General features: G+C 45.4%; 2 protein-coding genes across 2 annotated transcripts; both read left to right on the top strand.

The window, feature by feature from the left end:
- Positions 1-37093: 37093 nt before the first annotated feature.
- On the top strand, positions 37094-40609 carry LOC126992495 (uncharacterized). The gene is made up of 2 exons (XM_050851254.1): positions 37094-37455; positions 37584-40609. Exon 2 carries the CDS (start codon positions 38302-38304, stop codon positions 40591-40593), a length of 2292 nt encoding a protein of 763 aa, XP_050707211.1. The 5' UTR covers positions 37094-37455; positions 37584-38301; the 3' UTR covers positions 40594-40609.
- A 1466-nt stretch (positions 40610-42075) lies between these two features.
- LOC126992499 (uncharacterized) lies at positions 42076-45026 on the top strand. The gene is made up of 2 exons (XM_050851256.1): positions 42076-42225; positions 42841-45026. The coding sequence occupies exons 1-2, from the start codon at positions 42076-42078 to the stop codon at positions 44578-44580; spliced, it is 1890 nt and encodes a 629-aa protein (XP_050707213.1). The 3' UTR covers positions 44581-45026.
- The last annotated feature ends 27063 nt before the right edge of the window (positions 45027-72089 follow it).

The following is a 72089-nucleotide window of genomic DNA, read 5'->3' as shown; positions in this document are numbered from 1 at the left end:
GATGGAAGAGGCAGGAATTGGTTGTTTTTTTGTGGGTGTCATCACTAAAAATTATTATCCAAGCTTATGACGATAAAAAAATGTACAAATTGCAAATATTAACCTCGCCCTGATCCTCTTGTTTCAATCACATACAGAAGGAGATCTAAGTTATTAAGCAATAGAAACTCCACCAGTAAACGCAAGAAAGTGTAAATACTGACCTCTTCCTGATGCTCCAATTTCTTACATGTACAGAGAAATCTTAGGTCGGCACTGTCAGACCCTTCCACACCTCACATCAACAATTTCCAAAGGCCAAAAAGGAGGCAAATCAGGTTCTAATGAGTGTTTTTAGGGTTCTTGGTACAGAGGAAGGGCCAAACTACCACCAGGGCTTTAAAGCTACCCAAGGAAATGCCCAAAACTACTAGGAAAACCGTGTCAAATATGTGTGCCTGCGCCGATATGTTTAAGAGTATGGGCCTAAGTTATTAAGCAAGACAGTTCGCGCGAGTGACGGTTCAGTAACTCCTCCTACTCTTCCTATTCCCTCCGCCTCTTCAGCCCACGTGCCGCGCCGCTAAAGCCTCTGAGCCACGGTTTTTACACGCGTAAAACTCAGCGTGATCAAAGCGGACACCTACTGTTTGATATCTATTCTTTGTTCCTGTCATTACAAGCGAGTCAGTACAGCCGCCGGCATCACAGTGAGCACGGCGGGATATTATTCATCAAGGGGCTGAATTCCGCGAACTTTAATGGATTATACACACACACACACACACACACACACACACACACACACACACACACACACACACACATACACAGTAGCACATCACGCCACACGTTTCATAACTAAGCGAATCCAGTCAAAGCAAACTTAATTAAAATTGTTTCTTTGTGAATAGTGGAACTAACGCGCCCTCGCCCCGGTGAAAAACGTGGGCGGAGTGGTTACCCCCGCGACAATTATCCGCGGCAATAACAGTCTGGAGACAAATGATTCCCCTGGACGTGGGGCGGCGGAAGACAGGGAAGGGAAGGAGGGGAAGGAATAGCTACAGGAAAGGAACACATAGGGATAGGAAGCGGAGAGATAGGACAGTAGGCTGGGATTTGGTTGTACGAGGGGCGGCGTGAAGCAGGGAAGGGAAGGAATAGAGCCAGTTAGGGATAGAAAGGCTAGGGATAGTAAGCGGATACAAGTCAGTAGGATGGGCAGGCTGGTGGACCTTAGTTGATGATTCGGCTGCACGAGGCGTGGGGGGGTGCAGTCAAATAGGGAAGGCAAGAGCACCAGGACAAGCAAGGGCAGGAAAGTTAGGGGAAGGCAGCGGGGATAGGACAGTAGACAGGGGGGACCGGCGAGCCTCAGCTGTTAACCCACTCGCTCGCTAACACAAAGAAACACAAAGGAAGAACAAACAACAGCAGACCTGCTGGTCCTTACGAGGTTGTTTGTGACAAGCTACACTAACTATCTAATCAAAGGTGGAAGATGAAGGACAGCAAAGGCGAAGGCTCCTCCCCACTCCCCCATCCCTCCAGCCAAAGCTGGCAGGAAAGGAAAAAGAACCATGCAGCATGGAAAAACTGCATGGAATTTATGTAGGAAAGAGGAAAGAACTACCATTACTGCTACCACTAACCGGGCGATAAAAGCGGACAAGGACACCAGTATTCGAAAGAACTTAACGTTGTTACGATAATGAGTAATATCTTAGTTGCTGGTTGGATTCAAAACACTTGTCTAATCTATTCTTGAAGGCCGTAACTGTTGTACTATCAACGACATCACAAGGTAGAGAGTTCCAAACATTAACAACTCGATTGAAGAAGAAGTGTTTAGCTTCGTGTGACGAGAATCTTTTAACACTTATCTTCAAATTGTGATTTCTTCTTGTTCTATTTGATCGATCAATTGTAAAGTAATCTTCCGCATTAATATCACTGAATCCTTTGAACATTTTAAACACTTCTATTAGATCGCCTCGCATTCTTCGTTTTGATAGGCTGAATAAATTTACTTCTTTAAGCCTTTGTTCATATGACAAATTTCTCAACCTAGGAATCATCTTTGTTACTCTTCGTTGGACCCGTTCCAACTTTTCTATGTCTTTTCTGTAGTAGGGAGACCAAAACTGTACACAGTACTCTAGACGGGGTCGAACCAACGAATTATACAGTTTTAATATTACTTTTTCCGATTTATTGTTAAAGACTCGTCCGATGAAGCCAACCAATTTGTTTGCAGTTTTAACTACCTCTGAACAATGCTGACCGGGCTTTAAATCGCTTGATATAGTGATTCCAAGATCCTTTTCCTTACTTACTGCAGAAAGTTGTTGGCCATTCATTACGTACCGAACGCGATTGTTATTTTTTCCGATGTGCAACACTTTACATTTCTCAACGTTAAATTTCATTTGCCATTGATTGGCCCAACGTGCAAGTCGATCTATATCTGATTGTAAAGCTTCTTCGTCGAGTATCGCAGTTACTTTACTAGCAATTTTTGTGTCATCAGCAAATTTTGATACTTTTCAAGTGAGCCCATCATCGATATCATTAACATAAATTAAGAAGAGCATGGGGCCAAGCACTGATCCTTGAGGTACGCCGCTTTTGACATCGAGCCAGTTAGATGTAACACCGTTTAGAGCTACTCTATGTTTCCGCTCAGAGAGTCAGTCCGTAAGCCAATTGTGAATTTTACCCGAGATACCGTGCGCCAGTAGTTTGCTGAGCAATCGTTGGTGGGGGACCTTATCAAATGCCTTTTGAAAATCCAGATATATGATATCTACTGATCTGCTTTCATCGAACACCTCAAAAATATAGTGAAAAAAATCAAGTAAGTTAGTCAAACACGAACGTTTACTACGGAAGCCATGTTGCGAATTATTTATTATATTATTTTCTTCGAAGAATTTCACCATATTGTCGCGAATGATAGTCTCCATTAACTTACAAACAATAGATGTCAGGCTAATTGGTCGATAGTTTCCTGGATGAGACTTGTCCCCCTTTTTGAAAATTGGTGTGACATTTGCAAGCTTTCAATCCGACGGAACTTTTCCAGCTGTTAAAGATTTATTGAATATGATGGAGAGCGGTTTACAGATTTAATGTTTGATTTCTTCAGAAATTTTAGGGGTAATTTTGTCTGGACCAGAAGCTTTACTTACTTTCATCTTTTCAATTGTGCGTAAAATGTCACTTTCTACAATGAGCACGTCATTTAAAATCTTTTTGGTCCTTCTAACCTCCGGCGGTTGAGGTAATAAATAATCTTCGTCGGTAAATACGGATGCGAAAAAGTTATTTAGGATTGTAGCATTTTCATTTTTATCGTTCGTGTGGTTACCATTTTCATTAGCAAGCGGTCCGATACTACACGTGAGTGACCTCATTATTTACATAGCTAAAAAAATATTTAGGATTAGATTTATTTGTTTCCGCTATATATTTTTCAAGATTTTTCTTGCTTCGTTTCATTAATTTCTTGGTTTCGCGGCGAATTCTGTCCAACTCAAAGTTTGTCAGCCTCATTCTGGGTTGATATGTATCTACTGTATGCGCGTTTGTAAAGAGAGAGGCTATTTTTAATTTCGTTATTCTACCATTTGGGTTTCTTCTTAACAGTTGAACGTCTGTTACGATAGGGTACGCATATGCTTATGGCTTTGTTCAATATTGTGGTGAAGGCCCCCAAGATTTATCAATATCTGTTTCCGCCGTGATTTCAGTCCAGTCAGAATTATTTAGAATTGATCGAGTCTTACGAAATTCGCTCTCTGATAATCAGGCACCTTTTCTTTACTAGGAGTTACTTTACTTTCTTTCATATTGATGCTGAATGTGATTGTTCGGTGATCGCTAGAACTAAAAATTGGACCAACATTTACTTCGTTAACTAGATCAGCTGTCGTTGATAATATAAGGTCAAGTATATTATTTTCCCGAGTCGGTTCTTGAACGTGCTGATGTAAATCACTTTCTAGTAAATTTGTGTACAGGTCGAGCCCTGTATGACAGTTCAACGGTTCACCCCATCTTTTCACTGGCAAGTTAAAGTCCCCAACAATTACTGCCTCGCAACTGCTACTTGTTTCTAATAATAATTCACTTAATGCGTGGTCGATATCAAAAGTCTGCCTTGGCGGTCTGTAGATAAGTCCAATTACTATTTTACGAGATTTATTTTTAATTTCAATGAAGACCGTGTCTACATTGGTTATAATATCTGTTTTCACGGATATTGGATGGAGAGAGTTGTGGATATAAAAGATAACGCCTCCACCCTGTCTGTTCTCTCTTTCATGACTAAAAATGGTATAACCCGGTAATCTATATTCCGCAATGAAATCTCTATTTGAAGTGTCTATCCAAGATTCTGTGACTCCGATGATGTGATAATGATTTGCAGCTGCGAGGACTTCTAAGTCTTCAAATTTGTTACGTAGGCTACGAGCGTTTACATAGCAAGCTTTAATGTGATTCGAGTCGGGAGTTTTGCGGGTTGAGTGCACCCTTACGGTGGAGCTGCTGGTGTTCTCGCCTCCGCGTTTTTTGGCTTTCGAAGAGCCACTTTGTCACAGAGCAGCCTCCCGAAACGGGCTGCTCCAACAGCGTTTAAGTGAATGCCATCAGGAAGGAACAAGTCTGAATCGTAGTAAAAATTGTTCCACAAGTTAGCGAACTGGACGTTTTCTTGTGAGCAAAAGGACTGAAGTCTGTTGTTTGTGCTGAAGGCCTTACTGTAAAAGTTAGATTAGGCACCGACCCTCGGGAGGATTCCTGAGATTATGATGTTACTGGTATCCGTTTTACGTTTATACTGCTTGATCATGCGGCGGTATTTCTCAAGCAGTTCCTCAGACAGGGTTGTCTTTCCGTCATTCGTCCCCGCGTGAATGACAAAGAGGGTGTTTCGGTCGGCATTTCTCGTGACATCATCGCACGCTGCAGTGATGTCGTCCAGTCTGGCACCTGGATAGCAGTAACGTTTTCTGCGGCCGTTTGATGAACGACCACAGAACTCAACCAGCTGGCCACGCACCATGGAGTCCCCAACTAGGCGAGTCTCGAACTCATCCTCCATGGTGTCTGCCAGCACCTGGAACCTATTGAAGGTAGTGGGGGTCAGTAAATCCTTGGTTGCCTGCTTCGGTTTGGCTCCATTCCTTACAGGTTGGAACCCGCATCCTGTGAAGCAGGAAGAGAAGCGTTAGGTGGGGCAGGCTGGAAGTTGTCCTGTGAGGCAGGCTGGGAGTTAGCCTGTGAAGCAGGCTGGGGGTTAGCCTGTGAGGCAGGCTGGGGGTCAGCCTGTGAGGCAGGCTGGCGGTTGTTCTGTGAGGCAGGCCGGGGGTTAGCCTGTGAGGCAGGCTGAGGGTTAGCCTGTGAGGTAGGCTGGGGGTTAGCCTGTGAGGCAGGCTGGGGGTTAGCCTGTGAGGCAGGCTGGGAGTCAACCTGTGAGGCAGGTAACACGTCCTCCCGTGAAGCAGGAGGGTCGTCTGGAGAGGGCACAGTCTCAGTGGAGGGCCTCTCCACCATCGATCCTCGGCTAATGGGTCTTCGGCAATATGGAGCCCTATATGAGCCTACCACGACTTTTTTTTTTCGCGGCCTATAGCGCCGGTAGGCTTCTTCCCGGTGGGGCCTGATGGTCGGCCCTAGGATTCTTCCCGGTGGGTCCTGATGGTCGGCCTAGCCCGTTCTGGCGCAGGCGAGTGTTTATAGTGGCGCCATCTTGCATTGGCTCATGCTGCCCTCCCGGAGCTCATCTTTAATCCTAGAATCTAGAGTCCGGGTTGATAGGTGGTCTTCTGGACAGCATGTGGGTAGTTATAAGCCACTCGGCGGCGGCTGAAAAATCCCAGCTTGGTGGCACCGGGCGGGGATTGAACTCGCGTCCTCCTGAACGCGGTGCTGTTACTCTGTCGATTCAGCCACCGCCTCCCCAAACTGCTGCCCTTAACGGTCCACTGTCACATGCAGAGGAAGAGGACCGTATATAAAATAATCGTGTATAAACTACGACTATCTAAGACTACAACGACTGCATTCCACAACGGTTCAGTGACATGCTGAGGAAGAAGACCGTATGTAAAGTAACCGTGTATAAACTGTAACACTGACTACTAGATCCTAAGTTAACAAGGGAGGAAGACTAGGGAAAATCTACAACACAGAACTTGAAAATCTATATAACTGACTCCATCATGAGTTAACAATAAAATGAAAAAAGAAAATGTTCATGAAGGAAAAAAAAGGAGCACTCTTGTTACTGATTCTTAAAAGACGAATCATCACAATCCACTTCATTCCATCCCTTTGAAATATTGCCACGTTCCTTGTGTGTGTGTGTGTGTGTGTGTGTGTGTGTGTGTGTGTGTGTGTGTGTGTGTGTGCGTGCGTGCGTCCGCGTTAGAGAGAGAGAGAGAGAGAGAGAGAGAGAGAGAGAGAGAGAGAGAGAGAGAGAGAGAGAGAGAGAGAGAGATTTACATAGATTTACATAGAAAGTCAGACCACACAGACCCCATGGTCCAGACTTGGTGGTCTGTCCTTAAACCTAAGTGATTTTACATTAATCAGAAGACTCCAAAACGTTGCATTTCTACTCTAGTTGATATTAAGTTGAAGGAAGTGACGGTCGAGCTTATTTTTGAAGGAGTCAATCGTGTTACACTGGACCACTGATGATGGGAGCTTATTCCATTCTCGCACTACAACGTTGGTGAAGAAAAATTTGGTGCAGTCTGAATTTACTTGTCTACATCTGAGTTTTACGCCATTGTTCCTAATTCGAAAAGTGTCATCGATCATAAACAATGTTGATCTGTCTACATTCGTGAAACCATTAAGTATTTTAAAACATTCGATCAGTTTTCCTCGGAGGCGACGTTTCTCAAGAGAGAACATGTTAAGGGTAGAAAGCCTTTCTTCGTAGGATTTGTTGAGCAAGGATGGGATAATTTTCGTTGCCCGACGCTGAACACCTTCTAATTTAGCAATATCCTTTGCATGGTGGGGAGACCAAAACTGTACCGCATATTCCAAGTGGGGTCTGACTAAACTGTTGTAGAGCGGGAGTATTACATCTTTATTCTTAAATAAAAAGTTTCTTTTAATGAAGCCCAACATTCTGTTCGCTTTATTTGCTGCATCGATGCATTGCTGTGAGAATTTGAGGTTTGACGCGATTTTGACCCCCAAGTCCTTGACGCATTGAACGCTTTTGAGTTTAACGCCGCGCATTTCGTAATCAAACTTCTTATTCCTTATTAGAGAGAGAGAGAGAGAGAGAGAGAGAGAGAGAGAGAGAGAGAGAGAGAGAGAGAGAGAGAGAGAGAGAGAGAGTCCTCCAATTAAACAAAGACTGCTCGTATTGCGTCATTTTCACTGCACGAACCAAAACACATAAAAGGTGCGAGTCATTTACGTCTGCATCAAAAACACGTCAACAAATAACAACGTTTGAAATGCATTGCGCGTCACTCACATCCTATTACTGCAACGTCAAATTTACCTGATATGTTCGGACGGAAATATAAACACGACTATAAACACGGATCCAAGGTCTTCTATATATGCTACTGGACTCCCTACAGGCACTTGTTGACGGTCTGTTCTTAGCGCCGTGACCCTGAGTGCGCGTCTCTGATTCAAGCCGTATTCTTAACGTGTCGGCATCTGACTTCGCCTGTTTCAAAATTCCTCTCGGAGAAGTTGCTGGGTTATGCATGGACTGTTTTGTGGGAGAAGATAAATGTTTTCCACTGGAGTTCTTAGCATGAGGGAGAAGCAACAACAGTGTAGCAAAAGTGGCAATCTATCGAGTCTCAAATCTGAAACCCACGTCGCTCCGCCTCTCTGTAACGAAGACCTTGTGTATACAGAGACTTAGGAGAGGAAAGAATGCGCCTCACTGCCTTTATTTATATATGTTTTCCTTGCATCAAAGGAAGGTCAAATTGAGCGTAGGGAAAACTTCGCAAGCAATTCAGACTCTTTCGTCTTTTGAAACTTTTATGAATTGAAAACAGCGCCGCGGGGCAGAGAACGAGATACCCAGATCATGACAGTCTGCTTACCTATAGGGATTCTGAGTCTCTCCAGCTACGGCCGTGTTCTCAAACCTTTCAGGGCCTACACACCCACACTTGATAAGGCTTTGGTAGAGTCTGTGTTGGTATTTCCATGGTTAATTTTAAGAGCTTAGTGATAGTTTCACAAGGCCTCTGCGCCATGAGTGTGAAAATGACACATTATCAAACCTTTCAGGGCACACCCACACTTGATAAGGCTTTGATATAGGTTGTGTTAGTATTTCCATGTTTAGTTTTACGATCCTAATGACAGTTTGACCATGAACGTGGAAAAGACACTAAAACCTTTCTTGGCTTACACATCCACATTTGATAAGGCTTTGATTGAGACAGTGTTAGTATTTCCATAGGTAGTTCAGCGAGCCTAATGGTAGATGGACAAGGCTTCTGCACGATGAATAAGAAACACATACATGAGAACCCGACTAATCTCCTGTGTGGCCTTGAGAATTAGACGCTGTGAGAGCCGAAAGCGTCTGAGAATTCAGACCCAAATGTCTTCTTATAGACGACAGCAGAGGCGCTAACAGACAGAAGGCCACAGCTAGCAACACAAGGCAAAACAGGTCGAAAAATAAAGGCTAATGAGCACGTACTAATAAATTAATCCAGAATTGTTTTGGGGGGAAACTTTGAATAATGGAAACCCGATGAAAAAATACCTATAATTTTTTTAACGAGTTAAAGTAGTATAAATAAATATTGTTTATGAGGCGCTTTGATGAATATAACTATATTAATGATGCCGGGAAAATTCCTACCCCCGCCCCCCCCAACACACATACACAGATACTAACAAACCAACAAACATACACACTCTTATATCTATCTGTCTATATCTATTTATTTATTATCTATCTCTATATCTATCTGTATCTTATGTCTATCTATCTATCTATCTATTTATATATTTCACGCTATCTCTGTCTACTTATCTATCAGAAGTGGAATTGGACCTTTAACAAACAGCGACGGTGCACTAGTGACTGACAGCCAACACGTTGCAAACCTATTAAACAATTACTTTTCCTCGGTGTTTAATAACAGTCCTCCCGCCACCACCACCAACACCAGTACTAATGTAAATCCCGAGCATGCATTGTCTAACTTTGAAATAAAACCCGATGAAGTCCTTACAGCCCTCAAATCACTTAAAACAAATAAAAGTCCTGGACCTGACAAAGTATATCCAACTCTGCTGAAAGAAACAAAGAGCGAAATACTCTCCTCCCTCACAACCGTATTCAATATGTCCTTGCGACAAGGCATCGTCCCTTCAGATTGGAAAAAGGCTAACGTGACACCGATTTTTAAGAAAGGAGACAAAAAAAGTACCAGGTAATTACAGGCCCATTAGTCTAACTTCGGTTGTAGGTAAGCTACTTGAGGGCATAATTAGAGACAAAATTGTGAGTTACCTTGAAAGCCACTCATTGATTGGGGACTCACAACATGGCTTCCGAAACAAAAGATCCTGCCTATCAAACCTATTTAACTTTTATAACGACCTCTTCACTGTTTATGACGTAACCAAATCACTGGACGTAGTCTATCTTGATTTCCAGAAAGCGTTTGATAAAGTCCCGCATCATAAATTACTTTACAAATTAAAGCAAATAGGTATTGACGGTCAAGTAAACCAATGGATCGCGAATTGGTTGAGCAACAGACAACAAAGAGTAGTGATTGACGGATTTAACTCAGAGTGGGAGCCTGTCACTAGTGGCGTCCCTCAGGGCTCGGTTCTTGGCCCAGTGCTCTTCATTATTTACATCAACGACGTGGATGTTGGACTCAATAACCGCATTAGTAAATTTGCAGACGACACAAAGATTGGTAACTCGGTTCTGACTGACGAAGACAGGCAAAGCCTCCAAGAGGATTTGCACAAAATTTCAGCTTGGTCGGATAGATGGGAGATGCCCTATAACGTAGACAAGTGCCAGGTCCTTCAAGTTGGAACGAGGAATAAGAAGTTCGAATACGAAATGCGCGGCGTTAAACTCACAAGCGTTCAATGCGTCAAGGACTTGGGGGTCAAAATCGCGTCAAACCTCAAAGTCTCACAGCAATGCATCGATGCAGCAAATAAAGCGAACAGAATGTTGGGCTTCATTAAAAGAAACTTTGTATTCAAGAATAAAGATGTAATACTCCCGCTCTACAACAGTTTAGTCAGACCCCACTTGGAATATGCGGTACAGTTTTGGTCTTCCACCATGCAAAGGATATTGCTAAATTAGAAGGTGTTCAGCGTCGGGCAACGAAAATGATCCCTTCCTTGCGCAACAAATCCTACGAAGAAAGGCTTTCTACCCTTAACAGGTTCTCTCTTGAGAAACGTCGCCTCCGAGGAAAACTGATCGAATGTTTTAAAATACTTAATGGTTTCACGAATGTAGACAGATCAACATTGTTTATGATCGATGACACTTTGCGCACGAGGAACAATGGCGTAAAACTCAGATGTAGACAAGTAAATTCAGACTGCACCAAATTTTTCTTCACCAACGTTGTAGTGCGAGAATGGAATAAGCTTCCACCATCAGTGGTCCAGTGTAACACGATTGACTCCTTCAAAAATAAGCTCGACCGTCACTTCCTTCAACTTAATATCAACTAGAGTAGAAATGCAACGTTTTGGAGTCTTCTGATTAATGTAAAATCACTTAGGTTTAAGGACAGACCACTAAGTCTGGACCATGGGGTCTGTGTGGTCTGATTTTCTATGTAAATCTATGTAAATATATGTAAATCTATATATAATTACTTAGCCTGTATATCTGTCTATATTACCTATTAAACCAGCTTTGTATCTATCCATCGATCTATCTATCTAACCTTACCATAACCTAACCATTCCCAGAAGAAGCCAGGAGCAGCCCCGCACACAACACATGCCACGACACACTCACGTTCCGCCCTGTAGTAACCCGACACACACACGGCATGCCCAAGGACTGCACCAGGTTACCCGAGGCTGCGCAACGTACCTGTGGAAAGAAATGAAGATAAATTACTTTGTTTTACCTATGAATGAGATGCCTGCAGAGGGAGAGAGGGAGAGAGAGGGAGGGAGGGGGAGGGGGAAGAGAAAGGGGAAGGGGAGAGAGAGAGAGAGAGAGAGAGAGAGAGAGAGAGAGAGAGAGAGAGAGAGAGAGAGAGAGAGAGAGAGAGAGAGAGAGAGAGAGAGAGAGAGAGAGAGAGAGGGGGGGGGGAGGGAGTGTGTGTGTACGTGTGTGTCTGTGTGTGTATGTGTGTGTCTGTGTGTGTGTGTGTGTGTGTGTGTGTGTGTGTGTGTGTGTGACTGTATCTACCCCAACCACCCAGACACACACACACACACAAAAAAAAAAAAAAAATACAATAAATACATATGTACCTCTACCATCATCATCAGTACAATAAAACCACAACAAAAATACACATCACCACCACCTTCATCACCACCACCTCCTCGCGGCCACTTGAGCGGGCCGCGAGCACAAGCACAACACACAGCGCCGCGCCTCGACAAACACACACGACTTACATGCAAGAAAGGACGGCAAGCACGGGGAGAAAAAGCCTTGTGTGTGTGTGTGTGTTATGATGACGCAGACGGGGAGCCATAAACGTAAGCTAGGAGATGAGAAGTGAGGTGATAAAAGAAAATATAAAGAAAATAAACAAAAAAATAAAAAGAAAACGAAGGAAAAATACAAATGGAAAAAGAAAAAGAAGTACAAGAACCACAACAAAAACAAGAACAACAAGAACAAGAAAAAAGAAGAGAAAGAAGACAAACAAGGAAAAGAAGAAAACAAACTACCACCACCATCGTAACCACCACCACCACCACCACCACCACGTTCCCTTCCTTTACATAAGTCATATCTAAAGAGGCCAAAAAAGACAGTTTCCTCACGCTCATGGTGCAGAAACTTAATCAAACTACCACCAGGGTCATAAAGCTACCCCTGGAAATGCCCACAAATCCCACGAAAGCCTTGTTAAGTGTATGTCCTTGGGCGACGAAAGGTTTAAGAACATGACCCAGAGAGCGTTGGTGGCAGCGAGGGGGCGTGGAAGGCGGGGACCGAGGCATCACCAGGGACGTCCTCGAGTGTGTTAGGGAAGTGTACCCGAGAAGCAAGTTTGAACACACGAGAAAACTTCATTCACCCGGGAAAAAGTTATATATGTTAGCAGCACGAGCGAGTGACTGCCAGGGAGGAAATTATTGAAGTGGAAATAATAAAGTATCGAAAAAAATGTGATTAATGCAAAAAGGGCACAGGAACAGAACAAGATTACAGAAAAAGTTATAAATGTCCACGGCACGAGCGAGTGACTGCCAGGAAGGATACTGTTAGTGGAAAATAATATTTAGTGTCGAAGAAAATGGGGTTATTACGAAAAGGAACCCGATAAGAGAAAAAACAAACAAATATATTACAAATGTCTACAGAACGACCTACGACGAGAGGCATATTCTGTTAACAGTTAAAGTGCAAGAAAACGAAAAGAGAAAGGAAAAAAACGTGATTAATAGCACAAAAACGGAGCAAAAAAACACGGCAATAAATCACAAATGTCTATAGAACTACCGACGACAGGAGGCAAATTCTATTAACTGTTAAAGTGCAAGAAAGCCAAAGGGGAAAAAAAAGAACAGAAGCAGAACAAAAAAAAATCACAAATGTCTATGGAACTACCGACGACAGGAGGCAAATTCTACTAACTGTGAAACGGAAAGAAAACCAAAGGGAAATGAAAAAAAACAAAAAAAACAAGCAGAACAAAAAAAAAAAAATCACAAATGTCTATGGAACTACCGACGACAGGAGGCAAATTCTACAAACTGTTGAACGGAAAGAAAACGGAAAGCGGACAATATTAATCACGGACCGGGAACAATTGACGCCCCACTCTTAGTACTATCAAAAGGCAGCCAAATAGCACACCAGGGAGGGTAACGTTTGATCAGAAAATGTGTCACAGTACGAAAAGTCTAGTGGACAGAGGTGGACGGGAAATAGGATAGACTCAACATGTAGTGCAGAGGGAAGCAAGTAATATGTAGCTGGTGTGGGCCATAGCGGGACACACACACACACACACACACACAGCGGCAGCCTCAGGTCGGTATTGCCAGACGCATCCACCTCTCACATCAACGATTTCCAAAGGCCAAAAAGGAAATCAGTCGGGTTCTAAATTTCTAATGAGTGTTTTTTTAAGGTCATGGTACAGAAGAAGGGTCAAACTACCACCAGGGTCATAAAACTACATTTCGAAATGCCCACAGCTCCCACGAAAGCCTTGTCAAATGAGTGTTTCTTTAGGTTCATGGTGCAGAAGAAGGGTCAGACTACCACCAGAATGATAAAACTATACCTCTGGAAATGCCCTCAACTCCCACGAAAGCCTTGTCAAATGAGTGTTTCTTTAGGTTCATGGTGCAGAAGAAGGGTCAAACTGCCACCAGGATGATAAAACTATACCTCTGGAAATGCCCTCAACTCCCACGAAAGCCTTGTCAAATGAGTGTTTATTTAAGTTCATGGTACAGAAGAAGGGTCAAATTACCACCAAGGTCATAAAACTACCCCTGGAAATGCCCACAACTCCCACGAAAGCCTTGTCAAATGAGTGTTTCTTTAAGTTAAGTTTGACCCTTCTTCTGTATCATGAACCTAAAACACTCATTTGACTAGGCTTTTGTAGGAGTTTTGGACATTTCCAGGAATAGTTTTATGACCCTGGTGGTAGTTTGACCCTTCTTCTGTATCATGAACCTAAAATCACTCATTTGCTAGGCTTTTGAAGGAGTTGTGGGCATTTCCAGGGGTAGTTTTATGACCCTGTTAGTCTGACCATTCTTCTGTACTGTGAACCCCAAAAAACTAGCCTCTCGTGGGAGTTTTGGGCATCTCCAGGGGTAGATTTATGACACTGGTGGTAGTTTGACCCTTCCTCTGTACCATGACCTTAAGAAAACACCCATTATAATCCGACTGATCTCCTTTTTGGTATTTGGTAATAGTTTATGTAAGAGAGATGATATTGAGATAAAAGGAGTGCTCTCTATATAACTTAACATATCTGAGCAATGCAAAAGACAACTAAATAAGAGTATGTGTTTTGGGCATATCCAGGGGTAGATTTTTTACCCTGGTGGTATGACCCTTCTTCTGTACCATGAACATAAGAAAACACCCATTAGAACCGGACTGACCTCATTTTTGGTCTTTGAAAGTAGTTGACATGTGGAGTTTAAGCGTCTGACAATACCATGGAGGTAGAATTGGTGGAGTCGACACGGCCCGCTAATCCCATTCATTGAGGTGAAGCCGACGAACTGTCAAATTTAGGGCCAAACGATGGGGGTGGGCGAGCCTGGCCGAGCTCATTAAGAGTGAGCCTGACCTGACAACACCTGACACCTGGCCGTAAAAATGATAGCTCGGGCGGATTCACTTAATTGGGCTGATGTCGACTCCACCAATTCTACCTCCATGGACAATACCGATCTTACTCCTTTCCCTCACACCTCGTGCCAAGAGTCCGAAGAAATTTATGCACGGCGTCTATGCATGCTCGAGCCTCTCAGTTACCTCATCGTACATCTCCTAACACCGTGTACGCCCTTTTTACGTACTTTAACCGTCCCCTTCTAAGTGCCATATCTACCCACTGAACAAGACGCTTTTCATCTCTACAAGTACTCAGTTTATGCACAGCGCCCATACTCAAGACTCTTAGTTACCGCATCTTACAAATACTAACACTGTGTACGCCCTTTTTACATAACTTTACCGTCCCTTTTTAAGTGCCATATCTACCCACTGAACGTAACTCTCTTCGTCCCATCAACCCGTCCAGCCCCATGAGAGATAATAAGGACGTTAAATGAAGAGAAGAAGAAGAAGAAGAAGAAGAAGAAGAAGAAGAAGAAGAAGAAGAAGAAGACAAAGAAGACGACAAAGAAGAAACGGAAGAAGAAAAAGAAAAAGAAGAAGAAGAGAAGAAGAGGAAGAATAAGAAAAAGAAAATGAAGAACAACAACAATAACAATAGCAAAACTAATATAAGAATAAGAGTAAGAATAATAATAAGAAGAAGAAAAGTCCCATTCATTTCCATCATTACAATTCCTCACATCATCTTCGTGGGTGTCAACGGAAACACACACACACACACACACACACACACACACACACACACAAGAACAATCGTCTCTTCCCCGCCGCCGCGTCCTGGGTGCTCCTCGGCGCGGTGTGTTTGTCCTGCTCAGCCTTAGCAGCCGCGACGCCTAGTCAGTCAAGGCGTGCAAACTTATTACCTTCAATTTGTCTTAAGAACGCGAGGCTTGAATATATTCCTCGTTCATCCTGATTACTGCACGGGGAAATTTGTCCTCTCCTACTTCTGAAATTCGTGTTTTCGTATAAATATTGGTGGTTCTTACTTCTTAACTTCGGTTTTTATATGAAAATTTGTGGCTTTACTCGAAACAAGTTTATCATTTCGTGACTTTATTATAATCCATCATCTATACTGTCTTTTAAAGGGGCAGTCGTTGGCGGGCTTTTTCTTTTTCTCAATTATTTTTTGTTTTTGAGTTGTTTCCTTTCCTCTAAAAAATTAAATCTACAAATGGCTTTTCTTTATATGAGTTCGTAACATTAATTTTCATTGCCGTGAAACAGATGAGAATAAGCATTTTCATTTTAAAACAATTTTCAATATTTTCTTCTATTTCTGGGGAATGGATATTTGATAATTGGCTACGAAGTTGAAAAAATAAACGAATCAAAAAACTGAGATTCAATTAAAGAAAAAAAAACGTTGCAATGTTATCCCTGTACACAGCAAGAACCGTAATGATAGTAGAAATCTAAGACACTGACGACTGAAAAAGAATTAAAAAAAAAAAAGTGAAGAAGAAGGACAGTAATGGATATTGAAATCTAAGACACTGGAGATTGAAAAGGAATTAAAAAAAGTGAAGAAGAGGGACAGTAATGGATATTGAAACCTAAGACACTGGAGACTGAAAAGGAATTAAAAAAAGTGAAGAAGAGGGACAGTAATGGATATTGAAATCTAAGACACTGGAGACTGAAAAGGGATTAAGAGTTAGAAGACGAGGGACAACCATGGATATACCAGTTGAAAATAAGAAGCTGAGCACTGAAAAGGAATACAACGATAAAAGAGAGGAACAGCAATATCAGTGTAATAGAAAATGCTGAAGACTGAAAGGGAATCAAAAGCATGGAGAAGAGAGGTTTAATGAATATCACTTGAAACCTGAGACAATGAGGACAGAAAGACAATTAAAAAGATGAAAAAGAGGGACATTAATAAATATCAGAAGAAATATAAGACAATGAAGAGATGAAAGATGAAGAGATGAGAGATGAAAGGGAGTGACGGTAATGCATATCAAGAGAAATATAAGAGGAACAGTAATGCATATCAGTAGAATTATTAGACACTGAAAACTGAAAAGGAATTAAATGGATGAAGGACAGGGAGAGAAATGGATATTAATTGAAATCTAAAATACAGGAGACTGACAATTAACCAAAAGGATGAAAAGTGCCGGTTTTGCATATCTACCGAAGACAGAAAAGGAATTAAAACGATGAAGATGGGAGACGGAGAGAGGGAGGGGGAGAGAGGAAGCACAAATGACTCCCTGGGACATCTCGGCCTCTGATCTCGGTATGCAATGTCTCTACGGCCTTCACTGATACGTGTCGCGGAGATCAAAGGTTTATGGATCACCGACACCCCAGAGACGAGGTATCTCCAGAGCCTGACAGCATCCCAGCCACACGGGGCACGAGGAATGTCACAGATCAAGCCGGGGAATGAATAGCTTGCCCTTGATGCCAATACGACCCCATTGCCATCACTTCCAATACCAAGACTTTATGTGCCGCTACGAAAAGGGTGACAGGTTTGATTCGTCACTAAAATGGAGTTTCGCCGCATATCCAACGAGGAAATAGAGACACAACACTACACACGAACACGACTGCCTTGAACGGGTAACCGCCACCACCACCACCAATACAAGCAGAGCAGTTACTGAGAACACGTGCTGGACTTAGGTCACAAGCCAGAGCCATAGGAAAGGTATTCAACACAATTTTTTTAGGTGCTGCCTCTAGCGCCGGTAGGCACTCTAGAGGGGCCTCTTGGACGACCGGAGTCTGTTAGTGGTGCAGGCGTTATTTTAAGTGGCTGCCGTGATGTGTGACTTGTTTAGCCCATGCTGCCTCCCGGTGCTCCACTTGAACGAAGTCGCTGCAGCTAGTGTTGACTGAGGACCTGGCCAGCATGAAGGTAATCTTTTGACACTTGGCGATGGTTGAAAATTGTCATCGTCCTTCGGTATGACTCGAACCCATGTCCTCGGTTTGACACGATCCTCTTCACTGACTTTAAGAATTCCACTACAAGAGTCACCATTACGATATCGGATTTAGTTAAAGAAAACAAGACATCCCAGAAGATTAGCACCACGCCAGTAGTACATCTCACGGGATCCAAGCGTTACCACGGTAACACTAATATACCAAATATACTACATCCGTAGTAAAGAAAGGTAGCGGCTCGGCGTGAACCCTCAACAAAGGGTGCAGGGAGGTGATCCAGGACGAAAAATAGGAACAAGTAAAAACCAATACACCTCACAAGACATGGATATCCAAGCGCTGCCACCAGTGTATCATCCCACACTGAAGACACAACGCTCGTTTCTTCCGTAGTAAAGCACGACAGCGGCACGGTGTGACCCCTCAACAAAGGGTGAAGGGAGGCAATGCAAGACGGAACAAAAGAGCAAGTAAAAAACAATAAACCTCACAAGACAAGCGCTGTCACCAGTGGATCCTTCTCTACTCAAGACCCAGCGCTCGTTTCCTCCGTGGTAAAGCAAGGCAGCGGCCCGGCGTGACCCCTCAACAAAGGGTAAAGGAGGTGATGCAGCGCGCGGCCACGAGGTGAAGGAAGAAAACAGGTAATATTTATGTGGCGCTCCTTTCGGCCGGCCACAACTCCAGCTTCTAACGACCCCCACGACACCGGAATTCTTTCACAAGGAGCGTATACGTACAAGCGCCGTGTGTGTGTGTGTGTGTGTGTGTGTGTGTGTGTGTGTGTGTGTGTGTGTGTTGAATAATATAATTTCTTTTTCGGCTTCTAAAAAAAATATCATCCATTGTTTTCACTATATTGGGAGAGAGAGAGAGAGAGAGAGAGAGAGAGAGAGAGAGAGAGAGAGAGAGAGAGAGAGAGAGAGAGAGAGAGAGAAGAGAAGAGAAGAGAAGAGAGAGAGAGAGAGAAAAAGATAGATAGAGGCAGACACAGATTAACCGACACACACACACACACACACACACACACACACACACACACACTGCCCCCCCCTCCCCCTCACACACACACACACGAGGAAAAAAACAAAGTAAACCCGGAAATACGCCAGAAACCACACACACGCACCCGCCCACATAAACAACGCAGGAAAGCCGAAGTGTAAACATCGTATTTTGCATAATGCCGCCTCGCCGGGAAGTCAGTCCGGGAGATAAGGACACGCGCGGAGAACTACAAGCACGCAGCGAAGTGAGCACAACGAAGTGAACGAAACGCTACTCATTACCGATTTCTTAGACGTGTCCTTGGCAAAATAACCTTAAATTACGGGAAGTGAGAAAGATAGATAGATAGATAGATAGATAGATAGATAGATAGATGATAGATAGATAGATAGATGAGTTACTCCTTACGTCACTAACACGGAGGGAAGGAGAGGAGGGACGAAGAGGGAGAGAAGGAGAGAGGGAAGGGAGGGAAAGAAGCAAGTGGTAAAGGAAGAGTTGGAGAAAAGGAGGAAGAGAGGGAGAGAGAAAAGGACAGGAGATAGTGACATAAGGGCTAACAGACAGAGGGAAGGAGAGGGGGACGGAGGGAATGACTAAGAAAGAGGGAAGGAAGAAGGGAGGCAGAGGAAGGAGGGAAAGAAGCAGGTGGTGACGGAGAGATGGAGGACGGGAAGAAGGAAAGGACAGAAGGAGTTAGTGACGTAAGAGCTAACAGACTGGGGGAAGGAGAGAAGGGACGGAGAGGAAGAGAAGGAGGGAGGGAAGAAAGGGACAGAAGCAGGTGGTGACGGGAGAGGTGGAGGAAGGGAAGAAGGAAAGGACAGAAGGAGTTAGTGACGTAAGAGCTAACAGACTGGGGGAAGGACAGAAGGGACGAAGAGGAAGAGAAGGAGAGAGAGAAGAAGAGACAGAAGCAGGAGATGACGGGAGGAACACTAAGCTTTTCCTCCATTCACCGCGGCTCGTCCTCACGCCGCTAAGCGCCTCTCCGCGTCTACATCTGCCATTGGTCAGTATTCTTGGACGCTTTCGCCTCGCACATCAATAATTTCCAAAGGCTGAAGAGGAGATCAGTCGAGGTCTAATGAGTGTTTTGTTACATTCATGACACAGAGGAATGATCACACTACCACTAGGGTCATAAAATTACCCCTGGAAATGCCCACAACTCCTAGGAAAGCCTCGCCAAATGAATGCTCCTGGGCGCCCGAAGGTTTGAAAATACGGGCCATTGTGTTTTCCGCGCCGCCGTTCAGCGTACAACTTCTCACTCGTGTAAAGGAAGCCGTCCCCGCCGAGTTGCAGCGGAGAGCGATTCGTTTCGGCGTCTTTGGTTTTATTTTCCAGCGCGTCAGTGAGTCCCCGCCGTAACTGTCGCGGCCTGAAGAGCGGACGGAGTTACAGATATAAATTAGGAGACATCTTTCAGCAGAGGCGAGGCACAGCGAGGCACGGCGAGGCAAGGCGAGGCACAGCGAGGCACAGCAAGGTACGGCAAGGCAGGCTGGATCGGTATTCCCAGACGCTGCCGACTCCCACAACTATTTCCAAAGGCCAGAAAGGAGATCAATCGGGTTTTTAGGAGTGCTTTTTCACCATAGTGGCACGGAACAATGGTCAGACTACTACCAGGGTCATAAAACTATCTCTGCAAATGCTCGAGACTCCTACTAAAACCTTGTTAAATGTGCATTGTGCATACTTGGGCGCCGAAATGTTTAAGAAAATGGGTCGGTGGCTGGAACGAGAGGCGTTTCAAAGCCACGCGTCTCAGGCTGTCACTCCTGACACCACCGTTGCCTGATCATCGTACTCAGAACATCGTATTTACCAGTTTCTGACCCATGACTATTGCAAAAAAACACCAACAACTAACCATTTCAATGATAACTACAAATGAATCTAGTTATCGGGGTGGAGGAGACAGTTTTTGGCTCGGAAATCAGCAAATATAAGAGCCTGAGTACGATAATCTGGCAACGTTGCGGCCAGCACGTAGCAGGGAGCTTTTTGTGTGGCTCAGTGTGTCGGTGTGCTCAGACGCTTCCGCCTCTCGCATCAACCCAACCCACCCACATGAACCCAAATGACTGGCGTACAATATTAACCCCTTGACTGCGAATTTCCTACTAGAAGACCTCACCAAGCTACAGAAATGGAACAAAAAGTGGCTGCTACAATTTAATGAAGAAAAATGTAAAGTCATGCATCTTGAGAGGGGATATCTAGCACACCAATACCACATGGGAAACACTTCACTATCCACCACAGAGGCAGAGAAAGACCTGGGAGTATATGTTACCAGTCTACCAATGAAGGGATATCCAGCACACCAATACCACATGGGAAACACTTCACTATCCACCACAGAGGCAGAGAAAGACCTGGGAATATATGTTACCAGGATACCAATGAAGGGATATCCAGCACACCAATACCACATGGGAAACTCTTCACTATCCACCACAGAGGCAGAGAAAGACCTGGGACTATATATTACCAGGCTACCAGTGAAGGGATATCCAGCACACCAATACCACATGGGAAACACTCCACTATCCACAACAGAGGCAGAGAAAGACCTGGGACTATATATTACCAGGCTACCAGTGAAGGCCAAATCCGTGCCAATCGCAGCGGATGGGTTAACGCCAGAAACACACACACAAAAAAATGAAGAAAAAGGAAAATAAATGACTAATAAAACCAGACACAATGAAATACTAAACCGTAGATCCAGGTTCGAATCCTGTCAACGCAATAGTGAATCAGGTAACGCCTAAGACCGGCCTCTCGGGATTTCTGTGTGTGTGTGTGTGTGTGTGTGTGTGTGTGTGTGTGTGTGTTTACCTCGTTGTTCTGTACAGGATTTGTTTGTCTCCTGTTATCAAGTCTCCATATTTACTTTATTCTCTCTCTCTCTCTCTCTCTCTTCTCTCTCTCTTCTGTGTGTGTGTGTGTGTGTGTGTGTGTGTGTGTGTCGCCCCCATTCACTGGCCCTTATAACAATACACTTCCTCCCCACCTCACCTCACCTCACCTCACCTCACCTTTCCTTAACTCACCTCACCTCACCTAGTCTAACCTACTTCACCTCTCCTTACCTAACCTAACTTAACCTAATCCTTATTTCACCTCACCTCACTTCACCTCACCTCATCTAACCTAACCTAACCTAAACTCACTCACTTCACCTCCCCTCCCCTCCCCTAACCTAAACTCACTCACCTCACCACCCCTCCCCTCCCCTCCCCTCCCCTCTCCTCACCTAACCTCCCCTCAAAGCCTCGTTTACACCGGCCGCGTCTCCCCCGCTGATGGCGACACCCCTGGGCAAACAATGCGGCCTGACCCGGTCATATCCACTTCCATTCGTCTGGCTGAAGGAACGGAGATATGCGTGGTAGCCGGCAGTTATGGGGCCGCTCTGTTGACATTCGCCTAAGTACCTCGGGATCACGGTTGTTATACTGTGGTGTGTGTGACGGCGGGGGAAGGGAGAGTGGGATGAATAACTACACCTGGGGAGGGGAGTGTCATTCAAACCTACACCAGTTGACTGGAGCCATGCAAAACTGTACCCGGTGAATGTAGTGCCATGCAAAACTGTACCCGTTGAATGTAGTGCCTGGAAAACTGTACCCGTTGAATGTAGTGCCATGCAAAACTGTACCCGTTGAATGTAGTGCCTGGAAAACTGTACCCGTTGAATGTAGTGCCTGGAAAACTGTACCCGTTGAATGTAGTGCCTGGAAAACTGTACCCGTTGAATGTAGTGCCATGCAAAACTCTACCCGTTGAATGTAGTGCCATGCAAAACTGTACCCGTTGAATGTAGTGTGTCATGCAAAACTGTACCCGTTGAATGTAGTGCCATGCAAAACTGTACCCGTTGAATGTAGTGCCATGCAAAACTGTACCCGGTGAATGTAGTGTGTCATGCAGAACTGTACCCGTTGAATATAGTGCCATGCAAAACTGTACCCGTTGAATGTAGTGCCATGCAAAACTGTACCCGGTGAATGTAGTGTGTCATGCAGAACTGTACCCGTTGAATGTAGTGTGTCATGCAGAACTGTACCCGTTGAATGTAGTGTGTCATGCAGAACTGCACCCGTTGAATGTAGTGTGTCATGCAAAACTGTACCCGTTGAATGTAGTGCCATGCAAAACTGTACCCGTTGAATGTAGTGTGTCATGCAGAACTGTACCCGTTGAATGTAGTGTGTCATGCAAAACTGTACCCGTTGAATGTAGTGCCATGCAAAACTCTACCCGTTGAATGTAGTGCCTGGAAAACTGTACCCGTTGAATGTAGTGTGTCATGCAAAACTGTACCCGTTGAATGTAGTGCCTGGAAAACTGTACCCGTTGAATGTAGTGACATGCAAAACTGTACCCGTCGAATGTTGTGTGTCATGCAAAACTGTACCCGTTGAATGTAGTGCCATGCAAAACTCTACCCGTTGAATGTAGTGCCATGCAAAACTGTACCCGTTGAATGTAGTGCCATGCAAAACTCTACCCGTTGAATGTAGTGCCATGCAAAACTGTACCCGTTGAATGTAGTGTGTCATGCAAAACTGTACCCGTTGAATGTAGTGCCATGCAAAACTGTACCGTTGAATGTAGTGCCATGCAAAACTGTACCCGTTGAATATAGTGCCATGCAAAACTGTACCCGTTGAATATAGTGTCATGCAAAACTGTACCCGTTGAATGTAGTGTGTCATGCAAAACTGTACCCGTTGAATGTAGTGCCTGGAAAACTGTACCCGTTGAATGTAGTGTGTCATGCAAAACTGTACCCGTTGAATGTAGTGTGTCATGCAAAACTTTACCCGTTGAATGTAGTGACATTCAAAACTCTACCCGTTGAATGTAGTGCCATGCAAAACTGTACCCGTTGAATGTAGTGCCATGCAAAACTCTACCCGTTGAATGTAGTGCCATGCAAAACTGTACCCGTTGAATGTAGTGTGTCATGCAAAACTGTACCCGTTGAATGTAGTGCCATGCAAAACTGTACCCGTTGAATGTAGTGCCATGCAAAACTGTACCCGTTGAATATAGTGCCATGCAAAACTGTACCCGTTGAATATAGTGTCATGCAAAACTGTACCCGTTGAATGTAGTGTGTCATGCAAAACTGTACCCGTTGAATGTAGTGTTTCATGCAAAACTGTACCCGTTGAATGTAGTGTGTCATGCAAAACTGTACCCGTTGAATGTAGTGTGTCATGCAAAACTGTACCCGTTGAATATAGTGCCATGCAAAACTGTACCCGTTGAATATAGTGTCATGCAAAACTGTACCCGTTGAATGTAGTGTGTCATGCAAAACTGTACCCGTTGAATGTAGTGTGTCATGCAAAACTGTACCCGTTGAATGTAGTGCCATGCAAAACTGTACCCGTTGAATATAGTGTCATGCAAAACTGTACCCGTTGAATGTAGTGTGTCATGCAAAACTGTACCCGTTGAATGTAGTGTGTCATGCAAAACTGTACCCGTTGAATGCAGTGCCATGCAAAACTGTAACCCTTGAATGTAGTGCCATCCAAAACTGTACCCGTTGAATGTAGTGCCATGCAAAACTGTACCCGGTGAATGTAGTGCCATGCAAAACTGTACCCGGTGAATGAAGTGCCATGCAAAACTGTACCCGGTGAATGAAGTGCCATGCAAAACTGTACCCGGTGAATGAAGTGCCATGCAAAACTGTACCCGGTGAATGAAGTGCCATGCAAAACTGTACCCGGTGAATGTAGTGTGTCATGCAAAACTGTACCCGTTGAATGTAGTGTGTCATGCAAAACTGTACCCGTTGAATATAGTGCCATGCAAAACTGTACCCGTTGCATGTAGTGTGTCATGCAAAACTGTACCCGTTGAATGTAGTGCCATGCAAAACTGTACCCGGTGAATGTAGTGTGTCATGCAAAACTGTACCCGGTGAATGTAGTGTGTCATGCAAAACTGTACCCGGTGAATGTAGTGTGTCATGCAAAACTGTACCCGGTGAATGTAGTGTGTCATGCAAAACTGTACCCGGTGAATGTAGTGTGTCATGCAAAACTGTACCCGTTGAATGTAGTGTGTCATGCAAAACTGTACCCGTTGAATGTAGTGTGCCATGCAAAACTGTACCCGTTGAATGTAGTGTGTCATGCAAAACTGTACCCGTTGAATGTAGTGTGTCATGCAAAACTGTACCCGTTGAATGTAGTGTGTCATGCAAAACTGTACCCGTTGAATGTAGTGTGTCATGCAAAACTGTACCCGTTGAATGTAGTGTGTCATACAAAACTGTACCCGTTGAATGTAGTGCCATGCAAAACTGTACCCGGTGAATGTAGTGTGCCATGCAAAACTGTACCCGTTGAATGTAGTGCCATGCAAAACTGTACCCGGTGAATGTAGTGTGTCATGCAAAACTGTACCCGACAGATGTATTATGTTATGCAAAACTATACCAAGCGAAGGGGGCATTGTTCAAGACTATACCCGTTGAATTATTGTCCTGCGTAACTGTATATATAGACGTTGAATGTACTGTACTTGTATCACGCACACCTATACACACTGAAAATACTGTCATGCAAATCTATACCCTGCGAATGACCCGTTTCCTTTAAAGCTATTCCCAAAGGTCAAAGAAGGGATCAATCGGGTTTTATTGACTGTTTTTTTAGGTTCATGGCACAGAAGAAGTCAATTTACCACCAGGGTCATAAAACTACCCCTGAAAAAGCACACAACTCCTAGGAAAGCCTTGTCAAATATGTGTGCTTGCGCGCCGGAGTGTTTAAGAGTATAACCGTGTACCTCGTGAACAGACTCAGGAGCTAACCTTAACACACACAGCACAGAAACTACATAGGCCTCACTACTCTTACACCCGGCCACACGTAGGTCGTATAAGGATGAGCCGCTGGAGTGGTCACGAGGCGCATTTGGCTTCGGGAGAAAGGGCCGCGCGGGGAAAAGAAAAGTGGTCCGCAAAGAAAGAATTTGGCGAAGAGTGCGCGGAGTTGTGCAGCGGTGAGTGATGACCAAAGCCTCGCGGCAAGAAAAACGGGAAGTGGCAGGCAGGGGAGGAGGGCTCAGGAGGCAGCAATAGCGGTGGCGGCGGCTGTGGTGGTGGAGGTAGCAGCACGTAGGAAGGAAAGAAATCGATGAGTGTGGTGGTGAAGATCAGTGGTGGGTGACTGCATGGTTCTGGCTGGCTGCATGGTGCTGGTGGTGGCGTCGTGGCGGTGACTGACTGAAGGAAAAACTTTAGAATTGGCGGAAAACTAGAAAAAAAGTTGGAAATGTTCGTTTAGTTGTCGTAACATCTGTGGTCATATGCCGGAGAGAGACAGCAGGGGGAAGGAATTATAGGAGAAGGGAACAGACCTCAGAAGACGGGACACAACCTTGATACCTGGTACCCATTCACTGCTGGGTGGACAGGGGCGTAGGGTATCGGAAAACTAGAAAGGGAATGTGTCTTTACTTTCTACGGTGACTTAGAACCTTTTGTTTCACCTTTGTTTTAAAGAATGCATGACTGGTTCAGGTTGGATGGCTGATGAAGTGGCTGACTGAAGGAGAAATTTTAGAACTGGCGGAAAACTAGAAAGGGAGTGTCTTAACTTCCCACGGTGACTTTGAACCTTTCTTTCACCTTTGTTTTCTAGAGTGCAGGATGGGTGGCTGTCCTGAGGTGGCTGTGACTGTGGCTGACTGAACGAGAGACTTTGAGACTTTATGACAGGCAGAAAACTCGAAAGGGAATGTCTACTTACTTCCTACGGTGACTTAGAACTTATTTTTCAGCTTTTTTTATAGAGTAGGATGAACTTTACTTTTTTCTGGCTCTATTTTGCAACTCTCTACCCACCAGACTTTAGAACTGGCGCAAAATTGGAAATGGAATGTCCATTTACTTCCTACGATGACTTAGAACTTATTTTTGACCTTTTCTTATAGAGTAGGATGAACTTCACTTTTTTTAGCTATATTTTGCAACTCTCTACCCACCAGACTTTAGAACTGGCGCAAAAAAAAAAAATGGAATGTCTATTTACTTCTTAGGGTGACTTAAAACTTATTTTTCACTTTTTCTTATAGTGTGTAGGACGAACTTCTCTTTTTTTATCTATATTTTTTTTCTCTCTCTACCCACCAGACTTAACAATGGGCAGGAAATTCGAAAGGGAATGTCTCTCTGTTTGCTACGGTGGCTTATAAGCTATTTTTCACCTTTTCTTCTTATTGTAGGATGAACTTCACCATCTTTATTTCTTTCCTTTTTTTTCTCTCTCCTTAGATTAGTTTATATATATATATATATATATATATATATATATATATATATATATATATATATATATATATATATATATATATATATATATATATATATATATATATATATATATATATATATATATATATATATATCACCCCTTTTCTTCTAGTGCAGGATGAACCTCACTTCTTTTCCCTCTTTCTATATCCATTTCTCTCTCCGAACATCAGCTTCATATATGTGACGCAGGGGAACATTCAGTGGTACCATCAAATGAAATCGTCCGTCACTTCTTCGGCGCCTCCTCGGTCAGTGCCGCATCCTCAGAGACAGCGACCTTCAAAGCGAGCGACCCAGGGCCCATACTCTCAAACCTTTAGGCGCCAGAGTACACATAGTTGACAAGGCTTTCGTAGGTGTTTGGGGTATTTCTATGGGTAGTTTAATGGCCGTAGTGGTAGGGTGACTCTTCTTCTGTACCATGAACCCAAGTACACATAGTTGACAAGGCTTTTGTAGGTGTTTGGGGGATTTCTACGGGTAGTTTAATGGCCGTAGTGGTAGTGTGACTCTTCCTCTGTACCATGAACCTAAAAGAACGCTCATTAGAACCCGATTGACCTCCTTTTCGGCCCTGGGAAATAGTTGATGTGAGAGCTGAGAGGCGGAAGCGTCTGAGAATACCAACCCAAAGTTCTGTGTCCTCCAAACTCTCCTCACCGCCTCCTGGTTCTCCTGAAAGCAACACTTTCGCGACTCATTCCCGAGCCTCCTCACAGCACGAAGAGTTGTGTGCATCCCGCGGACTGGTATTTACTTTGCTCGTGAGAAAGAGGCGACACAAGGGAAACTAGACTATTGGGACCCGGTGCTGCTTGGACGGGGCGCGAACTGAGCTTTGAAGATCACTCGCTGGCCTCGAGTTTTCCGTTGCGATGAATGCAAGAATGGAAGGACCTAAAAAGACGCCGAAGAAGTGATTGAATATTTCCTCTGTGGAACTTTTGCACCACTTAATGTTCCGCTACGTCAAGTATATGAAGCTAATGTGTGGAGGGAGAGAGAAATAGCGATATATAGAGACAGACAAAGAGATGGATAGATAGATAGAGAGAGGAAATGATTTAGACAGATAGAAAAATGTTAAGTTCTTCCAGATATATAGAGAGAGGAAATGATGTATACAGATAGAAAAATATTAAGTTCTTCCAGATAGATAGAGAGAGGAAATGATGTATACAGATATAAAAATGTTAAGTTCTTCCAGATAGATAGAGAGAGGAAATGATATATACAGATAGAAAAATGTTAAGTTCTTCCTACACTCAGTAAAGGTCAATAAATATGTCAAAAACCACCACAAATAAAAATGTATACATAGATTTTTTTTTCAGTAAAGGAAGCAGCTCAAGCAAAAAAAAAAAAAAAAAAAAAGCTTATAACTGCCCCATAAAAGAGAGTATAGACGAGTGGACAAAAGAGAAAAAAAAGTACGGTAAAGTCAGGGGCATATGATCACGTTGCTGCACGTGGCCTCAGCGCTCATCTCCGTCGCATTAGCCCTTGAGTCTCTGATGGGCGGAGAGAGAAAAAAAATATGGATAGAAAAAAGTACAATTCTTCCAGCTCTCCATAACAGAAGGCGCACAAACACGCCCTCAGCCGCCGGTCCTAATACAGAGAGACGCCTTCCCCCTCCAGTGTCCCGCCCATTGTAAGTCGCCAGTAAATTTTAAACCCCGCCGCGGACGTCCATAAATTCGTGAGGCAAAAATTATCGGAATAGCGGGGAAATAAATATCTACAAGCACGCACGCACACACTCTCTGTTACATACACTGTCACGTTTGGCCGAGGCGCGTGCGGCTACGACCTGCCCCAACCAAGCACCTCACGACTGACAGGCACGACGCGGTGAGAGGCAGCTGCCGACATTCACGACTTTCTACTCTAGCTCACCCCTGTGCTGCCCGAATCCCTTATGCAAGAGTTAACCATGCAGCATCTCAAGTCTTTCATCCTTTTCGCTGGTAAAGTCTGGAATAGCCTCCCTCTGTCTGTATTTTCTCCTGCATTGGACTTGAACTTGAACGGGAAGGGAGTATCAAGCAACGTTGCCAGATTGTCGTACTCAGCCGCTTATATTTCCCGACTTCCTGCCCCAAAACTGTCTTCTGGGCTCCAGTAACGAAACTCATTTATAGTAATCGTTAAAAGAGTTAGATCCTGATGTTTCTTGGCAATAGTTAGGCGTCAGAAACCGGTAAATACTACGCTCTGAGTACGACAATCTGGCAACGGTGGTATAAAGACACCTCTCCAACTGACAGTGACCTCTCTTCTGGCCTCTCGTTCTGGGGTCATATTTTTAAACATTTCGGCGCTTAAGCACACACATTTGATAAGGCTATCGTAGGAGTTGTGGGCCTTTCCATGGGTAGTTTTCTGACCCTTCCTCTGTATCGTGAACCTAAGAACACACTTACTAGAACGCGATTGATTTCTTTTTTGGACTTTGAAACTTGTTGATGTAAGAGGCGGAAACGTCTGGGAATACGGGCCCTGTCCTCTTATTGCTGGAACATTGCTTAGCGGGCTTTTTGTTTTCCGTTTTTGTTGGTCTTGAGCTGCTTCCATTGCTGTAAAAACAATAGGAAAGACAGAAAGCTCCGTTGTGTTACTAAGAATTGATAGATCACTCCAACCTCAAAAGATATAAACAATGATCGGCAGCGGGCGGCCTCGGCGAGACGTCAAAACTCGCTGCGGCGGGGCGAGGCGAGACGGTCAATCGTTCACGAACTTGTGGGTCGAAGAAGATAAACTTCACATCATTACCGATCCAATGCAAAGGAGAAGTTAGTACGTATGAAAGCTGAGTCTACATCACAACTCGTACTGCCTCGTAGAGCACTACTTGCACTGCCTAATAGAGGATTAAACCTTGTATCCTTTTTTTTTTTTTACAGGAAAGGAAACAGCTCAAAGGCATAAAACAAGTGTAGAGACAAAAAAGCCCGCTAAACGCTGCTCCTAAAATATTCCCAAACAGAAAACCAAATCTTGTACTGCCTCACAGAACACTGAAAATCTCACTAAGCAGAAGTTATTATTATGGAGGATAGTGCCAAGCTGTCCCCCTCCCTTGTACAGCCTCATACCGTGCTGAGCCGTGTACTGCCTCAACGAACACTGATACGCTCACTAAACATAAATAGTTACCATTACGAAGGACAGGTGCTACCCTTCCCCTCCCCATTCACATTGGCTCCCGTAGCGGCCCTCCCTCACAGCACCAAGCCATCATGTCTAAGCCTCGTCCCATTCAGGGCAGCAACGAGCAACACTTGTGAGTCCCGGATCAAATTACCGTTCATCTGAGTGTCGACCCTCGGCCAGTCAGCCCGCATATTCCCAATCTCTACTGGTATGTGGCGCCCACTCTTGAACAGGGCAGGTTACGTTAGGCATGCTTAGGCTGGCTTGTGTTAGGTTTCGTTGTAGTCATATATGGAAATTTTGAGTGGGAATTACAATGAGAGTATTTTCCAGAGCACGCAGTGGTTAGGGTATTTCCTATATACCTGATGATATGGGGTGCCCACTCTTGAACAGGGAAGGTTACGTTATGTTATGTTCGGTTAGCTCAGGTTGGGTTAGGTTACGATAGGTTAGGTTACGTTAGATTAGCTCAGGTTAGATTAGCACAGGTTTATGTCATATCAGGTTAGGTTAGGTCAGGTAAGGTAAGATTAGGATAGGTTTAATAGTAGTAATATTGGATAATTTGGAGTGGGAATTACAATGAGGGTATTTTCCAGAGCACCACGTGGTTAGTTTCGAAGGTACACCCGAGCGTCTTCACTCAGGGACCACAAACCCGCAGAGAGATTGGGTATAATGCAGCCCGCCCTGATATGCCTGGCGTGGCGGGGGCGAGGCCATGCGCCGCCACACTGCTTACCCGCCTCCCACCTGCCCCGCCTCGCCGCGCCGCCTGGGTTGTGAGGATAAAGATTTATTGGCCGGCACCAGCACGGGGGCCGCCGTGACCCGACTCATATGTTTCACTTCTCACAGACAGAATTTCACGAGCAGAAACTCCACAATCACGCGACTTAGCGACCCAAGACGTCTTTCAAAATGGCAGTCCCGTGTATTTAAGCCGGTTAGCATGTGTTTTATTGTCAAGTTCCGTGTCTGTATTATATAAGAAGACAGACTAAGGTTCATATTCTTAAACGAACCGTGCTCCCATTACGACTATTCTTCAAGGCCACAGAGAAGACTAACCGGATTGTCGTGGGTGATTTTCCCACTCAAGACGCGGAAGTCGTGTCAAACTATCACTATGAACATAAAGCAGTCCATGAAAACGCCCGGAACTTTTACGAGAGGCTTTTCAAACAGGCTAACTTGGGCGCGGGGCGTTTAAGAACACGGGGGCCAATGTTCCTGATCACGATACTGTCACAAGGAGCCCAAACCTTACCATTTAAAATAGTACAGCACGCCCTATAAAAGGATAAATAAACAAATAAATAAATAAATACACACACACACCAAACAGCCTTAATTTGCCTCTACTTCCAAAATTTGTCAGAAACCCGCATTTATTTACACTTAGAATCAAACATTTGCATCGCTGAAGATTACCGTTGCTTACGTGGCAAAATAAAAAAAAATATGTAAATAAATAAATACTCCTATGCACACCAGACAGCCTTAACTTGTCTCCACTTCCTGCATTTCTCACAAACCGGCATTTATTTACATTTCAAAACAAACACTTGCCTCGCTAAACATTACCCGTTGCTTAGGTGACAAAAAAACCTGCTTTAAATTCGATACAAAGTTCATTGCCTCCGCGTAAAAACGTTTCCCGATATTACGCTGCGAAACTATTGTCAATCGCTAATGTCCCAAATTAAAAGAGCTTAGCTGCCTTCACGACCCGGTAATTACTTTTAATGCTCGGGATTTCATGGAACCATTACGGGGCCGAAAACACAGGTAAAAAGGTTCCCATCGTCAACGGCCATCACCTGTGCTGGCTGGCGGGCCGTTTAAGCCGTGCCCCAGACAGGCAAGTAGCAGTGCACCGCGTGTCACTGGGCGACCCTCATGTGGAAGACCTCTCTGTTTATGTAACGATATAATGAATTATGATAACAAACGATGAAACTCTCTCTCTCTCTCTCTCTCTCTCTCTCTCTCTCTCTCTCTCTCTCTCTTTCATACCCAGCATCGTGGCCTATTAAAAGTACGTACGAGAGAGAGAGAGAGAGAGAGAGAGAGAGAGAGAGAGAGAGAGAGAGAGAGAGAGAGAGAGAGTAGGCATGCAGGCAGGAGACAGACATATAGACAGGCAGTAAAAGATAAATGTATAAAATTAATCCGTGCACAGAAAGTTAGTCCTGGCCCAGGCCTGAGGCGTGGCCGCGCCTCCCAGCACGGGGCGCGGTGACGCCCACCAGCGCGACACACTCCCGTCACGGCGCGGCGGCGGTGCTGGCGCGGCTAACAAACTGGTGACGCGGTGGCAGCGGGACAGGCGTTCGGGTAAGCAGGGGAATATATCACAGTTTTAACACCTCATCTTTTTCCCCAAACATTTATTTCCCAGGCCGGGTGTTCCTGCACGGGGATGTGAATATATCGGCGCAGTCCTTCACTGGGCTCAGGCGCTCGGAATGCAGAGAAATGTTTTCACGAAAGGAGTTCCTCTGCGGAAGACTAAATCTGGCCGATCATTTCTCAGGCGCTTCACTCACGCACTTTAGCATACACACTTCTTGCTGGCCCGCCTGGCGGTGCGCGGCGAGGCCCGCCGGCCACAGCTCACATAATTTTACGCTCCCTCGCAAAATTTACTGAGGAAGTGGCGGTATTTATCTTCCTCTCAGGGGGTCACGTCGTCACGCGGCGATGCACGCCTTCCCGGCATTCATCTTGGCAGGTAATTAGCGAAGACGTCGGTAATTTAATGACGGCATGACTGAAAATAACGGGACGAGATTCACTGGTCTGTACTCCCTGACTTAAGGGTGGACGTGAACCCTGAAGCCGGCAAGGCTTCCTTCAGGACTGACAACGGGAGGCAGAGGCAGGCAAGGGAGGCTCCGTGGTGGCCTGTTGTCGCGGCTAAAAGGTGGAGGAAAGAGGCGCCGTGATCTTGCCACGTGTAGGAAGGAAAGTGCCAAAACATGACCCTTGCAGTGAGAGGAAACGCAACACACTGATCTTCACCTGAGCCGGCAGGAACGAACAAGCGGCGGATTTAACGTGCTCGTACCTGTATCAAGGGACGAGGAACAACAGACTTCAGAAACTAACGAGAAATGTGCACACATTGAACATAAGAACATAAGAACATAAGAACGCAGGAGTCTGCAAGAGGCCGGTAGGCCTGTACGAGGCAGCTCCTTTGACCCTAAGCTCCCGTGTATCTAACCCCACCTAATATCGCTGTCCATGAATTTATCTAGTCTATTTTTGAATGTGACAATTGTATTGGCACTCACCACATGACTGCTAAGCCTATTCCACTCATCCACCACCCTATTAGTAAACCAATTTTTGCCTATGTCCCTGTTGAATCTGAATTTATCCAGTTTAAACCCGTTACTTCGTGTCCTACCCGGTTCTCTTACCAACAAAACCTTATGAATGTCTCCCTTATTAAAGCCCTTCATCCATTTATAAACCTCGATCATGTCTCCACGCACCCTTCGCCTTTCTAGAGAATGCAAGTTTAACTGTTTGAGTCTTTCCTCGTGAAGCAGTGATTCTTTGCACTCAAGACAAAATTTAAATGATGCCGGCTTCTGCGAGGACGCCTGCCTGCCACACAGCTTTGAGGCAATGGACGAGTGTACGGCCTGAAGGCAGAGTTACAGCACTGGACATGTGATGGAACGGTGAATGAATGAATAAAGCAACTCACCATGACGTATACTAACTTCGATTTGATGCTTTTAAATCCACTCTTATTCCTCTTCCTCGTAAACTTACTATACTTCCTCCACCTCTTTCTCCCCCTGCTCCTGCTAATATCCTACTACTCCAAGTCTTCTCCTCTTCCTCTTTACCTCACCACATCCTCCTCCTCTTTCTCTTCCTCCCCCTGCTCCTACTAATATCATACTACTCCAAGTCTTCTCCTCTTCCTCTATACCTCACCACATCCTCCTCCTCCTTCTCTTCCTCCTCCTGCTCCTCATCTTTTTTTTACTTTTCATCTTACTCTTCTTCCTCCTCTTCTTTCTCTCTTCCTCCTCATCCTTCATCTCCTTCTTCCTCCTTTCTCTCACTCTCTTTCTCTCGTACTTCCTCTTACGCTCCTCCTCCTCCTCATTCTCCTCTTGATTTAGTAAGGAGTTTTTCAATAGACGTCATTTTCTAACAACTCTTCTTTCATTATGATCTTGAGGGACGGAGATAAAAGATTCTTCCCACAACAAAGGACAAACAAAATAAACACATGAGGCGTGTGGTGGAGCGTCGAGGTGTTTGTGTCGCCACGAGTTATGTTTTCCATCAATACCAAGTTAGTGACGCTGCCCACAACTTGCCAGCACCTCATTTACTGGCCACTGTTCTATATCACCCACTGTTCCGAGTCTGGCGCAGTGGTGTGTCTAGTCCCAATACATCTTTGCTTGGTAACCCATGAAAGAAAGGCGGTTCAGAGATGACACCGTCCTCTCAACTTGCCAGCACCTTATTTACTGACTATTGTTCTATATCACACACTGTTCCGTCTGGGCAGTGCATTGACAGCTGAGCGTCGGGTACAAGCGTCTATCCACCAGCCAGAAGACCCAATAAAACTTTCCCTGGTAACCTATGCAAGAAAGGCAGTTCAGAGATGACACCGTGCTCTCAACTTCCCAGCACCTTCTTTACTGACCAATGCTCCATAGCACACACTGTTCTGTTTGGGCCAAAGTGTTAACAGCTGAGCGTCTAGTACAGGCGTATGAGCTCCATTATATTAAGAGCGTATATTTAGTACCTAACGAAGAAAGATCAATACAACTTTCCTTACAAGTATAGACCAATAAAAGAAAGGCGGTTCAAAAATCCCTAACTCCAGAATATTTCTCCCCAAAATCGAGCCCAATCTACTTTTCGATACTCTCCAAACTTTCCGGAACAAGGAGTGTCAGCACCTTACCGCCACGCCAAAATACTTCAAACTTTTTACCCCATCTTTCCCGCCTCGCCTGCACCCAGAAGGCAGCCTTGTCGCCTCCATCACAAGGGAAGACTCTGCCTCCCCGAGTCCCGTGCGGAAAAATTCACCCTTAGAAGACCCTGTATTTTCCATCCTTTCGAACCTTCGCCCATAAAAACTAATCAGGTGTGAAGATTTCTTTTGATTCTTTTGTTTTTGTTCTTGTCAGTGGTGAAGGAGTTTTTGTCAAGGTAAACTGAATATACTAGTGTTACCTTTCCCGCCTTCCCTTAAGGCACCAGCTAATAGGCATCTTTAGAGTTTCGTTCTTCAATGTTTTGCAGCGCTGGTTGAGTTCTTGCCAACGCCCCTAGAGTATAGTGCTTCTGTCCTGATGGTCTGTTTGCTAAGGCTTCCCATGAGCACACAAGGGCACACACACAAAGGGATAAGAGCTCTATCACTACTAACAAGCATCGGCCGCTACACTTCGCGGTATATTCGTTTAAGGTCATTCACTGCGGACGAATGACAGAATGATATCACTGCTGCCCATTGTTAAAAGATAGTAAGCTTGTTCTGAGGCTACGGGTGTGTATAACCAATTTCCATCACGAGAAAAGCGATATTTGATACGTAAAGCCGGAAAGGTTTGATCGGGGACTTGCAAGGTACAGCGCCGGAAGGGTCAGGCTTGAAAAGTTGATATTGAAGATTTTTAATAACGGGCAGAGTAAATTCGCACGGTGAGGGAGAGAGAGAAAAGGAGATGCTTCGAGTCGTCTATATTATTCTTGCCGGGAAAACTCTGAACCAAGAATAGAGATGAGGGTAAGGTGAGGTCAGGTGAGGTCAGGGCAAGTGCGGCGACCCTCAAATTGAGTTAAGGAAAAGACTAAATGCGAAGGAAAAGAGAAAACACGAAAGCGCTGACAGTGAGGGAAAGTTTTGGTGATATCAATCTTTTGTTCGGCGCCGAGAAAACAGAAAAAAGTTGAAATTTGGGAAAGTTTTGAAGCTGCGAAAAGGTGTGTACAGAAACACACACACACACACACACACACACACACACACACACACACACACCAAAAAAAAAAAAAAAAAAAAAAAAAAAAGCGTTTAATAATCTACTTATGTCCTCCTCTTCCTCCTTTCCTCTTCTTCTTCTTCTTCCTCTTCCTTTTCCTCTTCCTTTTCCTTTTCCTCTTCCTCCTCCAACTCCTCCTCCTCCCCCTCCTCCTCCTCCTCCTCCTCCTCCTCCTCCTCTAGGGCAACAGCACAGCACATCGTTAACACTTACCCACCTCCGCTGCCTCCACGCCCTCACACCTTCCATCACTCACCTGGAAAGACAAATGGCAGTTGATTAAAACGTGTTCCAACATGTTTTCCCCTTTCAAATGTACGTTATCATGAGAGATGGAAGCACCAATAATAAAATAACAGACACATAACCATACACACAATACATGATACATAATCTTATCGCCATAATTAATCATACAACTTAGTCAGGTGTGTGTGTGTGTGTGTGTGTGTGTGTGTGTGTGTGTGTGTGTGTGTGTGTGTGTGTGTGTGTGTGTGTGTGTGTTTATTGTATTAAGTAAGGATTGTTCACTTAGTTAAGTCAGTTGAAAACTGTGTAATATCAACATTTATACCTGCTTACAGAGGTCAGTAATCTGTCTATCTATCTATCTATATCTGTCTGAGTGTGTGTGTGTGTGTGTGTGTGTGTGTGTGTGTGTGTGTGTGTGTGTGTGTGTGTGTGTGTGTGTGTGTGTCTTCTTCTTCTTCTTCTTCTTCTTCTCCCCCTCCTCCTCCTTTTCTTTTCCTATCTTCTTTTTTTCTTCTCCTCCTCCTTCTCTTTCACCTCCACCACCACCACTCACGTCCTCCTCCTCCTCCTCCTCCTCCTCCTCTCGTGTGATCTTGTCGAGTAAGGTTAGGTGTGTCTCCACGTCAGGAACTTGGTCAGGCTAAGTTCCGCTGCTGTGAACCTGTTAGCAGACTTGTCGGAGCTATTCTGAACAAGCTGGGCGACAGACTCTGACCCCTGACAAGATGCGGACACGATTAGAACATTTTCCGAACATCACGCGTGCCTGGCTTCTGTGTGTGTGTGTGTGTAGCCGCCGCATGTAGCGGTATGTAGCCGCATGTAGAGAGAGAGAGAGAGAGAGAGAGAGAGAGAGAGAGAGAGAGAGAGAGAGAGAGAGAGAGAGAGAGAGAGAGAGAGAGAGAGAGAGAGAGAGAGAGGCTGATGTTTACGCCCTCGCTGGTCTTTTTGCATAGGGTTAATGTAAGGTTAATAATATAAGGTTAGTAGGGTTAATGTTGTGGATGCTGACATAAGGCTTGTCGGAGGCCCTTTCGGCTCAGGGTTTGAGGAGAGAGTGAGAAGAGGCAGTAGCAGGACAACGGTGAGACGAGACACACTGAGTTCAATCACACTGTAGTGCTGACCGGAAGGAACCCGACTGTACCCGCAAATGCGTATGTATTAGTGTTGTTGCTTATTAGTATCTTACCTGCCATATCCATTGTACTACCATATTCATTGTACTAGTACATAATGCCCTCGTTGTTTCCGTATTGTAACGTGTATGACATTCATCTTGCAGGTTTGACCACTAATCAATAAATGACGTGAGTTCGGCGCAGCGGTATCAGTCACCTTTACTCACTCAAATAAGCGCTGTTATCATCGCGCTTACAGTCAAACGCATAAGGGTTTTGTACTGCTGACAGCGGAGACCGGATCGAGTCCCCTGACCCAAGCCAACGGTGCCGTCGGCCGAGTGAAGGCACCACCTCCGACGCCTGGACGCAGGGACGTCGCTTGGAGAGGTCTGGACGCAGGGGGGCGATACTTCGAGGAGTCTACAGAGGGCACTGTCCACGTTCGCGAGTGTTTGTAGTTTTGTATGGTTGTGTGAGTGTACTGGACGGTGCGTTCGAGTGGGCTAATTTTGCCACGTGGTTTACATTGACGTGTGTGTGTGTGTGTGAAGAAAATCTACGGATGGTACATGCCTAGTTTGCCACGTGGTTTACATTGACGTGTGTGCGAAAAATACTCTACGGGTGGTGCACTCCTAGTTTTTCATGTTGGTTTAGTTGACATGTGTGTTATGAGGAACGATTGAGTATTGTAGTTTTACGGTTCGAGTGTGTGCTGGTTGCCTAGTGGCGTGCGAAAGTGAGGCCTTCCACCCTCGCACTTCGGCTGTGCAAGCGTACATACGTATATGTATGCGGTGGAACCGACTGATGTCAACTCTCTCCTCTCTATTGGCCAAGAGGTAAGCAAGCCATCGTAACCAGACGGCGTACACAACGATGTCACAAGGTAAGACAGACGGGCCGTCCAGCCCACTCTTTGATGACAGTGAACTTGAACGGGAACGTGTAGTGGGGTGTGATGAAACCGGTGGGGAACATGTAGTGGGGTGTGATGAAACCGGTGGGGAACGTGTAGTGGAGTCGATCGACACCTACGATGGTGAGTCGAGCGGCACACACCTAGCGGGAGAACCTCTTGCTCACGGTACACCGGCAAGCCTCAAACCCTCGGAAGAGCAACCAGCTTCGCTGTCGTTGGCTGTACCGGACGACACACCAGTAGTGGCAGAAGCACCGGAATCAACAGGACCCACGGAGGACGTCATCCCCGTCGGCCCTGTGACCGGCGAGGAGTTAACTCGTTTGGTCGCAACAATGGTGGAGGATCGCATGAAGCTGTGGATTAGGGATGATCGTACTCATCAGCCGCGACGCGATATTAGGGCACGCGACAACAGTTATCGGGCTGCAAATGAGGAAACACGGTATGAGCGCGAAGAAAACACTTCACGGCTCTCCGTCAGGGTGGACAACACAGGTCCAACATGCCATGGAACAGACGGAGGAGACACAGGGTCCTCGGCTGGCGAGGAAATACATACTGGACGCGACCTTGGGCGCGTTGTACAAAAACAAAAAACAAAGGTTCGGGCCTCAAATGAGGAGACACGTATTGGGCGCGCAAAGGAACGGCCACTTCCCGTCAGGGCGAGCCATGGCGGCTCGAGATTCCTCCTTGAGGCAGACGGTGAAGAGGCTGAAACCACGGAAGAAGACGCAGGTATTGGGCGCGCAAGAAAAAGATTGGGTCTTCTCACCAGGACAGGCCGTCGGGGTCTCCGGGCCCGCCGGGAAATAGGTGGGGAAGATATAATGACCTCAAACGATGAGGCAGATCGCATCAGGCGCGCTAAGAAAAAGAAAAACAATAAAGACCCGAAAACCGGCCGTAGAACCGGCAGGGTAGATTCTGGGTCCTCAAGTGATGCAGTTATGTACGCCAGACGCGTGAAGAGGTACAAGTCTGAAGCCCGCCGGACAAGACGACGGAAGATGAGGAGAGACGCCGTTAGCACCTCTAGTGCCTCCAGTGAAGCCAGTGAAGATGACGAAGACAGAGATATCTACGCCGGGCGGACCAAAAGGGGTAACGTGTCACGGAAGAGGGCGAGGCACGCCCGCAAGACGTACCTGGACAGGGACGAGGTCGGAGGGAGCGGAGCCCTCATTGAAACGGTCCGCATGATGCAAGCGAAGCTTCCCACGCTCCGTGCCGGCAGCGTTGAGAACTACTGGGCATTCAAGAGACAATTCCAAGAATTTGTCCTCGATACGTCGGCTTCAGACATGCACAAGCTCAATCAGCTATACACCAACTGCGACGGGGAAGTGCAGCTACTGATAGCTCACTGTATGGCACTCCCAGCAGAACAAGGCCTTGTAGTGGCCCTGGAGATCCTGGATGAACGGTTCGGGGATGAAAGAGTCTATATGAATCAGTCAAGAGAGAGACTAATTAGAGGACCGACGATCTCGGAGAACGACTATCAGTCCCTCTCCCGAATGTGTGCCCAACTGACGTCGTACATCTCCTTCGCCGAGAACATAGGAAAACTGGCGGAGATCGACAACACACCCACCATCAGGGACATTCTTCTTCGGCTGGACGGAGCGATGCAAACTCGTTGGAACGCTCGGTGGACGGGAAAGAGGGGCAAGTGCACCCAACGTATTAAGGATGTTCTACACTTCGTAAAGAAGGAGACCAAGAGAGTGGAAAATGACCTCCTTTTGACGGAACGCCACGGCACCGAATTGCAGAAGCTATATGGGGGAGAGCGAGGGAGCAAGAATGACACAACCGGGAAGTCTGGAAGAGACACTCCAGCCGCTGGTACAAAACGGGACGCCAACCCTTCTACCAAATCGAGTGGCCACGACGTAGTCCTAACAACACAGAGTAAACCCCTGGCGAGGGCCGGCGGCGACAAGTGCCGTCTATGCGGGGAGATGCACTCCCTCCCCCTGTGTGCTATATTCCGATCGCTGTCTGTGGGTCACCGAAGAGGGGTGGTGAGGGCACAAGGGAGGTGCTTTATGTGCCTCCGAGACGGCCATCTCGTGAAGGACTGCAGGGCTCGGCCTTGCGACATAGGAGGCTGTAATGGGCGACACTCCAGGTGGCTCCATGACATCATACCAGGAACCAAATCACCCAGACAGGAGATCGAGAGGCCTAGACATCACGAACGGCCTGCGGCCCCAGGGGGGTCGAACAACAGGGACTGACTAGGGCGAGTAAGCCAGAAGGACTTCGTCACTCATTCAACGGCAACCAAGAGTGGAAGCGTCTTACCTATAGTGCCCGTTCTATTGACCACCGGAGTAGCTGATGCAAGGACGGAGACTTGTGCCTTGTTAGACTCTGGTAGTACCCGTTCATTCTGTGCAAGACGCATTGCAGACCGATTAGGAGTGCAAGAAAGAAGAGAGGCGATAGTCCTTTCAACCTTACTTCAACAGGAAGTCCGAACAACTGCCAGTGTGGAACTAATGGTCACCGGATTGTTCGGGAGGCGGCCAGCGTCAGTCAGACTGACTGGGGTTCTCGTTGTCGACTCGTTTCCTGATGGCTTGACGGAAGCCAAGGCGGACCCAGCCATGACTGCTCTCTGGACACACCTTAAGGACTTAGCACCGATTAACAAACGGGCGGAGCACCTCTCTGTGGAGTTGTTGATTGGACAGGATGCCCCTTCGGCACTGACACCCCTTGAGGTCCGAAGGGGTAGGGATGGAGAACCATTCGCAGTGAGGACAAAGTTGGGATGGGCTATAAATGGCCCACTGCAGCCCACCCGACAGACTACGATGAGCTTCAACGCTTTCGTGGAAGAAACAACAAAGATCCCGGACCCGCATTCAGAAAGGGCTATGCGGTATTTTTGGGAGGTGGATGATCCAGAAGACCCGGAACAACTGGGGAGATCTGTAGAGGATCAACGAGTACTTGAATTGTGGGACAAGGAAGGGGTTCAAGTCATGGGCCATTACCAATATCCCATTCCCTTCAGGGACGATGAGCCAGCCTTGCCAGACAACCTCCCCATGGCTGCAAGACGTCTGGATGGACTATGCGCTAGATTGCGGCGCAACAAGAGCCTCAGGAGTCGATACGTAGAGGAAATGGAAAGTCTGATAGCAAAAGGTTATGCTGAAAGGGTTCCGGGCCAGAAGGGTCCTATAGGGAGGACATGGTATCTTCCACATCATCCAGTGCTTAGCCCAAACAAACCGGAGAAGACGCGGATCGTTTTTGACTGTGCAGCGGTGTTCAAGGGAGTTGCGCTCAACATGCAGGTGATGCAAGGACCCGACATGATGAATGATCTTCAAGGAATTCTACTCCGCTTCAGGGAAGGCAAAGTGGCCTTATCCGCCGATATTGAAGCCATGTTTCATCAAGTCCTGGTGACTCCGAAAGACAGAGACGCCTTGAGATTCTTGTGGTGGCCACAAGGAGACGTCAACAGACCACCTGTCCAGTACAGAATGACGAGACATCTGTTTGGCGGCGTTTGGAGCCCCGCGTGTGCCGCCTTTGCTCTCCGACAGACACTGAAGGAAGGAGGAAGGACGTCAAATGAACTGGGAAGAAGTTTCTACGTGGACGATCTCTTGCTCTCCGTTGATTCTGAAGGGGAGGCAATGAGATGTGTACAGAAGTTACGAGAAACCTTGCGACGTGGGGGCTTCCGCCTAACAAAATGGATGTCCAACTCCACGGAAGTATTGGCTACGATTCCTCAGCATGACCGAAGCAGCCGTGTCAAGGATATCGACCTTGCTAAGGATGAGCTACCAGAGGACCGGGCTCTTGGTGTCCTGTGGAATTTGGAGGACGACAGCCTCCGCGTCGCGGTAACTGCACCCAACAAACCTTTCACGAAGAGGGGCGTTCTTAGTGCCATGAGCTCCGTCTTTGACCCATTGGGCTTCCTGGTTCCCTTTACTATACGGGCGAAGATGATCTTCCAAGATGAAGTGCGACGAAAGGAAGGGTGGGACGTGCGACTCACGAAGACAGCTGAAGACAGGTGGGTCCTCTGGTTGGCAGAACTACAGAGCATGGTGAGTTTTCGCGTCCACCGCTATCTCTTACCCCCACGATTCGGTCGACTCGTTGGTGCTCAACTTCACCACTTCTGTGATGCCTCAACGAAGGCTTACGCCGCCGTGACCTACGTGCGCCTGCAGGATGACCTTGGATATGTGCACTGTGGTTTTATCATGGCTCGCTCCCGTTTGGCCCCCATCAAAACGACCTCTATACCGCGCTTAGAATTATGCGCAGCTGTACTGGCGACGAGCTCTGACGTGAGACTCCGGAGGGAGCTCACTCTACCGATTGAGAGCTCCACCTTTTGGTCGGACAGTATGATAGTCCTACAGTACATCGCCAGCCCCTCTCGACGCTTCCACACGTTTGTGGCGAACCGCCTAGGCACCATCCACAGACTGGCTTCCCCTCCGCAGTGGCGCAATGTGGCATCCGAGGAGAATCCTGCTGACGACGCCACCCGAGGACTGCCTGCACGAACGCTATTAGCAGGTGGACGATGGAGGGATGGCCCCGCTTTCTTATGCCTGCCCATAGACAACTGGCCTCCACTCCCCGGCGGACCCGCAGTGGATCTCGATGGCGACCCGGAAGTGAAGAAAGAAGTTTCTGCCCTCGCGATTGAAGCACAGGAGCCTAACACGATAGACCAGCTACTGTCCCGTTATTCGTCCTGGTATATCTTGCAGAGGGCAGTAGCCTGGATCCGCCGTTTTGCTACCTGGATCACGGAGGGCCGCCCTAGCGGCTCAGGATCCCGCCTTGCAACGGTTGAGCTCCAGGCGGCCCGAACGGCAATACTTAGATATGTGCAGGGGACCCACTACCGAGACGACATTGCGGATCTCCGACGTGGCAAACTGACCAAGAAGAGTAACCTCTACAGGCTGGAACCGATCCTTGACGTCCAGGGCCTTCTCCGTGTGGGAGGTCGGCGGTTGGACACATCAGAAGGTACCGCCCGCAGCAACCCCCCCATTCTCCTCCCAAAGTCCCACCACGTCACAGCCCTGATTGTACGGGACGTCCACGTCTTTCTGGCTCGCCACTCTGGGAGGGAACACACCCTGGCTTGCTTACGTGGCCAGTACTGGGTGGTCGCGGGCCGCCCCTTGATTGACCGACTCTTACGCGACTGTTTCATCTGTCGCCGGGTGAACAGCAAACCGCTGGTACAGCGCCAGGGCGAATTACCGGTGGAACGGATCTCTGCTGATAACCCCCCGTTCACCCACACCGGGGTCGACTGCTTCGGCCCCTTCAGTGTCACCTGCATGAGGCGGTCGGTCAAACGTTTCGGCTGCATCTTCACCTGTCTCAGTTCCCGTGCTGCACATCTAGAGGTCCTGGAGTCCCTTGATGCCGATGCCTTCCTTAACGCCCTCACGCGCTTCATTGCTCGGCGTGGCCCACCTGCAAAACTCTTCTCTGACATGGGGACCAACTTCCAAAGGGCCGATAAGGACCTCCGCGCCGCGGCCAAGGGATGGCGCGACCAGGCCAATGTCGAGGCAGCCTTGCATCGGCGGGCCATTGAATGGGTTTTCCAACCTCCCATGGCCTCACACATGGGTGGTGTGTGGGAACGGCAGATTCGTTCTGTGCGTAAGATCATGTCTTCCATCATTGGTTCCCAGCGGATTGATGACGCCAGGCTGCACACCTTGTTCTGTGAGGTCGAAGCCACTCTCAACGGTCGGCCAATCACAGCCGCCCCAGGCGATGCTTCGGATCCTGAGGCGCTTACTCCCGATCATCTTCTGCGTGTCGGGGCTGGTCTCCACTTACCTTTGGAGGACCATTCCTTGGGTGATACCTTCCGTCGCCGTTGGACCCACGCTCAAGCTCTGGCTGATCGTTTTTGGAGACGTTGGAGGGCGGAATATCTCCACACCCTCCGCATGCGGCAACGCCGGATAGCACCCACTCGCAACCTGTGCGTCGGCGACCTCGTCCTCATCGCCGACCCACCTTTACCGCGCAACCAGTGGCGCCTTGGCAGGGTCCTTCAAGTCTTCCCGGGGTCCGACGGTCTGGTCAGGAAAGTCCGCCTCCGCACCAGCTCTGGGCCGCTCGTTCGCCCCATCGTCAAGCTTTGTCTGCTCGAGGGTGATGTTGCCCCCTCTCCGCCTTCCTCCTCTATTTCTCTCCAGTGACGGCTACACGCGGCTGGTTGTCATCTGGTTGCTTGCACCCTCCGTGTGCAATCAAGGGGGGAGTGTAGCCGCCGCATGTAGCGGTATGTAGCCGCATGTAGAGAGAGGGAGGGAGAGAGAGGGAGAGAGAGAGAGAGAGAGAGAGAGAGAGAGAGAGAGAGAGAGAGAGAGAGAGAGAGAGAGAGAGAGGCTGATGTTTACGCCCTCGCTGGTCTTTTTGCATAGGGTTAATGTAAGGTTAATAATATAAGGTTAGTAGGGTTAATGTTGTGGATGCTGACATAAGGCTTGTCGGAGGCCCTTTCGGCTCAGGGTTTGAGGAGAGAGTGAGAAGAGGCAGTAGCAGGACAACGGTGAGACGAGACACACTGAGTTCAATCACACTGTAGTGCTGACCGGAAGGAACCCGACTGTACCCGCAAATGCGTATGTATTAGTGTTGTTGCTTCTTAGTATCTTACCTGCCATATCCATTGTACTACCGTAGTATTAGTGTTATTGCTTATTAATATCTTACTTGCCATATCCATTGTACTACCATATTCATTGTACTAGTACATAATGCCCTCGTTGTTTCCGTATTGTAACGTGTATGACATTCATCTTGCAGGTTTGACCACTAATCAATAAATGACGTGAGTTCGGCGCAGCGGTATCAGTCACCTTTACTCACTCAAATAAGCGCTGTTATCATCGCGCTTACATAGGATGTGTTAAGGGCTGCACAGTTCCCTTGGTTGCAGGAGAACCTATATACAACATGCGACTGTTGGGCTTTGTCTTGTTCCTTGTCAGGGCTGTTCCGCAACAGGATATGGCTTGTTTTCTTGCTCTTGTAGTAGATTATGAGGTTTATTCTTTTTTCTTTGTTTGTTGGGGTCACATTTTTCTTGATGATTTGTTTCATAATACTTTCCTCTTCTTTGTAGCAGGTGGAGAAGTATGCCTTGTTGTAGAGGTTGATGTCTTCGTTCTTGGTAGTATCTTCTTTAGTCGTGTACCATCGGTTTATTATGCGGTTTGCTTGTTTGTCTATATCCGCTGTAGTGAATCCATTGCTGACAAGTACTTTAGTTGATCTTTGTATCTCGTCGTCGACTATATATATATATATATATATATATATATATATATATATATATATATATATATATATATATATATATATATATATATATATATATATATATATATATATATATATATATATATATATATATATATATATATATATATATATATATATATATATATATATATATATATACATATATATATATATATATATATATATATATATATATATATATATATATATATATATATATATATATATGTATATATAGAGAGAGAGAGAGAGAGAGAGAGAGAGAGAGAGAGAGAGAGAGAGAGAGAGAGAGAGAGAGAGAGAGAGAGAGAGAGAGAGAGAGAGAGAGAGAGAGAGAGAGAGAGAGAGAGAGAGAGAGAGAGAGAGAGAGAGAGAGAGAGAGAGAGAGAGAGAGAGAGAGAGAGAGAGAGAGAGAGAGAGAGAGAGAGAGAGAGAGAGAGAGAGAGAGAGAGAGAGAGAGAGAGAGAGAGAGAGAGAGGCAGCTCACAAAAGGTTCCACAGCCTTCGAACTCCCACTAGCTTTGATCTTTACATTTCAGCCCGGAATCGTGCCAAATCTATTCTCCGACTTACGAAAACTTCTTTTATAAACAGAAAATGTCAACACCTTGCTTCTTCTAATTTTTCCCGTGACTTCTGGCATCTAGCCAAAAATATCTCCTCCGATCTCACTTCTTCCTCGTTCCCTCCTCTCCTTAATCCTGACGGCAGCACTGCCGTTTCATTTGTCTCTAAGGCTGAACTCTTCGCTCAAACTTTCTGTAAGAACTTTACCTTGGACGATTCTGGTGATATTCCTTCTACATATCCCCCCTCTGACTCCTTTATGCTTGTTATTAAGATTCTTCCTAATGATGTTTTCTATGCCCTCTCTGGCCTCAACTCTCAGAAGGCTTATGGACCTGATGGAGTGCCTCCTATTGTCCTTAAAAACTGTGCTTCCGTGCTGACACCCTGCCTGGTCAAACTCTTTCGTCTATGCCTATCAACATCTATCTTTCCTTCCTGCTGGAATTATGCCTTTGTACAGCCTGTGCCTAAGAAGAGTGACAGCTCCAATCCATCAAACTACCGCCCAATAGCTTTACTTTCATGTCTATCTAAAGCTTTTGAATCAATCCTTAACCGGAAGATTCAAAAGCACCTTTCCACTTCTAACCTTCTATCTGATCGCCAGTATGGATTCCGCAAGGGGCGTTCTACTGGCGATCTTCTTGCTCTCTTAACTGACTCTTGGTCATCCTCTCTTAGCAGTTTCGGTGAAACTTTCTCTGTATATCGAAAACTGGATAGAGTCTGGCACAAATCTTTGCTTTCTAAACTGCCCTCTTTCGGATTCTATCCCTCTCGCTGTTCCTTTATCTCCAGTTTCCTTTCCGGCCGTTCTATCTCTGTGGTCGTAGACGGTCACTGATCTTCCCCTAAACCTATTAACAGTGGTGTTCCACAGGGCTCTGTCCTATCACCCACTCTCTTCCTGTTATTCATCAATGATCTTCTTTCCATAACAAACTGTCCTGTCCACTCGGACGCCGACGACTCCACTCTGCATTATTCAACTTCTTTCAATAGAAGACCATCACAACAGGAAGTATACGACTCCAGACTGGAGGCTGCAGAACGCTCGACCTCAGACCTTGCTATCATTTCCGATTGGGGCAGAAGGAACCTTGTGTCCTTCAGTGCCTCAAAAACTCAATTTCTCCACCTATCAACTCGACACAATCTTCCAAACATCTATCCCCTATTCTTCGACAACACTCAGCTGTCACCTTCTTCAACACTAAACATCCTCGGTTTATCCTTAACTCAAAATCTCAACTGGAAACTTCATATCTCCTCTCTCGCTAAATCAGCTTCCTCGAGGTTGGGCGTTCTGTATCGTCTCCGCCAGTTCTTCTCCCCCGCGCAGTTGCTATCCATATACAGGGGCCTTGTCCGCCCTCGTATGGAGTATGCATCTCACGTGTGGGGGGGCTCCACTCACATAGCTCTTCTGGACAGAGTGGAGGATAAGGCTCTTCGTCTCATCAGCTCTCCTCCTCCTACTGATAGTCTTCTACCTCTTACATTCCGCCGCGATGTTGCCTCTCTTTCTATCTTCTATCGATATTTCCACGCTGACTGCTCTTCTGAACTTGCTAACTGCATGCCTCCCCCACTCAAGCGGCCCCGCTGCACACGACTTTCTACTCATGCTCATCCCTATACTGTCCAAACCCCTTACGCTTAAGTAAATGATAGATACATTGTTGATGGATTTCGTGTCTTCACTAATTCCTGTTTATCCATTTTTCTGCCTCCTCTTCTTCCTTTCCTAAATATTTTATTTTTATTTCGAACTCATTAGTAAAATGTTATGCGTGCGTCTCTCTCTCTCTCTCTCTCTCTCTCTCTCTCTCTCTCTCTCTCTCTCTCTCTCTCTCTCTCTCTAACACCCACCTTTATCGCTCTCCTTATTCCTTTCTCTTTCTTTCTTTCAGCTGAGAGAGAGAGAGAGAGAGAGAGAGAGAGAGAGAGAGAGAGAGAGAGAGAGAGAGAGAGAGAAGGGGATGATGTCCTCTCTCTCTCTCTCTCTCTCTCTCTCTCTCTCTCTCTCTCTCTCTCTCTCTCTCTCTCTCTCTCTCTCTCAGCTGACATTTCAAAGATGATGGAAGAAAGGAAAAGGAGGAGGAGGAACACAAAGGCACACAAAGGAAGAACAAACAACAGCAGACCTGCTGGTCATTACGAGGCTGTTTGTGACAAGCTACACTAACTATCTAATCAAAAGTGGAAGATGAACGACAGCAAAGGCGAAGGCTCCTCCCCACCCCCCCATCCCTCCAACCAAAGCTGGCAGGAAAGGAAAAAGAATCATGCAGCATGAAAAAACTGCACGGAAATTATGTAGGAAAGAGGAAAGAACTACCATTACTGCTACCACTAACCGGGCGATAAAAGCGGACAAGGACACCAGTATTCGAAAGAACTTAACGTTATTACGACAATGAGTAATATCTTAGTTGCTGGTTGGATTCAAAACACTTGTCTAATTTATTCTTGAAAGCCATAACTGTTGTTCTATCAACGACATCACAGGGTAGAGAGTTCCAAACATTAACAACTCGATTGAAGAAGAAGTGTTTAGCTTCGTTCGACGATAATCTTTTACCACTTATCTTCAAATTGTGATTTCTTCTTGTTCTGTTTGATCGATCAATTGTAAAGTAATCTTCCGCATTAATATCACTGAATCCTTTAAACATTTTAAACACTTCTATTAGATCGCCTCGCATTCTTCGTTTTGATAGGCTGAATAAATTTACTTCTTTAAGCCTTTGTTCATATGACAAATTTCTCAACCTAGGAATCATCTTTGTTACTCTTCGTTGAACCCGTTCCAACTTTTCTATGTCTTTTCTGTAGTAGGGAGACCGAAACTGTACACAGTACTCTAGACGGGGTCGAACCAACGAATTATACAGTTTCAATATTACTTTTTCCGATTTATTATTAAAGACTCGTCCGATGAAGCCAACAAATTTGTTTGCAGTTTTAACTACCTCTGAACAATGCTGACCGGGCTTTAAATCGCTTGATATAGTGATTCCAAGACCCTTTTCTTTACTTACTGCAGAAAGTTGTTTGCCATTCATTACATACCGAACGCGATTGTTATTTTTTCCGATGTGCAACACTTTACATTTGCCAACGTTAAATTTCATTTGCCACTGATTGGCCCAACGTGCATATCGATCTAAATCTGATTGTAAAGTTTCTTCGTCGAGTGTCGCAGTTACTTTATTAGAAATTTTTGTGTCATCAGCAAATTTTGATATTTTGCAAGTGAGCCCATCATCGATATCATTAACATAGATTAAGAAGAGCATGGGGCCAGGCACTGATACTTGAGATACGCCGCTTCTGACATCAATCTAGTTAGATGTAACACCGTTTAGAACTACTCTTTGATTCCGCTCAGAGAGCCAGTCCACAAGCCAATTGTGAATGTTACCCGAGATACCGTGCGCCAATAGTTTGCTGAGCAATCGTTGGTGGGGGACTTTATCAAATGCCTTTTGAAAATCCAGATATATAATATCTACTGATCTGCTTTCATCGAACACCTCAAACATATAATGAAAAAATCAAGTAAGTTAATCAAACACGAACGTTTACTACGGAAGCCATGTTGCGAATTATTTATTATATTATTTTCTTCGAAGAATTTCACCATATTGTCGCGAATGATAGTCTCCATTAACTTACAAACAATCGATGTCAGGCTAATTGGTCGATAGTTTCCTGGATGAGACTTGTCTCCCTTTTTGAAAATTGGTGTGACATTTGCAAGTTTCCAATCCGACGGAACTTTTCCAGCTATTAAAGATTTATTGAATATGATGGAGAGCGGTTTACAAATTTGATGTTTGATTTCTTTTAAGACCCTAGGGGTAATTTTGTCAGGACCAGGAACTTTGCTTACTTTAATCTTTTCAATTGTGCGTAAAATGTCACTTTCTACGATGAGCACGCCACTTAACATCTTTTCGGTCCTTCTAACCTCCGGCGGTTGAGGTGATAAACAATCTTCGTCTGTAAATACGGATGCGAAAAAGTTATTTAGGACTGTGGCCATTTCATTTTCATCGTTCGTGTGGTTACCATTATCATTAGCAAGCGGTCCGATACCACAAGTGAGTGACTTTTTATTATTTACATAGCTAAAAAAAAATTTAAGATTAGATTTACTCGTTTCTGCTATATATTCTTCAAGATTTTTTTTGCTTCATTTTATTAATTTCTTGGTTTCGCGGCGAATTCTGTCCAACTCTAGTTTGTCAGCCTCACTCGGAGTTGATATGTATCTACTTTATACGCATTTTTTAAGAGATAGGCTATTTTGAATTTCGTTATTCCACCATTTGGGTTTATTCTTAAAAGCTGAACGTCTGTTACGATAGGGTACGCATATGCTTATGGCATTGTTCAATATTGTGGTGAAGTCCTCCCAAGATTTATCAATATCTGCTTCCGCCGAGATTTCAGTCCAGTCAGAATTATTTAGAATTGATCGGAGTCTTACGAAATTCGCTCTCTGATAATCAGGCACCTTTTCTTTACAAGGAGTTACTTTACTTTCTTTCATATTGATGCTGAATGTGATTGTTCGGTGATCGCTAGAATTAAAAATTGAACCAACATTTACTTTGTTAACCAGATCAGCTGTCGTTGAAAAGATACGGTCAGGTATATTATTTTCCCGAGTCGTTTTTTGAGCGTGTTGATGCAAATCACTTTCTTGTAAATTTGTGTACAGGTCGAGCCCTGTATGACAGTTCAACGGTTCACCCCATCTTTTCACTGGCAAGTTAAAGTCCCCAACAATTACTGCCTCGCAACTGCTACTTGTTTCTGATAATAATTCACTTAATGCGTGGTCGATATCAAGAGTCTGCCTTGGTGGTTTGTAGATAAATCCAATTACTATTTTACGAGATTTATTTTTAATTTTAATGAAGACCGTGTCTACATTGATTATAATATCTTGTTTTCACGGATACTGGATGGAGAGAGTTGTGGATATAAAAGATAACGCCTCCACCCACTCTGTTCTCTCTTTCATGACTAAAGATGGTATAACCCGGTAATCTATATTCCGCAATGAAATCTCTATTTGAAGTGTCTATCCAAGATTCTGTGACTCCGATGATGTGATAATGATTTGTAGCTGCGAGGACTTCTAAGTCTTCAAAGTTGTTACGTAGGCTACGAGCGTTTACATAGCAAGCTTTAATGTTATTCGAGTCTGGGGTTTCGCGGGTTGAGTGCTCCCTTACGGTGGGGCTGCTGGTGTTCTCGCCTCCGCGTTTTCTGGCTCTCGAAGAGCCACTTGGTCACAGAGCAGCCTCCCGAAACGGGCTGCTCCAACAGGGTTTAAGTGGATGCCATCAGCAAGGAACAAGTCTGAATCGTAGTAAAAACTGTTCCACAAGTTAGCGAACTGGACGTTTTCTTGTGAGCAAAGGGACTGAAGTCTGTTGTTTGTGCTGAAGGCCTTACTGTAAAAGTTAGATTCGGCACCGACCCTCGGGAGGATTCCTGAGATTATGATGTTTCTGGCATCCGTTTTACGTTTACACTGTTTGATCATGCGGCGATATTTCTCAAGCATTCCTCAGAACGGGTTGTCTTTACGTCATTTGTCCCCGCGTGAATGGCAAAGAGGGTGTTTCGGTCGGCATTTCTCGTGACATCATCGCACGCTGCGGTGATGTCGTCCAGTCTGGCAACTGGATAGCAGTAACGTTTTCTGCGGCCGTTTGATGAACGACCACAGAACTCAACCAGCTGGCCACGCACCATGGATTCCCCAACTAGGCGAGTCTCAAACTCATCCACCATGGTGTCTGCCAGCACCTGGAACCTATTGAAGGTAGTGGGGGTCAGTAAATCCTTGGTTGCCTGCTTCGGTTTGGCTCCATTCTTTACAGGTTGGAACCCGACATCCTGTGAAGCAGGAAGAGAAGCGTCAAGTGAGGCAGGCTGGAAGTTGTCCTGTGAGGCAGGGTGGGAGTTAGCCTATGAAACAGGCTGGGGGTTAGCCTGTGAGGCAGGCTGGGGGTCAGCCTGTGAGGCAGGCTGGGGGTTTGCCTGTGAGGCAGGCTGGGGGTTAGCCTGTGAGGCAGGCTGGGGGTTAGCCTGTGAGGCAGGCTGGGGGTTAGCCTGTGAGGCAAGTAACACGTCCTCCCGTGAAGCAGGATGGTCGTCTGGAGAGGGCACAATCTCGGTGGAGGGCCTCTCCACCATCGATGGTGGAGTCACTGCCACATTACTTAAAACAAATTCCTGAAGGGCTTCGAATTTCTTTTCAAGATCATTATGTTTGACTTTCCATTCAGTTACAGCCTTCTGAAGTTGTAATCTTTGAGCGCAGAGGTGGCAAGTTTTACTCAGCTGGAAGAACTGAGCTGCAATACGTCCGGGACAGACGTCACTCTTAAGGTTCGAAGGCATTGTTAGAAATTTAAGCGATTTAACAGTTTGGGCAAATATTAAAAGCGCTTTCGAAATAACTTAAATTGTGACCATAAATTGAATTGTATAAAAAATTGTGCATGGAAATTAGATACTGTTGTGTTAGATGCCTCCAACACTGGGAGTTCGCTCCCACAGCATCTTGAAAACGCCTCAAAGACCAATCGCTTGTCCTGAGCCTCGGTCACAAGAGAGACTTTCACAACCCGGCGCTTTTCAGCTATTGTCCTCGAAGTTTTGTCCCATAGAACGGGGCCGGCGTAGTCACACAGAGCAGCTGTGGCAAGGGAGGAGAGGAACCAGCAATTCGTTCCCACTTTCCGAAACGTCTAACCCAACTCTGCGACCCTTTCGAGGCCTCGCCAGTGGCACCTGTCACCAGGTGTTCTCCACCAACTCTAGAAAGTATCAGACGCCCTTCCTGAGACCGAAAAGCTGAAATATTCCTTGAGTATAAGAAAAACCCTCAGAAACTCCACCTAGAAACCGAGAGGTACAACCTCAAATGGCCCACGGAAGACATCTCTTTCAGGAGAAAACAAGAACCAGCTGTTATGCAGAATAGGGATGGGAGTACCGTCGATAGAGGGAAGGGACGGGGAGCTCACACCGACAACTGGTTCCCAGGGAGGCTTTTTAGAGGTGCAGAGGTCGCCACACTCCTTTACAGCGCAGGCCTAAATAATTAGGCACGGTCCAGCTGACTAGGACTCTGGAACTCCAGCCATTGTCTCATAAAGAGATCCTCTGCCTGCAGTCCAATCCACCACTGCTGCTGCCCAGAGGCTTCACCGTGACCCTGGCACGGGAGACAGATCAGGTATTACACCGTGTCCAAGGGTGATCTGAGACTATGCAGGGCAGGGACGTCTAGTTTCCTGAGGTGAAAACATTTCACCTGGAAACCGGGAGGAGGAGGAGGAGGAAGAGAACACAGGAATAAGAACGAGATAAGATAATGCGAAAGTAAAAGAAGTTAGAATAAAAATAAAAATAACAACATTAAAAGAGAATGAAAAAAGAACAAGAACGAGCATGAATGGGAAGAAGAAGGAGAGGAGGAGGGGAAGGAGGAGGAGGAGGAGGAGAGTGGAGTTGAGGGTGGCGATGAGAGGTGGAGGTGCAGGAAGTGATGGTGGTGATAATTATAATTTTAATTATAATATTGATAAATAATGGGGATATTGATAAATAATGAGGATAAGTAATGGGGGACTTTAATTATAGGAATATAGACTGGGAAGATCTAGTGGGTGACCTGGAAGCCGAGGACTTTCTTGAAGTTATACAAGATAATTTCCTTAAGCAGGTAGTTACTGAGCCTACCAAAGGAGATAACATATTAGACTTAGTCCTAACCAATAATGGGAACTTGCTACGTGAGTTGGAGGTGGGCGGAGAGTTAGGAAATAGTGATCACAGAACGGTTCGTTTTAGCTTAGACTGGGCGGTAACCCGCGAACCAAACCCAGTGTTAGTGCCAGATTTTAGAAGAGCAAACTACGAGGGGCTTCGAAGACATCTTGAAGGGGTAAACTGGGATAATTTAGGGATTCATGAGGGCCAGAACTGCGGATTGGAGAGCCAGGAGAACCAGGTAGAAATGTCTTACAATAATTTAGTTAGAGTAATAGTAGAGGGGCAAGACCAGCATATACCACAGCGAACACTTAGAAAAGAAAACAATGATCCTAAGTGGATGACTCGTGGACTAAAACACGAGATTGGGTTAAAGAAGGGAATTTATCAGAAAATAAAGAATGGGGAAACACATCTCAGGGGCCGGTACGTCGAACTATCTAGATTAGTTAAGAAAAACACCAGGATAGCAAAAAAGAACTATGAGATCAAAGTAGCAAATGAGGCGAAAAGTAATCCTAAGGGCTTCTTTCAGATGTATAGAACAAAAACACGGGAGAAAATTGGACCGCTGAAAACAAACACAGGGGAGCTAGTAGAAAATTACGAAAATATGAGCACATTGTTGAACGACTACTTCCTTTCAAAATTCACACAGGAGGATCGAACGACTATACCGGAAAGAGTTCAGGTGTACGAGGGCGGGGATGGCGATAAATTGAGGGATATAATCATTACCAGGCAAGTAGTTCAGGATGAGATAGATAAGCTTAAGAAGAACAAGTCGCCAGGTCCTGACGGGATATTTCCGAGGGTATTAAAGGAGTTAGGTGATATAATCAGTGACCCACTAACCGACATCTTTAAGATGTCGGTAAATACTGGCTATGTGCCGAGCCTATGGAAAGTAGCTAACGTGACGCCGATTTTTAAAAAGGGGGACAGGTCAGTTGCTTCAAACTATCGCCCAATTAGCTTAACATCGGTTATAGGGAAGATGCTGGAGTCCATAATAGCCAGGAACATTCGGGAGCATTTAGAGAAACATAGCTTAATTCACGACTCGCAGCATGGGTTCACAAAAGGTAGGTCATGCCTCACCAATCTCTTGTCCTTCTACAATAAAGTATTTGAGGCGGTTGACAGAGATGAAAATTATGATGTAATCTATCTTGATTTTAGTAAAGCGTTTGACAAAGTTCCTCACCAACGACTGTTGCTTAAATTACAGGCTCACGGAGTAGAGGGTAAAGTTTTGAACTGGGTCAAGGCGTGGCTTAGCAATAGGAAGCAAAGAGTGCAAATCAATGGTAAAAGATCTGACTAGGGATGTGTTACGAGTGGGGTCCCACAAGGTTCGGTATTAGGTCCACTTTTGTTTATTATTTATATCAATGACTTAGACACAGGAATTAGTAGTGATGTTAGTAAATTTGCAGATGATACCAAGATCGGTAGAGTAATTGAGTCGGATCAGGACGCTAGTATTCTCCAAGGTGAACTCAACAGATTATATGACTGGGCGGATAAATGGCAGATGGAGTTCAATGTAGGAAGTGCAGTATTCTGAGTGTAAGAACAACCCCTCACATAACTATTGCTTAAATGACACTCATAAGTAGGTCTGGGTGCGAGAGGGATTTAGGGGTCTTAGTGAGCTCTGATCTCCGTCCAAGGGCACAATGCATTCAAGCTAGAAATCGAGCTAATAGGGTACTGGGATTTATTTCAAGGAGCGTAAGCAACAGAAGCCCCGAAGTCTTCCTCAAACTATATTTAGCATTAGTTAGACCTCATCTTGACTATGCGGTTCAGTTCTGGTCACCCTACTATAGAATGGATATCAAAATGTTAGAATCGGTGCAGAGGAGGATGACTAAGATGATTCAGGGGTTGAGAAACTTGCCATACGAGGAAAGACTCAAACAGTTAAACTTGCATTCTCTAGAAAGGCGAAGGGTGCGTGGAGACATGATCGAGGTTTATAAATGGATGAAGGGCTTTAATAAGGGAGACATTCATAAGGTTTTGTTGGTAAGAGAACCGGGTAGGACACGAAGTAACGGGTTTAAACTGGATAAATTCAGATTCAACAGGGACAGAGGCAAAAATTGGTTTACTAACAGGGTGGTGGATGAGTGGAATAGGCTTAGCAGTCATGTGGTGAGTGCCAATACAATTGTCACATTCAAAAATAGACTAGATAAATTCATGGACAGCGATATTAGGTGGGGTTAGATACACGGGAGCTTAGGGTCAAAGGAGCTGCCTCGTACAGGCCTACCGGCCTCTTGCAGACTCCTGCGTTCTTATGTTCTTATGTACATTATTATTATTATTATTTTTATTATTATTATTATTATTATTATTATTATCATTATTATTATTATAATTATTATTATTATTATTATTATTATTATTATTATTATTATTATTATTATTATTATTATTATTATAAGTAGTAGTACATAGTAGTAGAAGTAGCAGTAGTAGTAGTAGTAGTAGTAGAAGAAGCAGTAGTAATAGTAGCACTAGCTGTAGTAGTAGTAGTAGTAGTAGTAGTAGTAAAAGTAGTAATAGTAGTAGTAGTAGTAGTAGTAATAGTGGTAGGAATACAGATAAGCACAAAGTAAGAATAAACAACAGCAGACCTGCAGGTCTTTAAGAGGCTGTTTGTGACAAGCTACACTAACTATCTAATCAAAGGTGGAAGATGATGGACAGCAAAGGCGAAGGCTCATCCCCACTCACCCCCAGCCCTCCAGCCAAAGCTGTCAGGAAAGGAAACAACCAAGCAGCATAGAGAAGACGAAGAAAAAGAGATACAAGAATAGGGAAAGAAACTTGAAAGAAAATAATGGAGATAAGAGAGAAGGACACAAAGGAGGCCACAAAGGAAGAACAAACAACAGCAGACCTGCTGGTCCTTACGAGGTTGTTTGTGACAAGCTACAGTAACTATCTAATCAAAGGTGGAAGATGAGCGACAGCAAAGGCGAAGGCTCCTCCCCACCCCCCCATCCCTCCAGCCAAAGCTGGCAGGAAAGGAAAAAGAACCATGCAGCATGGAAAAACTGCATGGAATTTATGTAGGAAAGAGGAAAGAACTACCACTACTGCTACCACTAACCGGGCGATAAAAGCGGACAAGGACACCAGTATTCGAAAGAACTTAACGTTATTACGACAATGAGTAATATCTTAGTTGCTGGTTGGATTCAAAACACTTGTCTAATCTATTCTTGAAGGCCGTAACTGTTGTACTATCAACGACATCACAAGGTAGAGAGTTCCAAACATTAACAACTCGATTGAAGAAGAAGTGTTTAGCTTCGTGCGACGAGAATCTTTTACCACTTATCTTCAAATTCAGATTTCTTCTTGTTATATTTGATCGATCAATTGTAAAGTAATCTTCCGCATTAATATCACTGAATCCTTTAAACATTTTAAACACTTTATTAGATCGCCTCGCATTCTTCGTTTTGATAGGCTGAATAAATTTACTTCTTTAAGCCTTTGTTCATATGACAAATTTCTCAACCTAGGAATCATCTTTGTTACTCTTCGTTGGACCCGTTCCAACTTTTCTATGTCTTTTCTGTAGTAGGGAGACCAAAACTGTACACAGTACTCTAGACGGGGTCGAACCAACGAATTATAGTTTTAATATTACTTTTTCCGATTTATTATTAAAGACTCGTCCGATGAAGCCAACCAATTTGTTTGCAGTTTTAACTACCTCTGAACAATGCTGACCGGGCTTTAAATCGCTTGATATTGTGATTCCAAGATCCTTTTCTTTACTTACTGTAGAAAGTTGTTGGCCATTCATTACGTACCGAACGCGATTGTTATTTTTTCCGATGTGCAACACTTTACATTTGTCAACGTTAAATTTCATTTGCCATTGATTGGCCCAACGTGCAAGTCGATCTAGATCTGATTGTAAAGCTTCTTCGTCGAGTGTCGCAGTTACTTTACTAGCAATTTTTGCGTCATACAGCAAATTTTGATACTTTGCAAGTGAGCCCATCATCGTTATCATTAACATAAATTAAGAAGAGAATGGGGCCAAGCACTGATCCTTGAGATACGCCGCTTTTGACATCGAGCCAGTTAGATGTAACACCGTTTAGAACTACTCTCTGTTTCCGCTCAGAGAGCCAGTCCACAAGCCAATTGTGAATGTTACCCGAGATACCGTGCGCCAGTAGTTTGCTGAGCAAACGTTGGTGGGGGACCTTATCAAATGCCTTTTGAAAATCCAGATATATGATATCTACTGATCTGCTTTCATCGAACACCTCAAAAATATAGTGAAAAAAATCAAGTAAGTTAGTCAAACACGAACGTTTACTACGGAAGCCATGTTGCGAATTATTTATTATATTATTTTCTTCGAAGAATTTCACCATATTGTCGCGAATGATAGTCTCCATTAACTGATAAAGTGGAAGAACTGATAAAGAGGGGAGGGTAGACAAAAAGGAAACTAAGAAATAATGAAAGATTGAAAAGCAACAAGAAGAAAAGGAATTAGATTGACAGCCTGGTGAATAAGCCTACAACTTTGCTCTCCTAAATGACCTAGAGCAGTTGGTTGAACACCCTACACGTATTCCCGACCGTCTTGGAGACCGGCCCAACATACTAGACCACTTCCTTACCACTAACCCTTCTGCTTACTCTGTCAAACTGTTGTCTCCGTTGGGCCAGACTTTCGAGCTCCCACTAACCATGACCTTTACATTTCCGCCCGGAATCGTGCCAAATCTATTCTTCGACTTACCAAAAATTCATTTATCCATAGCAAATGTCTACACCTTGCTTTCTCTACTTCCTCCACAGACCTCTGGCACTTAGCTAAAAATGTCTCCTCCAATTTAATCCAGACGGCAGCACTGCCGTCTCTTTTATCTCTAAGGCTGAATTCTTCGCTCAAACTTTCTGCAACAACTCACTCTGGACGATTCTGGGCATATTCCTCCTACTCATCCCCCCTCCGACTACTTTATGCCTGTTATTAAGTTTCGTCATAATGATGTTTTCTTTGTCCTCTCTGGCCTTAACTCGCAGACGGCTTATTATTATTTTTTTTTACAACAAAGGAGGCAGCTCAAGGGCACAAAAATAGACAATAATAAAAAAAAGCCCGCTAATCGCTGCTCCCATAAAAGAATCAGACGAGGTGGTCAAAAGCAAGGTCAAATTCGGGAGGAGAGGTGTCCTGATACCCTCCTCTTGAAAAAGTTCAAGTCGTAGGCAGGAGGAAATACAGATGAAGGATGATTGTTCCAGAGTTTACCAGCGTGAGGGATGAAAGAGTAAAGATGCTGGTTAACTCTTGCATTAGGGGTTTGGACAGTATAGGGATGAGCATGAGTAGAAAGTCGTGTGCAGCGGGGCCGCCGGGGGGGAGGGGGGGAGGCATGCAGTTAGCAAGTTCAGAAGAGCAGTCAGCGTGGAAATATCGACAGAAGATAGAAAGAGAGGCAACATCGCGGCGGAAATTAAGAGGTAGAAGACTATCAGTGGGAGGAGGAGAGCTAATGAAACGAAGAGCCTTAGCCTCCACTCTGTCCAGAAGAGCTGTGTGGGTGGAGCCCCCCCACACGTGAGATGCATACTCCATACGAGGGCGGACAAGGCCCCTGAATATGGATAGCAACTGCCCGGAGGAGAAGAACTGGCGGAGACGATACAGAACGCCCAACCTCGAGGAAGCTGATTTAGCGAGAGAGGAGATATGAAGTTTCCAGTTGAGATTTTGAGTTAAGGATAGACCGAGGATGTTTAGTGTTGAGGAACGTGACAGCTGAGTGTTGTCGAAGAGGAGGGGATAGGTGTTTGGAAGATTGTGTCGAGTTGATAGGTGGAGAAATTGCGTTTTTGAGGCATTGAAGGACACAAGGTTCCTTCTGCCCCAATCGGAAATGATAGCAAGGTCTGAGGTCGAGCGTTCTGCAGCCTCCAGTCTGGAGTTGTGTACTTCCTGTTTTGATGGTCTTCTATTGAAAGAAGTTGAATAATGCAGAGTGGAGTCGTCGACGTACGAGTGGACAGGACAGTTTGTTATGGAAAGAAGATCATTGATGAATAACAGGAAGAGAGTGGGTGATAGGACAGAGCCCTGTGGAACGCCACTGTTGATAGGTTTAGGGGAAGATCAGTGACCGTCTACCACCGCAGAGATAGAACGGCCGGAAAGGAAACTGGAGATAAAGGAACAGCGAGAGGGATAGAATCCGAAAGAGGGCAGTTTAGAAAGAAAAGACTGGTGCCAGACTCTATCGAAGGCTTTCGATATGTCTAGCGCAACAGAGAAAGTTTTACTGAAACTGCTAAGAGAGGATGACCAAGAGTCAGTTAAGAGAGCAAGAAGATCGCCAGTAGAATGCCCCTTGCGGAATCCATACTGGCGATCATAAGGAAGATTATAAGTGGAAAGGTGCTTTTGAATCTTCCGGTTAAGGATTGATTCAAAAGCCTTAGATAGACATGAAAGTAAAGCTATTGGGCGGTAGTTTCAGGGATTGGAGCGGTCACCCTTCTTAGGCACAGGCTGTACAAAGGCATACTTCCAGCAGGAAAGAAAAATAGATGTTGATAGGCAGAGACGAAAGAGTTTGACCAGGCAGGGTGTCAGCACAGAAGCACAGTTTTTAAGGACAATAGGAGGCACTCCATCAGGTCCATAAGCCTTCTGAGAGTCGAGGCCAGAGAGGGCATAGAAAACATCATTAGGAAGAATCTTTATAACAGGCATAAAGGAGTCAGAGGGGGGATGAGTAGGAGGATTATGCCCAGAATCGTCCAAGGTGGAGTTCTTACAGAAAGTTTGAGCGAAGAGTTCAGCCTTAGAGACAGATGAGACGGCAGTGCTGCCGGCAGGGTTAAGGAGAGGAGGTGAAGAAGTGAAATTGGAGGAGATATTTTTGGCTAGGTGCCAGAAGTCACGGGATGAATTAGAAGAAACAAGGTGTTGACATTTTCTATTTATAAAAGAAGTTTTGGTAAGTCGGAGAATAGATTTGCCACGATTCCGGGCTGAAATGTATAGATCAAAGTTAGTGGGAGTTCGAAGGCTGTGGAACCTTTTGCGAGCTGCCCCTCTATCTTTAATAGCACGAGAACAAGCGTGATGAAACCAAGGCTTTTTAGCATGAGGAGTAGAGAAAGTACGTGGAATGTATGCCTCCATTCCAGGGACAATCACCTCTGTGATGCGCAGAGCACACACAGAGGGGTCTCTCTCCTGGAAGCAGTAATCATTCCACGGGAAATCGGAAAAGTACACCCTCAGGTTGTCCCACCGAGCTGAAGCAAAATGCCAGAAGCATCGCCTCCTCGGTGGGTCCAGAGGATGTACAGGAGCGATAGGACAGGATACAGAAATAACGTTATGATCGGAGGAGCCCAACGGAAAGAACAGTTTGACAGAGTAAGCAGAAGGATTAGAGGAAAGGAAGAGGTCTAGAATGTTGGGCCTGTCTCCAAGACGGTCGGGAATACGAGTAGGGTGCTGAACCAACTGCTCTAGGTAAACATGGGAAACATGGACTAGCAGGCAGCAGAAAGCCTGTTGGCTCATTACTAGGCTGCGTGCGTTCAGTGATTTAATCAATCCGTTTGCCACAGGAGTGGCTTGCAGGGAAGGATTAAAGCACTTGTGTACCTACTCGTGGGAACGTTCAGTTCACACCCGTTGCAGCAAAGTGGCGATCAATGCGTTTCTTGAAGGAGTTGATGGTCTCTGCGCTAACCACTTCTGCAGGAAGGCTGTTCCAGTGGCGAACAACTCTATTCGAGAAATAACTCCTGCCGATGTCGGTATTGCATCGCTTTGCTTGAATTGTTTTTCCGTTGTTTCTTGTTCTCAGGTTAGTTTGTAGCGTGAAGAGTTTGGAGTGATCAACGTTGCTGAGCTTGTTCAGGTACTTAAAGACTTGTATCATGTCTCCTCGCAGGCGTCTCTTTTCCAACGTGAAGAGGTTGAGTCGCTCGAGTCGTTCTTCATAGGGTTTCGACCTCAGTGATGGTATCATCTTCGTGGCGCGGCGCTGTACTCTCTCAAGTAATTCAATGTCTTTCCTGTAATTAGGAGACCAGAATTGCACGGTGTATTCCAGGTGGGGCCTTACCAGCGAATTATACAAGGATAACATAACTCCCGGCGTCTTGTATTCGAGGTTCCTCGATATGAACCCAAGCATTGTATTGGCTTTCTTACAGGCGGACTTGCAGTGTTTTGTTTGTTTCAAGTCACTGCTGATGGTGACCCCGAGGTCTCTTTCCTCTTGCACAACATGTAGTGGTTCGCCACCCATGTGGTATATGTGGTTGCTGTTTCTGGATCCGATATGCATTACTCTACATTTGGTAGTGTTGAAGGACATCTGCCATTTTTCTGACCAACGAGTGATCTGGTCCAGGTCTCTCTGGATAATTTCGCAGTCTGCCGTCGTGAGGGCCTTCCCACCCACCTTTGTGTCGTCGGCAAATTTTGAAAGATTGGATTTTAATCCTAGTTCTAGGTCGTTGATATAATTATATGATGAAAAGTATGGGTCCCAGCACTGACCCCTGTGGCACTCCACTTGTGACCGGGAGCCACTCGAAGGCCTGTCCGTTGAGTACAACTCGTTGTTTTCTTTCAGTGAGCCAGTCTTTGATCCACGCTGTCAGATCGTCGCCTCATCCCGCCGACTTAAGTTTCTTGAGGAGTCTTTCATGTGGCACTTTGTCAAAGGCTTTCTGAAAGTCTAGATTTATAACATCACTGGAGATATGATTATCCCAGTTTTCATAGATACCTTGGAAGAAGTCCAATAGATTGGTTAAGCATGAGCGCTTGTTCCTGAAACCGTGCTGAGCATCGGAAATGATGTTGATGTCTTCAAGGAACCTAACGAGTTTGTCTCTGATGATCTTCTCGAGGATTTTTCCCGCCACTGAGGTCAAGCTGATTGGTCTGTAGTTTAGGGCCACACTTTTGTCTCCCTTTTTGTAGATCGGTGTTACGTTCGCTTGTTTCCAGTCTTTCGGGACTTTGTTTTGTTGTAGTGACAGATTGTAGATGGCGGTGAGTGGCTTGAGGATTTGCTGCTTGAGTTCCTTGAGCAGCCTGGGTGACAAGTCATCGGGTCCGGTAGACTTGTTTGTCTCGAGTTTGTCTAGGTACTTTTTCACATCCCATTCGTCCATTGTACCAATTTCTAGGGGAGTGATTCCCATCGGTGGGGAAGGGCTCTCGGGTACGGACTGGGTATTCTCGACCGTGAACACAGACGCGAAGTTCCTGTTTAGGATTTCGACCATTTGTCTACTGTCCTGTGTTAGTACGTCACTTTCATCTTTTAGGGGACCGATATTGCTTTTTGTCTTCTTTTTGGTTCTTATATACGTGAAGAACTTTTTCGTGTTGGACCTGGCTTCGCGTGCAATTTGCTTTTCATAGTCGCGTTTACTCTGGCGAATGAGTGTTATGCAAGCTCTGAGGCTATGATGGTACTGTTCGCGTGCCTCGTCAGTGCTGTTTTCCTTTAGCAAGTTGTATTTTCTCTTCTTCAAATTAATCGCCCGTCGAACTTGGGGAGTCATCCATGGTGTGCTTGTGGCATTATTTGTTCTCCTTGTCTTCATGGGAACAGTCGTTCTCTCTACCTCCAGGAGTTTGTTCTTAAAGCCGTTCCACGCGCCGTCCACCGGAGTGAGGTTCATGGGTTCCCAAGTTGTCTGGGTTAGCAGCTTACGAGCGAAGTTAAAATTGGCTTTTTTGTAGTCTGGAATCTTGGACGTGTTTTCGGTGAGTTCATGGTCCGTTCTGATCTTCAGGCGAATTAGGTGATGGTCGCAACCATCCAGTTTTTCGCCGACTTGACATTCACGTGTGAGATCTGAATCACTCACGAGTACTAGGTCTAATAAGTTATTTTCCCTCGTCGGTTGGGTAACAATCTGAGTAAGAAAAGTGTCCTCTAACATTTCGAGCAATCTGTTACCCTCCCGATCTCCAATCATCGTGGTCCAGTCAATGTTGGAACAGTTAATGTCCCCGATAATGACTGACTGTTTGTTTTGTGTTATAGTGTGAATTTCCTCGTACAGCGCTTCGTCGTCCGCTGCTTGATGCTTTGGAGGTCTGTAAACGGTTCCAATCGTTATTTTGTTGTGATTGCTAGTCTCCAGTTCAACATATACAGTGTCATATTTCTCTGAGTCTTCTTTGGTTATTTCCACGGCAGGGTATTTGTTCTTGACCTAACAGATAACACCTCCTCCTTTCTTGTGAAGTCTGTTTTTGTAGAAGCTCTCGTATCCCGGAATTGAGAATTCGGTCATTAGGTGGTCAGAGGTGGCCCACGTTTCGGTGATGGCAATCACGTCCGGACTTTCTACGTCAACATAGGCAAGTAACTCATCCCGTTTGGGTATTAAGCTCCGCGCGTTGGTGTATAGGACAGAAATGTCCTTCTTGACTTCAACGCTTCGAGGCACAGTAGTCTGGTGTCTGCTTGTGTTCTCTGTTGGGGGCCTTGGTGTGTAATGAGCGGTCCCTACTGGTTGGTTGTTTACGATACTTTGGTGCCACTCCCGCGCTCGGAGTTTTTTGAGTACAAAAGTACCTCCTCGTTCAGTAACCTACCAAGCCGTGCTGAGCCAATCGCATTGAGGTGAAGACCGTCAGGACGGAAAAGGTCGGGGATATCATAGAAATGATCCCACTGACTTGCAAACGAAACTTCCTCGTCCTGGCAGAGGTGCTTCAGTCTGTTGTTGATGTTCGACGCCTTTCTGTGGAAGCCTGTGAAGGCGTCGATTCTCGGAAGAATCCCGGAGACAATGATGTGGCTTGACTTTTCCTTGAAGCGGCGGATTACTCGTCGGTAGTCAGCTATAATTTCCTCCGTGGACATTGTTTGAACGTTGTTCGTGCCAGCGTGCAAAACAACGAGTGTGTCCTGCTCCGTGCGGTCTGAGACGAGGTCTACCGCTTCTTCTATATCTTGTAGTTTTGCACCAGGAATACAGTAGCGTCTTTTGTTCTTGATAATTCGTCCACAGAACTCAGTCAGTTGTTTTCTAACAATGCTGTCACCCACCAGTTTTATGTTAACCTTGGTGTTGATCCTTGATCCGTTGAAGTGTGATCCGTCTTCACAGGAGACGGCTGGGAGGATGGTCTTCCGTCTACGCCTGCAAGCTAGGGGGGAGGAGGAGGAGGAGGAGGAGGAGGAGGAAGTAGGAGGTGAAGAGAAGGAAGAAGAAGAAGGAGAAGAAGCAGGAGAAGAAGAAGAAGAAGGAGATGATGATGATGATGAGGAGAAGGAGGAGGAGGAGGAGGAGGAGGAGGAGGAGGAGGAGGAAGAGGAGGAGGAGGAGGAGGAGGAGGAAGAGGAGGAGTAGGAGGAGGAGGAGGAGGAGGAAGAATGAGAGGAAAAAGAAAATGAAGAAGGCGTAGAAGAAGCAGAGGAGGAGGACGAGGGAGTGGAGGAGGAGGGCGAGGGGGACGAGGAGATGGATGAGCGGGCAGCGGAGGTGGAAGCAGAAGAAGAAGAAGAAGAAGAAGAAGAAGAAGAAGAAGAAGAAGGAGGAGGAGGAGGAGGAGGAGGAGGAGGAAGAGGAGGAGGAGAGGGAAGAGGAGGAGGAGGAGGAGGAGGGGGAGGGGGAGGAGGAGGAGGAGGGGGAGGGGGACGATGAGGAGGGGGGGAGGAGGAGGAGGAGGAGGACGTGGGGGACGAGAAGGAGATGGATGGGCACGCAGTGGAAGCGGTAACACAAGAAGAAGAAAAAGAAGAAGAAGAAGAAGAATAAGAATAAGAAGAAGAAGACCTCACCTTGCGGGCCATGGCTCTCGTCCGGACCCCTGGGAGGGTGGAGGAGAGGGAGGAGGGAGATGAAGAAGGGGTGGAGGCAGTCGGAGTAAGAGAAGAAGAAGAGGAAGGCAAAGAAGAAGAAGAGGAAGAGGAAGAAGAAGAAGAAGAGGAGGAAGCAGCGGGGGTGGGAGCGGGTAGAGGGGGACGTTGGTTCAACGCTTTAAGGCACTCGGTTAAACCCCTCTCTAAATCTGAGATCCTCTTTTCCATTTGACAGTGTCTACATGACTCCGCCCCCTTATCAAAATATTGTGGGGCGAAGCGTCCTTTGCACCCGGGGCATTTGCGTAGTGATGAAGCCATATCTTTTATTGTTACCTTTTGTTATGTTTTGTTACCTTTTAACTTCAGAGAGAATGAGTGGCAGTAGGTCAGGTGGGAACGATTAACTCCCTCCTGTCTGACTCGGGCAGGTGTTCTCGTTAGACTTCCCTCTAGGGGATTCACGCGGCCGGGTAGGGGAGGAAAAAACAAAGGGTCTCCAGGGAATTTCGCCCTCCGCGCGGCTGGGTATACGCAGCGGCGGGAATATACGGACCGAAACAATGAAAGAAAATCAGCCTGAAAACAAGGACCTCCTAGTACACTTCTTGGAAAATAATATGTGAATTATGTGTAGTAAAGTTAAGAAGGAGCTTAATACAGTTAGGAAGGAGTTGTATGTGCACCACAGTGTTGTGAGGAGGTGTAGGGGAGGTGTAGGCTGTGGGCAGAAGGGATGAACAAGTGTGCTAGGAAGAATGTGTTTAAGTAAAGTGAATATAACACTTAGCACTTAGCAGAGCAGGTCAGCGAAGCAGCAAAGCAGCAGCAGCAATAGGAGGGCCTCAGGATATGCTGGAGAGCACAAAAGGAAAGCACAACTGCCGAGACAGCCAGCGTAGTTGACACGTGTGACCCCGAAGCCAGGTCGCGGTTGAAGAGAGCAAAGTTGTAGGCTTGTTCACCAGGCTGGTCAGTGAAAGAGGATGAAAGCCAAAGCTGGCGGTGAACATTGAAATCTCCCAAGATGGACATTTCAGCGAAGGGAGAGTGGGTCAAGATGCGTTCCACTTTAGAGTTCAAATAATCAAAGAGTTTTACATAGTTAGTAGAGTTAGGTGAGAGATAAACAGCACAGATGTATTTAGTAATAGAATGACAATGAAGTCTTAGCCAGATGGTGGAAAATTCAGAAGAGTCAAGGTCGTGGGAACGAGAGCAAGTGATGTCGTTGCGCACGTAGGCGCAACGACCTGATGGAGTGCTTCCAATTATCCTTAAAAACTGTGTTTCCGTGCTGACACCTTGCCTGGTCAAACTCTTTCGCCTCTGCCTATCAATATCTACCTTTCCTTCCTACTGGAAGTACGCCTTAGTACAGCCTGTGCCTAAGAAGGGTGACCGTTCCAATCCCTCAGACTACCGCCCTGTAGCTTTACTTTCCTGTCTATCTAAAGCTTTTGAATCAATCCTTAGCCGGAAGATTCAAACGCACCTTTCCACGTCCAACCTTCAATCTGATCACCAGTATGTGTTCCGCAAGGGGCGTTCTACTGGCGATCTTCTTGCTCTCTTAACTGATTCTTGGTTATCCTCTCTTAGCCGTTTCGGTGAAACTTTTTCAGTTGCACTAGACAAATCGAAAGCCTTCGATAGAGTCCGGCACAAGTCTTTGCTTTCTAAACTGCCCTCTTTCGGATTCTATCCTTCTCTCTGTTCCTTTATCTCCAGTTTCCTTTCCGGCCGTTCTATCTCTGCTGTGGTAGACGGTCACTGTTCTTCTCATAAACATATTAACAGTGGTGTTCCACAGGGCTCTGTCTTATCACCCACTCTCTTCCTGTTATTCATCAATGATCTTTCCATAACAATCTGTCCTATCCACTCATACGCTGATGACTCCACTCTCTATTATTCAACTTCTCTCAACAGAAGACCCTCTCAACAGGAAATACATGACTCCAGGCTGGAGGCTGCAGAACACTTAACCTCAGACCTTAATATCATTCCGAGTGGGGCAAAAGGAACCTTGTGTCTTTCAATGCCTCAAACACCCAATTTCTCCAACCATCAACTCCACACAATCTTCCAAACACCTATCCCCTATTCTTCGATAACACTCAGCTGTCACCTTCTTCAACACTAAACATCCTCGGTCTATCCTTAACTCAAAATCTTAACTAGAAACCTCACATCTCGTCTCACTAAATCAGCTTCCTCGAGGTTGGGCGTTCTGCATCGTCTCCGCCAGTTCTTCTCCCCCGCACAGTTGCTATCCATATACAGGGGTATTGTCCGCCCTCATATGGAGTATGCCTCTGACGTGTGGGGGGGCTCCACTCACACAGCTCTCTTGGACAGAGTGGAGTCTAAGACTCTTCGTCTCATTAGCTCTCCTCTTCTTGCTGATAATCATCTACCTCTTAAATTCCGCCGCCATGTTGCCTCTCTTTCTATCTTCTATCAATACTTTCACGCTGACTGCTCTTCTGAACTTGCTAACTGCATGCCTCCCCCCCTCCCGCGGCCCCGCTGCACACGACTTTCTACTCATGCTCATCCCTACACTGTCCAAACTCCTTATGCAAGAGTTAACCAGCATCTTCACTCTTTCATCCCTCATGCTGGTAAACTCTGGAACAATCTTCCTTCATCTGTATTTCCTCCTGCCTACGACTTGAACTCTTTCAAGAGGAGGGTATCAGGACACCTCTCCTCCCGAATTTGACCTTGCTTTGGCCACCTCTTCTGATTCTTTTATGGGAGCAGCGATTAAAGGGCTTTTTTTTGTGTGTGTGTGTGTGTGCCTTTGAGCTGCCTCCTTTGTTGTAAAAAAAAAAAAATCTTCACTCTTTCATCCCTCACGCTGGTAAACTCTTGGACAATCTTCCTTCTTCTGTATTTCCTCTTGCCTACGACTTCAACTCTTTCAAGAGAAGGGTATCTGGACACCTCTCCTCCCGAAATTGAGCTCTCTTTCGGCCACCTCTTTGGATTCTTTATGTGAGCAGCGAGGTGCGGGCTTTTTTTTATATTATTGTTTACTTTTTACTGTGCCCTTGAGCTGTCTCCTTTGTTGTAAAAAGAAAAAGGAGAAAAATATATTATGAAAGCCGTGGAAAAGGAAATGAAGGGCGAGAGGACGATGTAAGGAGAAAAAGAAAGAAACAGGAATGTGCAGAAACAAAGGAAAATGAAAGCAAATGAAAGCGGAGTGTAAGGATGGCATGAAGAAAAGGGACTGGAAGCTAACAAAAAAAGTATGAGGGAGAAAAAAGGAGAAAGATGCCGTGGAAATAACACACACACACACACACACACACACACACACACACACACACACACACACACACACACGCAAAAGGTTATAATAGGCTATTAGATATCCCAGAAATATAAGTAAGTACAAGCGAAATTATGATATAAATGCATAAATAAAGTTGAGTGAATGAAACTTACCAAAAAATATAGATGACTGGAGAGAGAGAGAGAGAGAGAGAGAGAGAGAGAGAGAGAGAGAGAGAGAGAGAGAGAGAGAGAGAGAGAGAGAGAGAGAGAGAGAGAGAGAGAGAGAGAGAGAGAGAGATTTACATAGATTTACATAGAAAATCAGACCACACAGACCCCATGGTCCAGACTTGGTGGTCTGTCCTTAAACCTAAGTGATTTTACATTAATCAGAAGACTCCAAAACGTTGCATTTCTACTCTAGTTGATATTAAGTTGAAGGAAGTGACGGTCGAGCTTATTTTTGAAGGAGTCAATCGTGTTACACTGGATCACTGATGGTGGAAGCTTATTCCATTCTCGCACTATAACGTTGGTGAAGAAAAATTTGGTGCAGTCTGAGTTTACTTGTCTACATCTGAGTTTAACGCCATTGTTCCTCGTGCGCAAAGTGTCATCGATCATAAACAATGTTGATCTGTCTACATTCGTGAAACCATTAAGTATTTTAAAACATTCGATCAGTTTTCCTCGGAGGCGACGTTTCTCAAGAGAGAACATGTTAAGGGAGAAAGCCTTTCTTCGTAGGATTTGTTGCGCAAGGAAGGGATCATTTTCGTTGCCCGACGCTGAACACCTTCTAATTTAGCAATATCCTTTGCATGGTGGGGAGACCAAAACTGTACCGCATATTCCAAGTGGGGTCTGACTAAACTGTTGTAGAGCGGGAGTATTACATCTTTATTCTTGAATACAAAGTTTCTTTTAATGAAGCCCAACATTCTGTTCGCTTTATTTGCTGCATCGATGCATTGCTGTGAGAATTTGAGGTTTGACGCGATTTTGACCCCAAAGTCCTTGACGCATTGAACGCTTTTGAGTTTAACGCCGCGCATTTCGTATTCGAACTTCTTATTCCTCGTTCCAATTTGAAGGACCTGGCACTTGTCTACGTTAAAGGGCATCTCCCATCTCTCCGACCAAGCTGAAATTTTGTGCAAATCCTCTTGGAGGCTTTGCCTGTCTTCGTCAGTCAGAACCGAGTTACCAATCTTTGTGTCGTCTGCAAATTTACTAATGCGGTTATTGAGTCCAACATCCACGTCGTTGATGTATATAATGAAGAGCACTGGGCCAAGGATCGAGCCCTGAGGGACGCCACTAGTGACAGGCGCCCACTCTGAGTTAAATCCGTCAATCACTACTCTTTGTTGTCTGTTGCTCAACCAATTCGCGATCCATTGGTTTACTTGACCGTCAATACCTATTTGCTTTAATTTGTAAAGTAATTTATGATGCGGGACTTTATCAAACGCTTTCTGGAAATCAAGATAGACTACGTCCGGTGATTTGGTTACGTCATAAACAGTGAAGAGGTCGTTATAAAAGGTTAATAGGTTTGATAGGCAGGATCTTTTGTTTCGGAAGCCATGTTGTGAGTCCCCAATCAATGAGTGGCTTTCAAGGTAACTCACAATTTTGTCTCTAATTATGCCCTCAAGTAGCTTACCTACAACCGAAGTTAGACTAATGGGCCTGTAATTACCTGGTACTTTTTTGTCTCCTTTCTTAAAAATCGGTGTCACGTTAGCCTTCTTCCAATCTGAAGGGACGATGCCTTGTCGCAAGGACATATTGAATACGGTTGTGAGGGAGGAGAGTATTTCACTCTTTGTTTCTTTCAGCAGAGTTGGATATACTTTGTCAGATCAAGGACTTTTATTTGTTTTAAGTGATTTGAGGGCTTTAAGGACTTCATCGGGTTTTATTTCAAAGTTAGACAATGCATGCTCGGGATAGTACTGGTGTTGGTGGTGGTGGCGGGAGGACTGTTATTATTAAACACCGAGGAAAAGTAATTGTTTAATAGGTTTGCAGCGTGTTGGCTGTCAGTCACTAGTGCACCGTCGCTGTTTGTTAAAGGTCCAATTCCACTTCTGATCGCCTTTCTGTTGTTTATGTAACTGAAGAAGGATTTCGGATTATTTTTACAGTTGGCTGCAATATTTTCTTCATATCTACGCTTTGCCTGACGCACTAATCTGTTAACTCGTCGCCTGGCATCATTGTAAAGTCTAATGTTTTCGGGCGTGCTTTGCTCTTTCTTTAACCTGTAAGACAATTTTCTCTCCTTGACTGAGTGTTTAATTTCGCTATTAAACCAAGGTGGACTTTTATTAGTGTTAATTCGCTTCTCGCACAAGGGGACAAATGTGTCCTGCTGAGTGAGTAAGTGATTTTTAAAGCTTAGCCAGGCGTCCTCTACATTGCCGTCATCTGATAGTTGCATATCTATTAGTTTTCGTCGGATTTCTACGAAGTTGGCTCTTTTGAAATTGGGCACCTTTACTTTATTTTCAGTCACCGATGTTTGAGCTCTAATGTCAACGCACACTAGTTTATGATCGCAGGAACCGAGGTGTTCTCCTACCGTGACATTACTGACTAGGTTATCTTGGGTCGCTATAACAAGGTCAAGTATGTTATTTTGTCGAGTTGGTTCAGAAACCATTTGGCTTAGATAATTTTCCTCTAGAAATTCGATCATTCTGTGGGACTCACCTTCTGTACCCGACAGTGTTGCCCAGTCGATATGGGGGAGGTTAAAGTCTCCTAGTATCAGTGAGTCGCTGTTATTAAGTGACTGCCTTAAGACGCTGTACATTTCAAGATCGGCATCAAGTGATTGCCCCGGAGGCCTGTAAGTGACAGAT

This window comes from Eriocheir sinensis, unplaced genomic scaffold, assembly GCF_024679095.1.
Source record: "Eriocheir sinensis breed Jianghai 21 unplaced genomic scaffold, ASM2467909v1 Scaffold481, whole genome shotgun sequence".
NCBI classification, from domain to species: domain Eukaryota; kingdom Metazoa; phylum Arthropoda; class Malacostraca; order Decapoda; family Varunidae; genus Eriocheir; species Eriocheir sinensis.
The sequence above is the reverse complement of the archived record's forward strand: the minus strand, read 5'-3'. Positions and strand labels throughout refer to the sequence as shown.

Bases quoted from the DNA above. Each gene is read 5' to 3' on its own strand.
- LOC126992499 (XM_050851256.1), top strand. From the start codon at position 42,076: ATGTCCAACTCCACGGAAGTATTGGCTACGATTCCTCAGCATGACCGA. The intron at 42,226-42,840 runs GTAACTGCACCC...TCCCCTCCGCAG, and splicing joins ACGACAGCCTCCGCGTCGCG to TGGCGCAATGTGGCATCCGA.
- LOC126992495 (XM_050851254.1), top strand. From the start codon at position 38,302: ATGTCACAAGGTAAGACAGACGGGCCGTCCAGCCCACTCTTTGATGAC.